Source organism: Pseudorca crassidens, chromosome 1 (assembly GCF_039906515.1).
Source record: "Pseudorca crassidens isolate mPseCra1 chromosome 1, mPseCra1.hap1, whole genome shotgun sequence".
NCBI classification, from domain to species: domain Eukaryota; kingdom Metazoa; phylum Chordata; class Mammalia; order Artiodactyla; family Delphinidae; genus Pseudorca; species Pseudorca crassidens.
Genome location: NC_090296.1, coordinates 69,832,753 through 69,904,841, shown reverse-complemented (window position 1 = coordinate 69,904,841; position 72,089 = coordinate 69,832,753). Strand labels below are relative to the sequence as shown.

Genomic DNA, 72,089 nt, shown 5'->3' with positions numbered 1-72,089 from the left:
AACATACCACCTGAAAGAATTAGGGAAAGAAGAACAAACAAAGCCCAAAGTCAGCAGAAGGAAGGAAATAATAAAGATCAGAGAGAAAATAAATAAAATAGAGATAAAAAAAAAGAAAATGTCAATGAGTCCAAGAGCTAATTTTTTGAAAAGATAAACAAAGTTAATATACCTTTAGCCAGGCTCACCAAGAAGAAAAGACAAATAATAGACAAAATAATAAATGAAAGGGGAGAAGAAATGGACACATTTCTAGAAACATACAGTCTGCCAAGATTGAGTCAAGAAGAAACGATTTGAACAGAACAATCACTAGAAGGAAAATTGAATTTGCAATTAAAAAAAAAAAGCAAACAAATGTCTAGGACCCAGATGGCTTCACAGGGGAATTCTACCAAACATTTAGAAAAAAACTAATACCTATTCTTCTCAAACTGCTCCAAAAAATTGAAGAGGAGGCAACACTCCCATATTCATTCTACAAGGCCACCATTACCCTTATACCAAAACCAGACAAAGACACTACAAAAAAAGAAAGATACAGGCCAATATCTTTGATAAAGATAGATGCAGAAATCCTCAACAAAATATTAGCAAACCAAATCCAACAATACATAAAAAAGATCATACACCATGATCAAGGTGTATGATCATGGATTTATTCCAAGGCTTCAAGTATGCTTGAACATTTGTAAATCAATCCATGTGATATACCACATTAATAAGGATAAAAATCACATGATCATCTCAATAGATGCAGAAAAAGCATTTGACAAAATTCAACATATGTTCATGATAAAAACTCTCATCAAAGTGGGTATAGAGGGAACATACCCCAACATAATAAAGGCTATTAAACACAGCCAACATCATACTCAATGATGAAAAGCTGAAAGCCTTTCTGCTAAATTAAGGAAAACAAGGATACTCACTCTCACCACTTCTACCTAACAGTATTGCAAGTTCTATCCACAACAATCAGACAAGAAAAAGAAATAAAAGGCATCCAAATTAGAAGGGAAGAGGTAAAACTATCACTACTTGCAGGTGGCATGATACTTCACATACAGAACCCTCAAATCTCTACCCCAAAACTATTAAAACTATTAGGTGAATTCATCAAAGTGCATGGATACAAGATTAATATACAGAAATATGTTGCATGGCTATGCACTAATAATGAAATATCAGAAAGAGAAAGTAAAAAAAAAAAATCCCATTTAAAATCACATGAAAAATTATGTAGTAATAAACCTAACAAAGGAGGTAAAAGACATATACTCTGAAAACTATAAAACACTGATAAAGGAAATTGAAGATGATTCAAAGAAATACAAAGATATCCTGTGTGCTTGAACTGGAAGAATTAATATTGTTAAAATGGCCATACTATCAAAAGCAATCTGCAGATTTAATGCAATCCCTATCCATTTTTTTTAACATCTTTATTGGAGTATAATTGCTTTACACTGGTGTGTTAGTTTCTGCTGTATAACAAAGTGAATCAGCTATACATATACATATATCCCCATATCTCCTCCCTCTTGCGTCTCCCTCCCACCCACCCTATCCCACCCCTCTAGGTGGTCACAAAGCACCAAGCTGATCTCCTTGTGCTAACTACCTGTGACATTTCTTGGAGAACTAGAGCAAGTAATCCTAAAATTCATATGGAAACACAAAAGACCCTAAACTGCCTAAGCAGTCTTGAAAAAAAAGAACAATGTAGGTATAACCCTCCCAGAATTCAGACTATACTAAAAAATCTACAGTAATCTAAACAGCTGGTATTAGCACCAAAACAGACACATAGATCAATGGAACAGAGTAGAGAGCCCAGAAATAAACCCACACTCTTTTGGTTAACTAATCTATGACAAAGGAGGCAAGAATATGCAATGGAGAAAAGACAGTCTCTTCAACAAGTGACACTGGGAAAACTAGACAGCCATATGTAAAACAATGAAATTAGAACATTATCTTACACCATATACAAAAATAAACTCAAAATGGTTTAAAGACCTGAAACCATAAAACTCCTAGAAGAGAACATAGGCAGAATACTCTTTGACATAAATTATGGCAATATTCTCTTGAATCAGTCTCCTAAGGCAAAAAAGACAAAAGCAAAAATAAACAAATGAGATCTAATTAATCTTAAAAGCTTTTTCATAGCAAAGGAAACCACTGACAAAACAAAAAGACAACCTACGGAATGGGAGAAAATATTTGCAAATGATGCAACTGACAAGTAATTAATATCCAAAATATACAAACAGCTTATAGAACTCAATATAAAAAAAAATCAGAAAATGGGCTGAAGACCTGAATAGATATTTCCCCAAAGAAGACACAGAAATGGTTAACAGGCACATGAAAATATGCTCAACATTACTAGTTATTAGAGAAATGCAAATCAAAACATATTGAGATATTACCACATGCCTATCAGAATGGCTATCATCTATATGTCTACAAACAACAAATGCTGGAGGGGATGTGGAGAAAAGGGAACCCTTGTACACTGTTGGTGGGAATGTAAATTGGTACACCCACTGTGGAAAACTATGGATGTTTCTCAAAAAATTAAAAATAGAACTACCATATGATCTAGAATTTCCATTCCTGGGTATGTATCTGGAAAAAACAAAAGCACTAATTTGAAAAGATACATGCATTCCAAATTCATAGCAGCACTATTTATAATAGCCAAGACACGGAAGCAAACCAAGTGCCCATCAACAGACCAATGGATTAAGAAGATGTGGTGTGTGTATACACACCACACACACACACACACACACACACACACTCGAATACTACTCAACCATAAAAAAGAATAAAGTAATACTGCCATTTGCAGCAATGTAGATGGACCTAGAGAATATTATGCTTAGTGAAATAGAAATATACAAACACTGTATGATGTCACTTATATGTGGAATCTAAAAAATAATACAAATGAATGTATATGCAAAACAGATACAGAAAATAAACTTGTGGTTACCAAAGAGGAGAGGGGAACAGGGAGGGCCAAATCTGTTGGAGGGCCAACAGATATAAGCTACTATATATAAAATAGATAAGCAACAAGTATATACTGTATAGCACAGGGAATTACATCCACTGTCTTGTCATAACCTATAATGAAGTATAATCTGCAAAAATACTGAATCACTATGCTGTATTCCTAAAACTAACATAATATTGTAAATCAACCATACTTCAATTAAAAAATAATACGAAAATAAAAATTTTTTAAGAGGTTCAGTTAAAGCAAACCAAAGTCTAAATCATCAAAGGCAGTTCCCCATATCTTTCCTTCCCTATCCAGGATATGCCCAGAATAGATGAGATTCAGGGAGTTCTTCACACTGAAGAAAGTGTTTAGATTATAAAACATGTTCATTCTATACTCCAGAGTGTTGAAAAGCCTATGTGACATTCTCCAGGAAGCCAAGTCTTAGCCCTTGGGTTTTACTTAGAATAGCTAATCCTTAGTGAGGGACATTCTGTTAAGGACATTTCAGAGATAAAAATACATTAGTATATTTATTCAGAACTCCAACTGAAATTAGATCAGGTCACCTGATTCTTTTCTCTTCCCTAAAAGGTCTCCCTCTGCACCCATGCAGGATAGATGGCAGGTCAGCTGCTCTAACTCCCTCCCACGAAGTGAAATTTTTACAGAAAAGTAAAGGAAGTTTTATTCCTGTACCTTACCTATGTGGATTTTATTTCAATTTCATGTCATTTAGCTAGTTCAATATTGACCATGATCTGTCTCCTTTAGTTTAAATGCTATTTTGTCATTTTCTTCCATGAGAGAGCAGGTGCCTCTACACTAGTCTTCTTTCTAAAAATCCTATTTCCTGTCACTTTGATTTGAGTTCATATTTTGGAAATCTTAATAAAGTCGTCACATGTGGAAGGAAGATTTAAACTGACATCAAGATAGAAAGAATATATATAAGCATATAAAACTTCAGTAACAAATTTTTAAAGTTGAAACCATTGTGAAATAGGTTTTATTAAGGATAGAAAAGTCACACTAAAATATGCTATGAAAACTGCATTTTCAATGCAGCATAGAAAGTATGCAGCTCCTATTGTCTACATACATGGAATGCATTTAATTTAAAACTACAATTCTAAAAGTGCTATCCAAGTTACAGTTGATAAAATAGGTCAGGAATATTCGTAAGCAAGCAAATAGGTATAAAATCCAAGAAGTAAATGCTAAAATTAAAATTTAAAGTAGTTAAGTCTCATTAGTCAAAATTTACTAAAAGCATTTCATTTTTTCTTGCAATAGTTGGACTAGATTTTATTTCTTGCCTTGAAAGAGTTTTTCAGGTTTTTTAGTGGTGTCCCTTGCATAATTCTACACTGCGACATGATAAATAAATCTTTAGTACTGCCTACTTGATTATTTTCTACATTTCAAAAGACCCTCTTGGTTCTGTATTTTTGTTGTTGTTACAAATTTTGATTGATTTTTATTGGTTCAAGTCAGTAATGATTAATAAAATATTTTTTTTAGATTGAAACCCATTTGGAAATACATTTGAATTCACTGTATTTTATCTGATAATTTGGACTCTGAGATAAAATAATGTTATGTAGGGAATTTCTTCAAAATAATTTGGGATGATGACATACTCCTAACGAGGTCTAAAATAAGTTGATAATTATTGAAACTGGTTTAAGAGTTTGAATGAAATTGATGTTCATTACACTATTCCTCAACTTGAAAATGTTACACTTGAAAATTTTTATAACAAAAGTTTTTATAACAAAAGTTTTATAACAAAAAATTTTAAATGGGCTGTGAAATTCCTATCAGGCTATACTCTCGGTATTTTAGTACCTTGTTCTAGTCACTCTGAGAAATACCTTCACCATTTATTGCCAAGAATTTTCTTTTTCAGCCCTGATTCAACACCAGTAAAAAAATATCTAAGTCCCTCTAAGTCTCTCACTGCTGTTTAAAAAATGAATCCCCAGAACACCTCAAGAGACAACTTCAGATATTTCAATTCTGTTACTATTTTAGAAGAAAAGATACTTAAAGACTTGTTCAAGGTCACAAAGCACTTTGCTGTACAAATCAGCCTAGGAAACCAAAACTTCATGGTCCTGGAAATGGGTACGAATCATTGGAGATTTCCTTGATTGAGACTAAACTTGAATTGTTGCTTTGATTGAGACTAAATTAGATTATAGGTAGGCCTATACTTTTCCATGCTCTTCTCTGAGAGTCATTGGTAGTTATGCACCAATTCAAATGAGTCACCTCCAAATGTAAATCAAAAAGATGTTTGGTAATAACTACAGGCTTTGTGGATCCATGTAGAAACTTTCTGGCTGTGCGCTCCATCAATCATACATTTATGACTCATATCAGTCATCATGAGTAATGGCTGTCAATGTCACCAACATAGACCCTGGATGAATAATCAGTGTCATACACCCTAGGGAGGTAAGTTGCAGTAGTTAATCAGACTGATATTGTCACATCCATGAAAACAGTGAAGGTCTTACAATTATATTTAGAGCATATAATGAGAGTATTTCCTGTTCTGATAGCTATAATCCTTCTCCAATGAATAAACAATCATATATTTTGAGTCAGTATGTTAAGTTTTGACTGAAATATATATATTCCAGGATTAGTACCAAGGTTACTTCGTTAAAATAGATTTCCCGGGGGAACAAATTGCCGAAGTACTGCCCTGAAGAAAATGCTGAGATATAAAATGCGTTAATACATCCCCATCTGCCCTCAATTAGTGAACTATGGTATAGAATATTTCAATCTGAAGTTTCATAAAGGTTAATAAGTATCATGAAATTATTTCAGACCTGGCCCTTAAAAAGGGAAATAAAATGGTAACTGCTATTTCCAATTAAGTGAAGTGTTAGTTATTACTGCCAAGTAACAAATCATCACACACTTAGAGGCTTATAACAGCATCCATTTACTAACTTACAGTTCTGTAGGTCAGAAATCCAGCACCGCCTGGCTAGGTTCTCTCCTCAGAGTATCACAAGGCTAAAATCAGGGTGTAAGCCAGGCTGAGTTCTCGTGTAACAGATCTGGGGAAAAGCCAATTCCTTCTCGGAGCTGGCAAAATTCACCTTCTTGCTATGGTAGGCCTGAAGTCCTATTTCCTTGCTTGCTATCAGCCAGAACCACTCATAGCTCCTAGAGGCTGCCCACATTCCTTACCATGCAGTCTTCTTCACCTTCAACTCAGAAACAGCAGACCAAATATTCCTCATGCTTTGTATCTCTGACTTCATCTTCTGTGACCAGCCAGAGAAAAATCTCTGCTTTAAAGAGATCATTTGATTAAAGCTGGCCCACCTGGATTATCTCTCTATCTCAGGGTCTGCTGATTTGGGACCTTAATTGCATCTTCAAAATTCCTTCACAGCAGCACCTGAATTACTGTTTGACTGAATAATTGGGATAAGGTGTGTGTTTACCAGGGGCCAGATCTTTAGGGGCCATCTTAGAATTCTGCCTATCACAAATGGTATTACATAAAATGAAATTGTACTATATCTTCTATATCCAAGTATTTATTCTAAATTAGTCAAATAACAATCTTTAAATTCCCTGTATACCTTCTATCTTAGTCCATTTGGACTGCTGTAACAGAATATCATAGACTGGGCAGCTTATAAACAACAGAAATTTATTTATCACAATTCTGGAGGCTGGGAAGTCCAAAATCAAGACAGATTCAGTGCCTGATAAGAGCCCACTTCCTGGTTCACAGACGGCCATCTTCTTGCTGTGTCCTCACATAGTAGAAGGAGCAAAAAGGAGCTCCATGGGATCCTTTTTATAAAGGTACCAATCCTATTCATGAGGGCTCCACCCTCATGACCTAATCAATTCCCAAAGGCCCAAACTCAAATATCACACTGGGTGTTAGGATTTAACATACGAATTTTGGGGGGGACACAAATGTTCAGTCTATAGTACCTTGTTAATTCATATATACCTTACAAGTCGGGGGCATCAGGATTTTGATTTGTTTTTATTTATTCTGGCTGTTTTTTAAATTATTTGTTTTTTTCAGTTGGTCATATGTAACATTTTTTCCCTCTGTAATAAAGATCTTAGTTTAGCAATGCATTATTTTGCCCATCTACTGATACATCTAGGCTAAAGCATGTACTCCTATTTGCCAGCCCAATGGCCTTCTAATCAGTTTTGCAGATTGTCAGTATGACTGCTTATGACAAATGGTGCTTGTACATAGATGCAGAACAGAACAAATACAATTTAACTACTATATTAGTACATTGAGTACTATCTGTAGCTAAAAGCAATGGTAATGGTTCTCCATATTTCTATCATGTTAACCTTTCGGTTTTGTAGGCATTTATAGTTTACTACTGAAATGGAATAAAAGTCGGGCATCTTCTGATTGGTCTATCAGGCAAAGCACTATCATTTTTCTCATTAATTCTGGTAAGGACTGATTTTTTTCTGAAAAAAGTATCAGGTAAGCTCAAGGTCTATCATAATTCAAAGATCTTTTGACTCATGAAAGTGGCTTGAAAGGTAATCATATTTTAGAACCATCATTTTTATTGCATTAATTATTGGCAGGTGTAGTCTTCATGTAGTAATATCTGAGATGAACTCGTATACTGTCATAAAAATCATTGCTCATAAGAAATATATAGTTTCCAGAACACAATTTTTTAACCAGGTTCAAAGGAACTAGTCTTCTGAGAAACAAAAGTAAGAAAACAATATTGCTATTTCACAATGCTGTGTATATTAGCATTTGGTCATGATCAGTGGTAGGCAGAACTCAGAGGAGCTAGGCCAGAAAAAAAGTAAACTGTGTGATGCTCAGACAAAGAGCTAAAATCAAATACAATGTTGATTAGTTGAAATGAGTTTGGAATTCAGGGCCTCAAGCCAAGGTAGAAAGAACACCCAGTTGCCATATCAATGAGTAAGAATTTGTGTCCAAAGATAAAGACTGGGCAAATACCTAGTCAGAAATAGAGTTTGCATGCCATTAAGGCTTTAGAATCAAAGGATCTTGACTAGATGTAAAAAAGAATAATATTACAAAAACATGAATCAAATCTTTATTAAACCCTTCGATTCCTCCCCATTGTACTCAGTATTCTAAATTCAAATTTATTACTGTATCCATCAGAATTTGGATAGAAGAACAGGAGCCACTCTGTGGAATTCCTTCTGCAATGGTTTAATTTAGGAACTAGGGGCTTTGTACAACCATTTTAAGAGCTACAGCAGCCATCAGGTCAAGAGAGCTGCCATCAAACGATGGAGGGCTGACTCCAAAGCATGGCACATTGATGTTCTTAAGAATCTTTGTTCATTGCTATGAACAAAATACACTCGATATTTTAATACTGATCTCACATCCTGAGAACTTGCTAAACTTGTTAATTACTTCTAGTAGTTAATTTGGGGATTTTCTATCTATAGGATCATATCAATAAGAACAGTTTTATTCCTTGTTTTCCAGTATCGATGCCTTTAGCCACCCCTCTCCCAATGTATTTTTGCCTTACGAGTCAGCCAACTTTTCCTATAAAGGATCAGGTAGCAAATATTTTAGGTGGCAGTATAGCACACGTTTTTGGTTTCTTTTACCTGAGCTGCCTCTGGCTATGTTTGAAAATCAGCTCTTTCCACCCTCCCCCGCCTCAGCCAGAAGTGTTGCCCATTGCCCTCATTGTCCCTGCTTGTGCCTCTGGGGTCACTGGTGACTTGCTGCTACCAGTGTCACTGCTGTGGCTGGCATCACCACATGGGGCACCGGAGTGGTGGGTGCCTCTACTGTGTCTGGGGTTTCCTGGGTCATGGGCACCACCACCACAGGAGAAGGGAGGGGGGAAGCCAGGGTCGCAGCCTCTGCCACGTCTGGGGTTGTTGAGTTCACGGGCACCACCTCTGTCAGGGGGACCAGAGTCACAGGTCCCTCTGCAACTAGAGGGACCAGGGTCGCAGGCTCAGTGCCACTGCTGCCCAGTTCCTGTGGCCACAGTTATGAGCACCACCTCCCCTGCCGCTACCAGGTTCTCTGGGGCTGTGGGCTCAGCCTCTATGTCTGGGAGGCCAGGATCCTGTGCACAGCCTCCACTGTTTCCCCAGTTCCTCCTTCTCTACATTTTCCAGTCCCTCCACCTTCAGACATGCAGGTGTGTGGAACTCTGGCATCCTGGTGTGTTGAGCAGAGGAACTCAACTTTGTTGAGTTATAGATGTTTTACTGGTTGTAGACTAAAGGGAAGCGACAAAGGGAGTGTCTCACACCACCATGACATCACTCTCCTGAATCCATAGTGTGCCTCTTAGAGAGAGCATATAGTTGGATCTTGATTTATTTATCTAATCTGATCATCTCTGCCTCTTGATATGAGTGCTCAGCCTATTCACATTTAATGTCATTATTGATATGACTGCTTTACATCTTTGTTAGTTTTTTGTCATGTCTTTCTTTCCCTGTTCCTCCTTTACTGTTTTCTTTTGTGTTACATAAAACTTTTTAGTTTAATATTTTAATGCATCTTGATATATTACTACATTTACTTAAATTATTTTCTTAGAGACTTGTGTATGGATTATTTATCACAATTTGCTTCAGGTTAGTAATTCCTGAACTTAATTCATGTAAAATATAGAAAATTTGCTCCAGTATAGCTCTATTTCCTCTTCTTTCCATTGTGCTGCAGTTGTCATCTATATTTCATTTATATATATTTTTAAACCATCATACTTTGCTTTATAAGTCTTATATTCTTTATAAAATTAAGAAAAAGAAATAGAAAAATATATATTTATGTTGTCTATTTACCATTTCCTGTACTTTTAATTTCTTTTCGTAGATTTGAGTTTCCTCGCCATGTCATTTTCTCTCAGTGTAAATAACTAAAAGTTTTTAGTATTTCTTGTACAAAAGCTCTGCTTATACAAATTCTTTCCGTCTTTGTTTACCTAGGGATGTGTTTATTTGCCCTCATTTGTTCTTGAAAGATAATTTTGCTGGATGTAGATTTCCTGAGTAGCAAGGGTTTTGTTTTGTTTTGTCTTCACACTTTGAATATACTATGCCACTGCCCTCTGGCTTCTATTGCTCATAATGAGAAATCAGCCATTCCGTTAACTGTTATTCCTTTATCTTTTTCCCTTGATATGTTCAAGATTTTCTCTTGGTCTTTCAAAAGTTTTATTTTGAAACACGTATTTCTTTGTGTTCATCCTACTTGATGATTGTTGAGCTACATAATACTCCATGCTAATATTTTTCAACAAATTTCAGAAGTTTTTAGCCATTGTTTCTAATATTTTTCTGTTCTTTTTCTTCTTCTCCTCTCCTTCTGTATTTTCATTGCATAAATGCTCTTATTCTTAATGATGTCCCATAGCTCTCTTAGGCCCTGTTCATTTTTCTTCAATATTTTTTCTTTCCATTTCTTAGACAGGATCATTTCTTTTGACCTATCCTCAAGTTCATTGAGTCTTCTGCCATCTCAAATCTGTTGTTGACCCCCTCTAAGTAAATTTTTCATTTTACATGGCTTCCCAGACCACCTGTGATATATGAAAAGTCTGTATTCTGTTCAGTCTCTCATGAACACTTACGCAGTCTTCCAGGGATGTGAGGAAGGTTATCAAGCCCTCCTATGACTACCTCATTTTCTGGTTGTTCTTGTTAAAATTTTGTCTGGGTCTCTGTCTGCTGCTTGCTGCAGCCAGAATGGCAACCTCAGGCTAGCTGAGCTATTGGCCTTCCCTGGTAGCTTGCCATCAAGTTCACTACTTTTACTGACAACACTGCTGAGTACAGGTTTTTCACCTTCCATTCCAAATCAAAAAAGACCCCTGCAAAAGTAAAGATTCTGGTTTTCCTAGCCTGCCCCACCCTGGTACAATAACTGCATTATACAAACTGGGAAGCAAGGGAATAGCCCCAGGCAAGAATGTCACAACTTCCCACTGATCTCTCCTAAAGTTCAGTAATTTTTCATGAATTAACACGTCTCACTTTGTTACACGCCTCTGGAGATTTCCAGAGCTCTGAAATGGTTGTTTTTGACAAAACGTCTGGTTTGCTTCTAGTTGCTTCTTGAGAAAAGAATTTGTTGACTTCCTCATGTTGCCATACCAAAAGTTCTACCTCAAGCATGACTTTTTGATCTAAGGTCAAGGGCTATCTTATCTCCATATTAGTTTTAAGTAATGTACTGCCATGTTTATGGTTTGTCTGTTAAATGAGATTCTGAGCAAAGCAATTTTCAGTTTCATTACCCAGTTGAATGAGAACTCAGTGGCAAAAAAAAAGTACCAATTAACTAAATGAAAAGTTCTAGCTGTGAATTTATCTTCAGGGCAAACTGCAATGATTTGAAGGACAGCAGTGGGAGGCAAAGTATACAGGAAAGACAAAGTAAACACTCTGGAAATTGAACCTGCCTATATTGTACATTATAAACTATAGACGGATGGATTTTATAGACAATATACATGATATACATGTTCATTTATAATATACAAGCATATAATTTATTTAGACTATAACTTGGACTTAATGTAGGTCATTGAATTAATTAGAATAAATTAATCTTAAACAGATATGGTAATTTTATTTATAAAATAGTTATCAAGTTTAATTCTATTACTTGAGAGTATAACATGTTTAAGAATAGTTTTCTTAAACATATCTGCCATCCATTTACCATAATAAAAATGCTGCCTGGTAAAAAGTAGACAAACTTATATGGTTGCCAAGAAAATTAAAGATATATAGTAAATCAATTTTAAAAATTGAAAACAATTAGAAGTTGGGGGAATAAAGCAATTTTTATAATGTATTACTACCACATATTGCCAAATATGTGGGAAATCATGGGAACTCTCTGTATGCTAATGGGAGAATATATATTACTACAGCCACTTTGGAGAACAATTCACTATTATCTAATGAAGTTTTTAAAAGCACAATCATTCGAGCCAGTAATTCCATTTCTTCCAGGAAGATATATCCAAGGAAAGGTCAATTAACATGTAAGTACTAGATCGAAATGTATGAAAATAGATTTTAAACATACCAACAAGTTTAAAAAAGCAAGTTAAAAAGATATTTACTATGTTACCATCTATATAATTTTTAAATGTATTTATTTATGCATAAACATAAGGAGTTAAGACTTAATTTGAGAAAGTGGAAGAAAATATTCCAAATTCCTAATAGAGGTTGACTCTGGAGGAGACATAAGGAGAATATAGTACTGGGAAGGAGTGGAAAGGTGACTTCATATCTTTCAGTAAAGATTATGAATTTAGAAAAGAAATGGAAATATTAATCTTGTTAATCCTTACTGATAATACATTATATTATCAGTATAATGGGTTATATTTTTCTCTGTATATTCCTTGTTTTTAATATGTAACTTTTTAAAAATATGGTAGGTAATATCAAAAACAAATGGGGCTATAAAACATAATTGTTTAGGGGCTTCCCCGGTGGCACAGTAGTTGAGAGTCCGCCTGCCGATGCAGGGGACATGGGTTCGTGCCCCGGTCCGGGAAGATCCCACATGCCGCAGAACGGCTGGGCCCGTGAGCCACGGCCGCTGAGCCTGCGCGTCCGCAGCCTGTGCTCCGCAACGGGAGAGGCCCGCATACCGCAAAAACAAAAACAAAAACCATAATTGTTTAGCGTACCCACCCAAATTACCAGCTAATAGTACCAACTAATAATACATTTCCAAAGTTTTGCCTTAAGGAATATGGGTGAATGATTGAATATTCAATAAATTCATCCGTACCAACTCTTCTAGAGCACCTATATCAATACAGTATTTCCATTTAGCCTGTAATTATTTGGGGTACTCTATATGACACAAAAGCATTTTCACAGAGAGCCAATTAAAACAAAACTTGACATATTATTTTATCTTTTAAAAATATAAGCCTTCACAAGAGTCTGGATGAGTTATAGATTTCTCTTATTCCTCTAATATTTCAAAATGAAGTATTGCACTAGAGCTAGCATCCTTTTTGGCTATTTGCCTCTAGAGCTCACATCTCATGAAAGCCTAACACTTCACCCTAATTCCTATTCCATAGCAGTATTATAACCCAGAAAACAAATTTTTTTGTCCATAGAATTGAAAGGGCAATCTAAATATTTTCAACAGATTAAGTAACAGCTGTTTGGCTATAAGGCATGATTTTTTTAACCTAATCTAGGAGTCAGGAGACCTATGTCATAGCCCTGGATTTCTACTTTGGGAATCTGAGCAAATTAGGGCCTTATCAGTAGGAGGAGGATGGAGGGGTGTACAGGTTACTTTAATTTCAATCCATACATAAATTGCATACATGCCTATATGCATGTGCATCAAGTTACCTGGGCAAGTCACTTACCACGGCTGTGCCTCAATTTCCTTGTCTTTAAAATACTAACTAACCTACCCAGAAGGATTAGTGTAAAATTAAAAGAGATAATACAAATAAAGTGCTTGGAACAGTGTTTGGCAGGTTACAAGTACTCAGTAAGTGTTAACTATGATTATCATCGTTATCACTATTTTCATTGTTATCAGTAAGAGTCTTAACAACCCAAAAACCTGGTTTCATAAAAATTATTTGAAATATTTTCTTATTTATTGCTTCTTTCAGTAAATTCATCTAACTGCTTTAAACTTTATGATTTTATGTTGATCAATGACGTGCATCCAACAAATAAGAGAGCAAGTATAATTAAACCACCTCAATTCCTCTGTAGAAAAAATAAGCAGGACATAGATATCCAAATGCATTGAGTATGGAATTATAGTGTTTTACTGTTATGTTTCTAGTAGAGGAAAGTATCTAAACGTATAAGTAAACACACAATGAAATTTATAAGATATCCTCACTTCAGTAGTTAGGTTTGTGTTCCTTAACCACTTACCCCACTTCCATTACTACAACCCTCTTCATGTTACTTCCTATATAAAAACAAATTCCTTTCCCAAATTCACAAATAATTTTTCTTCTCTCAAATAACAACTACATGAAGGGATGTATTCTTAAAAGAACATTCAATCTGACCAAGTACAAGAGCCAGAATCTTTCAATAAAATTAACAAAAGACTATAATCTATCACCATATTGTACAGTGTATGCTGATTATAATCTGTATCAACAGTTTGTTTCATTTAGGCTCATTTATTTGTGTGACAGAGGCATTTACTACACACTGTTTATTCACATGCTCATCCACATTTCAGTGCCCTCCTACAGTTTGGCAGTGCCACTGCACTAGTTCTGGCCAACAGACTGTGCATAGAAATAATGTGTGTTCATCCTAGACTAAAGCATTGAAAAGCCAACATATAAACCTTCTGCTCTCCCTTCACCTGCTGCGGCAACAGTGGAACCTACTTACTGAGACGGCAAGGCCACAAGATTTAAACAGCCTAGATTTCTAAGTCTACACTTAGAAGGGTGCCATGCCATAAAACGGCAGACTTTATGGGAAAGAGAAACTAACTTTTATGTGTTAAGCCACAAAGATGTCAGTTTTGTTTTTTAGCATAGTCTCAAGGTATAGAGATAAACTCAAGATAGCACAGAAAGAGATTTATAGTAAAGACATGTACAGACTGAAATTACAAATGGAAAGTACTCACTCACAGAAACAAGATATGAACATAATTCAAAAATGGTCCAGAAGGGCTCCTTAGGGGGACAATAATGAACAAAAGGTTGGGAGTCACTGTTTTAGACCAGAGATTCTCTGTTGGGGTCAGTACCAGTGCTTTGTGGTATACTTAAAAATGTATGGGAGTGCTCTTGGTGTCACTCTGACTGGAGCGTGTTCCTTGTGTTTAAATACAGGCTAAGACTGCTAAACATCCTGCAGTGCGTGGGACATCCACATGAGAGGAGCTAAGAGTTGTCTCAGAAAATTCAAGAAAAGAATGCTGTGAATCAGACATCATTCCTTTCTGTCTTCTTTGCCCTCATACATGAGTTTATCTATTTTGCGACAGACAATGCAACTCAGAAGGAACTAACACTCATCAGAGCAAGGTACCCTAATGTAGAGGGTGTCCTCAGTTATGTTCGCAACATATGGAAAGGTGCTGCGATGGAACATTCAATTTATGTTCCCAGTGACTCCTGAGTTTAAACCAGTTCAAGAAACATTTATTAATTATGCTCCATGTAGTATACACTAAAGCAGCTTTGTCTAACAGCAGTGTGGGCATAGTAGTTGTGCAGATACAGATTTTGCTTTCTATCCATGTCTCAACACATTAAACAGAATGAGCTCTGCTAATAATAATAATATTTGTTGAGGGGTTACTATTTTCCAGACACTGTGCTAAGGGTTAAATCATTTAAGCCTCATAAGTAATGACATAGATACTGTGATCATGATCCCCTCCCCCCCCCTTTTTTTTTTTTGATGTGGACCAGTCTTAAATCTTTTATTGAATTTGATACAATATTGCTTCTGTTTCATGTTTTTGTTTTTTGGCTGTGAGGCATGTGGGATCTTAGCTCCCTGACCAGGGGTCAAACCTGCACCCCCTGCACTGGAAAGTGAAGTCTCAACCACTGGACCTCCAGGGAAGTCCCTATGATTCCCCCTGATAACCAAGGATTATAATTTACTTTTTTCCACTCCAGGTGTAAAACACATAGATCCCCCTTGTTCAAATGAGGGAACTGCAGCCTAAAGAGGTGAACTAATTTTCCCAGTGTGACTCAGTATATAACGAAGCTGGGATGTGAACCAGGCAGTCTGAATCTACACACAAGATCTTAATTGCCACTTTATATTCTCTCCCAATTCATTTACAATTTCTGGTACTCCTCCTTCATCTAAAAAATGGAGATAGAAAAACTCCTTCCCTGCTATCATGAGAATTAAAAGTGATACTGTAGTTTTAATGACAGAAATAAGGTACAGAAATCATCTAAAATAGTAGACAGTCACTAAATTATATCCACTGTAATCCAGTATTATTCTATTTTTCATTGATTTCTCCCATCCTTGAAATTTCATGTATTTGATGGTTTAAACTATACAATTTAAAATTCACTCGTATCCTGTCTTGTCCTACTGGCTAATTGTTTCCTACACACTACAGCCTTCTTTTCCTACATAGTTAATTAACGCATTTATGGATGAAAACAGTAACTTATATAGTACATAACCCATTTAATTTAGCAACACTCAGTTAAACTTACCTTCAATTCATTTCTCTGTTGTCTTCTGATTGGTTGGTGAGATCTCTGAGTTCTTCTTGATTTGCTGAGTCACATTTCTTCCACTGTACCGACTAGCTTTCATGCTCAATCTTTCCATTTCCATGGCTGCCTTAAGGTCTAAAGCTGTGGAACAGGAAGGACTAGCAAACCCATTGATGAACATGATTCCTGACCTCAGTCAGTCCCTCCTCTGCAGAGCTTCTGGGCCAGAGCCCGTTCCCCCTCACGACTTCTTAGGGATAAGTCTGGACCAGCGACCTCCGGCACCCCGGGACTCGAGCGCTTCCATCCCAGGATACCCCTGCCACCCCGGTAAATCTCACGAAATCCTGCGAGATCAGGCTTCCTCTGGGAAGAGACGTCGCAGCTGCAACCCCTCAGGCCTGATTGCACCATTCTCTGAGCTGCTGCTGGCCCTCAGGGAATCCCAGCCCATCCTCTTCCTGCCCCTCCATCAGGACCCACACGTCCTACCCCACGCACACTTGAAATCACGTAGCGGGCTCCACCTGTGCCTTGTTGCCTTCCCTAGAAAACCCCACACTGCATCAATACGACCACGCCTCGGCCAGGCCAACAGGTGTCCCCCATGGCGTTCAAAACAAAACAAAAAATTCATACCCAAAACAGTTTTGGTAATAATAGTACTTTTTGTTTGCCCAACTCCTATTTCTGTCAATTGGTTTTAAATTCTAGATGATTAAAAAGGGGGGTTAAGAACTAAATCTCTAACCATTTCCAAAAAAATCCACATCTAACTAGAATACTTTTTGTTTCCACACTTGTGGCTTAAAATATCTATTTTAAATGCTTATATTTCCACTTTAATAGCCGCCATATAATAAATGCAACTGAGTCTCTCTTTTGGTTGTTTAGAAATCTGGTTTGTTTCTCACTGGACTAAGAAACAACTTAGGGAAAATAAGCTGCTACAGTTCCTGATACACAATTCGTGGGCTTTTTTTTTTTCTGTTTTGGCCCTGCCCGGTGGCTTGTGGGATCTTAGTTCCCGACCAGGGATCAAATGCACGCTGCCCTCGGCAGTGAAAGCACAGACTCCTAACCACTGGACTGCCAGGGAATTCCCGCAATTGGTGTTTAATGAATCTAGTATGTTGGTGTCACCTGGCTGAGAAAGACTGGTTTATATACTCCGCAATCTAAAATTTAAATTAAACCTATACTAACTCTATATCTTATCATCATAAACTGTATTTCTAAGTCTGCTTGTGAAGATGAACAAAGAGTTTTTGCTCAATATTAAAAAAGGTTATTAAGTTCCAAAGATTCTTAAGCTTGAGACTCTGAAATTTTGTTATAGGATACAAACATTTATTAGAATGTCCTTATTTTAATAGAGGATATTTATTATGTGGGGTTTTGGGTAGAAAAGAAATAATTTCAAAATCGGTTATTTTCCTTCACACTTATTTCAAGGTCCATACAGGAAGACTTGAAGTGCTATGTGACCCATTTCCATAAGCTAGCAGCCACTGCCACGTAATTTACGGTCATAGGTATGTAGATACAGTATTGTTCTTAGGTATGTATATACAGTGAACAAGTAGTGTTCTTTGGATACTCTGCATTGGTCACATCAAGATTACTGTGGCACATTGCCAAAAAAAAAAAAAACCACAAGACCGGAAGAAGTTGGCAATTTTGGAAAGAAAAACATTTATCCCAAGATAACTGTCACTCACCTCACATAAATCCTGTTTCCCTGCAAAAATTTATATATAATATCTCATATTTATAATGAAGATACCCACTCTTCTAAATATCAGACTTTCCTCTTAGATCAGACAGAAATTTAAGGATTCCAAACTTGAATTCAAGAAATACCCTTTCCCATATATCCCTCTTTCATATTTACATATGGATTGAGAATTAGCAGCATTAAATGTGATTCAGAGGTAACCTGGGAAAAATAAACAAAAGAAAGCAAATTTTTCTTACCAAACTAAAAAAGGATCTGTAGGTGTTTATGTTTCCTACAGAGCATTTAAACACTAAAATTAAAAACAAGTATGTGGTAGGGTCAGCAATTAATTATCTATCCTAAAATAGCTATTTAACAATTGTCCTTTATAACAGTTTTCTGTTATAAGTCCTAATGATGAATTGTTTCAAAATGCAATAAATGTGTAAGAACAAGTAAAGCTTTCCTTTAGAGTTCCAGGTGGCTATGTGCTGTGATCTTTCTGTTACCTTCCATTTTTACTCAGATCAAAATTTTCCAAAGAGAATCACACTGGTTTTGGTTTTCCTGATTTGCAAGTTTAATATATTTTGATAAGAGGAAAGAGAGAGAAGATTATATCCCAAAGACATACCATTTTCATTTTCTAAGAGGCTTTATATTATGATAAAAGTGGTACTCTGTAACTTTGCAAATAGGTTGAAACCAATCAAATGAGAAAGATTGTGTTTTTTCACCAATTTTGGTCACTATACATGATGAGCTTAAACATTTTAATAATATGATGTCATGGTTATTTTGGGAACTCCAATTTCAAGTCTTTGGGAAAAAGGTATTTCTTACATGATTTAAAAAAACTCTTCTGAATTTTTAGCTCTACTGGTCCCTTTTCAAAAGTATGCAACATCAGAAGAGTTTTGGCTCCAACAGACACCAAAGTTTTCTGCCAAGATCAATTCTGCAATCTGCAAGTGACAATTTTCTCCTTACACAAAAAAGGCAGTGCAAAATCACAATTTATCTAATTAACATCTTACTCCAGTTAGCCTTCAATACTGCTGTTATTAATTAACACTGCTACCAATCACCAACTCCTACACCTCTGCAGGCTCTATTTATGCCAAGCCAGGTCCTAAACCTACTGCTCTTTTGAGGACCCTGCTCTACTGTGGCTGCCCCCCACCACCACTTCTAATACTGAGTGTTAACCACTAGAGTCACAAGTTGTCCCATCTCCCGAAGAGAAGACATTTCCTCTTAAGTAGAATAGTTATTTCAATACATTAAGAGATATTACAACCTTTTTATTTGGCACCAAAAATAATAGCATTATCCTTTCAATTATATTTCCCTCAGCTAATGGTTTCATCATATTCACCAGGTACTAGACAAGAAACAATTGTGTGCCACTGTTTCATCAAGTGCTCTGCTTTTCTCAACAATACCAATACCCAGAAGAAATCTTATGCCTTCCAAGAGCTCTCTCGTTAAATGAAGAAGGAACAAGGCTTCATCTTAATTTATTGCCTCATGTTCCAGCAACTAGGTCCAACTCAAACTTTCTCCAAAACAAACCATCTTGTTATTTTCTTCCACAGATTAAAACTCCATGCAATCAGTTGGCCTGTCACAGTTATAAACAAGTCATTACCAGGCTTTCATTACCTATTCAACAAAATTTCAAATTTAAGATATTTATGAATTATCCCAAATTTGGTCTACCTGCCAATGTCATTATAATTTTCCAAATATAGAAGCTTTGTATAGCTATTTTGGTCTCACTATTGTGTACCCTATGATTTTTATGAGGATTGTTTGAGGTAGTACATTTCAAGAAATGAGTGTTAAGCATGTAGTAAATACTAAATACTACTTGTCATTATCACTAGCTGTTATTATCCTAATTCTTTCTCCCACTTGTAGTGGATTTCACATATTGTAATTTATATGTAAATAAATGTCTAATTCCCCTAATTTATTCATGTTTGAAAAAGCAAATGATTTACCTTCATTAATTTAATTTTAGCCTTTATTTTAAATATCAAACCTTAAATGTGCTAAAAAAAGTGATTTCTAAATCATTTGTCAAATGTGTATTATTAGCTAAATTATCCTGAACATTTCATTAAATTGTATTATATCTCTATTGTACTGGATGGAGTGGTAGCTTCCCAAAAGATGTGTCTGCCTGAACCTGTAATGTGACCTTATTTGGGAAAAGCATCTTGCAGAAGCAATTAAGTTGAGGACTTGAGATGATCATCCTGAATTACAGTGGGTTCTAAATTCAATGACAATTGTCCTTAGAAGAAAAAGTGAGCAGACATGCAGATATGAAGACAGAGGCAGAGATTATAGTCATAAATCTGTAAGTCAAGGAATAACAAGGATTGCAATGAGCCATAGAGCCAGGAGACAGGCATGGAATGAATTCTCCTTCAGAACTTCCAGAAGAACCAAACCTGCCAAAACCTTGATTTCAGACTTTTGGCCTCCAGAATTGAAAAAGAATAAATTTCTGTTGTTCTAAGCCACCATGTTTGTAGTAATTTATGAAAAAACACCCCTAGGAAACTAACACATCTGTTAAATGCACATGATTACATTTGTGTCTGTTTATTTCCAAGGATCAGGTTTTTTTAATCTACCACATCTCTGGGCTTGTGTAATGTGTAACAATCAAACAAGAATTGAATTATTATTAATATCTTTGTTATTAGTGTAGCTACCATTTATGAAGACTCAATGTAATGCAGATACTCTATGCATACTTTATTCCCCTAATCCTCACAATTAACATACAATATTATCCACATTTTACAGATAAGAGAACAGACTCAGAGAGGTAAAATAACATGCCCAAGTTTTCATGACTAGTAGGCAACAAAATCAACTTTCAAACACAGGTACATCTGTTTCCAAAATCTCAGATACAGCAAGATTTGCTCGTTTATTAAGCAGATGATGTCTTAATAAAGTCATATATAACAAGCCCACAGCTAACATCATACTCAATGGTGAAAAGCTGAAGGCTTTTTCTCTAAGGTCAGGAAGAAGACAGGGATGTCCACCTGTTGCCACCTTTATTCCGCATAGTATTGGAAGTCCTAGCCAGAGCAACTAGGCAAGAAAAAGAGATAAAAGGCATCTAAATTGAAAAAGGAAGAAGTAAAACTGTCACTATTTGCAGATGACATAATATTATATACAGAAAACCTTAAAGATCCCACTAAAAAATTGTTAGAACTGATAAACAAATTCAGTAAAGTTTCAGGCTACAAAATTAATATACAAAAATCTGTTGCATTTTTATATACTAATAACAAACTATCAGAAAGAGGAGATAAGAAAACAGTCCCATTTACAATTGCAATTATTACAAATTTTACAAAATTACAATTATAATTTACAAAAAGAATAAAATACTTAGGAATAAATTTCACCAAGGAGGTGAAAGACCTGTACACTGAAAAATATGCGTTGATGAAAGAAATTGAAGAAGACAAATAAATGGAAAGACTTTCAATGCTCATGAATTGTAAGAATTAATATTGTTAAAAGGTCCATACTATCCAAAGAAATCTACAGATTCAATGCAATTCCTATCAAAATCCCAATGACATTTTTCAGAGAAATAGAACAAAAATCCTAAATTTGTATGTAACCACAAAAGACCCCAAATAGCCAAATTAACCTTGAGAAAGAAGTACAAATCTGGAGACATCATATTCTATGATTTCAAACTATATTACAAAACAATATATAGAAAATAATTGTGACAGTTATGAAACAAATAATATGGGGAATATAGTCAATAATTGTGTAATATTTTTGTATGGTCACAGATTAGACTTATCATGGTGGTCATTTTGAAATGTGTACAAATATCAAATCACTACATGTGTACCAGAAACTAACATAGTGCTGTAGGTCAATTATACTTCAAAAACAAACAAACGAACTCATAGAAAAAGAGATCAGATTTGTGCCTGCCAGAGGGAGGGAGTGGTGGGAGAGGGAATTGGATGACGGTCGTCAAAAGTTACAAGCTTCCAGTTAGGAGATAAATAAGTACTAGGGATGTAATGTATAACATGACAAAGATAATTAACACTGCTGTACATTATATATGAAAGTTGTTAAGAGAGTAAATCCTAAAAGTTCTCATCACAAGGAAAAAAATTTTTTCTTCAACGTAGTAACTATGTGAGATGATGGATGTTTACTAAACATATTATGGTAATAATTTCATGATGTATGTACGTCAAATCATTATGCTGTATACCTTAAACTTATACAGTGCTGAATGTCAATTATATTTCAATTAAACTGGAAGAAAAAACTGTATATAATAATCTATTTTTAGTATATAGTAAACTATAGTAATCAAAACTGTATGTTATTGGCATAAAGACAGACATAGAGATCAATGGAGCCAAATAGAGAGTCCAGAAATAAACCCAGGGTTATATGGTCAATTAATTTATGACAAAGGTGCCAAGAATATACAATGGGGAAATGACAGCCTCTTTGATAAATGGTATTAGGAAAACTGGACAGCCATAAGCAAAAGAATAAAGCTGAACCACTATCTTCTACAATATTCAAAACTTAACTGAGAATGATCAAAGGCCTGGATGTATGACCTGAAACCATAAAACTGCTAGAAGAAAATGTCAGCAGTAAGTCACGGTCTTGGCAATATTTTTTGGATCTGACACCAAAGCAAAGGCAACAAAAGCAAAAATAAACAGGTAGGACTACATCTAACCAAAATGGTTCTGCACAGCAAAGGAGGCCATCAACAAAATGAAAAGACAACCTACAAAATGGGAGAAAGTATTTCCAAATCATATATCTGACAGGAGGTCAATATCCAAAATATACCAAGAACTCATACAACTCAATTTCAATAAAAAGAACAATCTAATTTAAAAACAGGCAGAGGACCTGAATAGATATTTTTCAAAGGGAGACACACAGACGGTCAACAGGTACATGAAAAGATGAACAACATCACTAATCATCAGGGAAAAGCAATCCAAAACCACAGTGGGATATCACCTCACACCCATTAGAATGGCTGTTGTCAAAATGGCAAGAAATAACAAGTGTTGACAAGGATGTGGAGAAAAGGAAACCCTTGCACTGTTGGTAGGAATGTAAACTGGTTCAGTCACTATGGAAAACAGGTATGGAGTTTTCTCAAAAAATTAAAAACAGAATTATTATATGACATACAGCAACTCCACTTCTGGGTATTTATATTAATACAAAGAAAACAAAAACACTAATTCAAAAAGATTTATGCACCCCTATACTTATTGCAGGATTATTAACAATAGCCAACACATGGAAACAACCTAAATGTTCATGAATGCATTAAAAAAAATTGGTATACAACACAATGAAATATTATTCAACCATAGAAAAGAATAAAATCTTGCCATTTGCAACAACATGGATAGATCTTGAAGGCATTATGCTAAGTGAAATGTCAGACAAAAAATGATAAATACTGTATGCTCTCACTTACATGTGAAAGACAAATAAGCTCACAGATAGAGAACAGACTGTTGGTTGTCTGAGAGAGAAGCATTGGGCTGGGGGGCGGGGCGGGGAGGCGAAATGGGTGAAGAGGGTCAAAGGGTACAAATTTCCACTTACAAAGTGAATAGTCATGGGGATGAAATTTATAGCATGGTGACTGTAGTTAATAACACTGTTGCATGTTTGAAAGTAGCTAGAAGAGTAGATATTGAAAGTTCTCATAACAAAAAAAAATTTTGTAACTATGTATGGTGACAGATGGTAACCAGATTATTTTAGTGATCATTTTGCAGTATATACAAATGTGGAATCACTATGTTGTACACCTGAATCTACTATAATGTTATATGTCAATTATACCTCAATAAAAATAATGGATTTTTAAAATAAATAAATAATAAAAATATAAGTGGATGATGTCTTGATGTAGGTAGTTTAAAACTCCCAGATAATGAACGCTCAACCTGTGAATTACCTGTAAATGTAAACAGTGGGGTGCACATTGCTTTTCTCTCCATGTCCCTACCCCAGGTTTTTCAGTTCACCGCATATTTGTTCCCTTCACACAGCAACCTACCTGCAAAAAGAAACTGATGCAAAGATCTCTCTAACATCCCTGATTCCCTGCTAAAGGCCACCCTGGGCTCAGTTATTCCACACATGCATAGGCTTTGTTTTTTTAATTAATTTATTTATTTATTTATTTTTGGCTGCATTGGGTCTTCGTTGCTGCGCGCGGGCTTTTCTCTTGTTGCGATGGGCGGGGGCTACTCTTTGTTGCCGTGCGTGGGCTTCTCATTGTGGTGGCTTCTCTTGTTGCAGAGCACGGGCTCTAGGCGTGCAGGCTTCAGTAGCTGTGGCACTCAGGCTCAGTAGTTGTGGCTCACAGGCTCTAAAGCACAGGCTCAGTAGTTGTGACACACGGGCTTAGTTGCTCCAAGGCTTGTGGGGTCTTCCCGGACCAGGGCTCGAACCCATGTCCGCTGCACTGGCAGGCAGATTCTTAACTACTGTACCACGAGGGAAGTCCCGCATGCATACTCTTTTATTTCCTAATATTTTTCTGTTCTTAACCAAATAACAAAAATATCCCCCTTCTCATGGTTCCTCCCACTTCAATTTTCTCCCCAATTGCTTGTTCTCCATCTCTTAATTAATAAGGGCTAAAAGTATTCTAGCAATCCAAATTAACCTTAATTCTGTTAGTGGAATATAATGGTCTGAATTAGGTTTCCCCAAAATTCATATGTTGAAGCCCTAAGCCCACTACCTCAGATTGTGACTGTATTTGAAGACTGTATTCAAAGAGGTGATTAAGTTAAAGTCATTAGGGTGGGCCCTAATACAATCTGACTGGCATTCTTATAAAAAGAGGACATGTGGAAACAGAGAGACAGCAGGGATTTGCACGCGCAGGGTAAAGGACATGTAAGGACATAGCAAGGAGGCAGCAATATGAAAGCCAAGGAGAAAGACCTCAGAAGAAATCAAGCCTTGACCCTGGACCTCTAGCCTCTGGAAGAGTCAGAAAATTAATTTCTGTTGTTTAAACCACTCAGTCTGTAGTATTTTGTTATGGCAGCTTTAGCAAATTAGTACAGAATAGAAGAGTTCCAGCAATCCACACGTTTTAAAGAATATAAGAAATATAAGTTAGAAAATGGCATAATATATTCATAAAGAAACCATAGCTGTCTTCAATAGATCTATAAAAGTCTATAAAAATGCCCACATGTTCTTTCAGAAATTCCACAGATTTCTTCACTTAATTCTACAAAAAAATTCCTTCTCCTTGAGCACTAAAATGCAAAGTAAATAAAAATGATTCCTTCTGTGAACTTAGTTTTCAGTTTTAATTTACACATATGCAACTTAATTGTTTTCACTTATTTTCTGTTTGACAAGATTTAGGCGACATTATGGACTAAATTATTTTCTGAATTGGGCCGAAAGATAAAATCTCAATTATAATATTTTTATTTGAAAAAAATATATTGTAAGTTTCAAACAACCAATTTAACCTCAAAATTCGAAAATATAACCAAATGTAATTTGAGAGCTACCTTATACCTCAGTGTGCATAAAATGTGTGCATAAACTTATTAAATACCCTTGTATACCTTAAAAGTATATTAATCATGTATAATATCTGACCAAGTTTTTTAATACAGGGATCCTAGATCTCCCTTTTTATTGACACAACCCTTAAATCAGTACTGTTAAGGATACAGTTCAGTTAGAAGCTGTATTTAGATAAATTGTATTTTGTTATTAATTTTTAACATAATCCTTTTTATTATATTAATAATATTGTTCTCTGATCTTTTTTCTCACTCTTGCATCATCTACTACAGCCTTTAAATTGACCATTGGGATTTTTTGGTAACATAATTTTGATATCACCTGAACTCCTAAATATCGAGGGCTGAGTTTACTCCTTCCTATTTAATGCCTGGATATATGTATTGTTTCATGGTTCATCTATGATTAAATACCAGAATTGTCCTCAAAAGGAAATTGTTATCATTGGCATTAGTTACTGTGCACTGAATTAACCTAGGAGACCTGTGAATATATCACTCCAGTTGCTCAGAAATTTACAAGGTAAAACCAAGTCCATTTCAAATGATGGAGAAAAATCACTTTGTATATTTTCTTAAGGTCTGCCCTTATTCGCACATTTTTACAAAAGCCTCCTTCTTACTGGAGTTATTAATCCTGAGAAATCAAAGGGCAGAACATCAAGCAATCAAAATGTGGAAAGAATATGTTCTTATTTCTTTTCACTGTGATTGTTATTTTAATAGACACCTACTACTTTTGTCTTTTTCCTGGAATGCAGTCAGATTTCACTTCTCTGCTGTCACCATGTTGTGTTTTTTAAAGCTGCATATTGATTTAATTTCCATGCACTACAGTTTTCTATAGTAGTGGAACTCTTCATTTATCCTCCATGTTTTACATTAATATATTTATATCTATAGAAAATGGAACTGCAGCAATGGTAATGATACCTATCTCTGCATTATCTCAAAAACACACCTGTGTAACTAAGAACAGGAGAAAATTTATGTTCAGATTATTGACATTTAAGTATATAGAATGCAAGACTACCATTATTTACAAGTGGTTTATTACTTTCTTTTCTGAATAAGTGTAGAGAAGTTTGTTAATTATATACCTCAGATGTGGAAAAGATATTCTTATACCTTTGAATGCTACTTTTTTCACACAATTACCTTTAAAGTAAGACAAGCATCTTTGTACTTCCTTAGCTATAATAAATGTATATTCTCTAATATATTTTATATACCCTAAATATGTGGGTTTTTTCTTTAAACGCCTCTTGTGCTTTTTACTTGGTGAACTGGTTCTTCTAAAATCTGAATTCAGGATTGAATTCTAAAATAACCTTCCTATATACAGAATTATTGACAATCTCAAGTATGCCAGAAACTCAGAATTATTTCTTGCTGTATAACAATGTAGCATAGTAATTATGTTCATAGGCACCATACATTAAATATGTATGAAATTGGGGTTCCCTGGTGGCGCAGTGGTTGAGAGTCCTCCTGCCGATGCAGGGGACACAGGTTCGTGCCCTGGTCTGGGAATATCCCACATGCCACGGAGTGGCTGGGCCCGTGAGCCATGGCCGCTGAGCCTGCATGTCCAGAGCCTGTGCTCAGCAACGGGAGAGGCCACAACAGTGAGAGGCCCGTGTACCAAAAAAAAAAAAAGAACTTTCTTGAATTGTCCCATACTTGTTTTATGGTGTAGTATTAATTTAATCACCAGAATGTAAACATAATAACAAGTGATTTTGTTTACTGTTGTGTCTCCAGCACCTAGAACACTCCATGAGTAGATGCTCAAAACCACCAAAACACATTGTGCTACATTTCAAACCTCAAAAAAAAAAAAAGAAAGAAAAGATCTCCTGTTTCACTTACAAAATTTTCACTTACAAAATTAACAAAGTTATGCAGGTGAAAAATAATTCCATTTTTCATGGCCTCTGTTCAATAGCATTTCCATCTTTGTTCTTTTAAAAGTTAAGCATTAGTGCATGTAGAAACAAAAACCAGAAAGACCTGAAGTTGATATGTTCATTCTTGCTATGGATCAAGCATAGACTGTCTTTGAGGAAAAGAAATTAAGTTACAAGGTGCTGCAGCAGTAGTGATTGTGGGAAGAATGGAGAAGGACAAAAAGGCAGAAGATTTTTAATCATAGGCTTTAATTTAAATCAGAAATTTCTGCTGAGAATTCCTTTGATAATTGCTTCTAATATCTCTATCATTTGTCTTTTATGTTTTTAACTATGTTCATTATGGGGAAGATTTTAAGTTTAAAATAATTATGCATACTGAATTCTCTATTGCCTCAATTTTCATTTTATTACATTCCTTTTAATATTATAATGAACAATGTACTCTGATGCATCTAATTATTAAGGAACATTTGACTAGTCAAACACAACTTTAAAAACCTTAGATTCTATTATTTTGGTATTCTATTTTAATGCATTCTTGTAGCTTTTATTGTTTTTATTATACCAGTTTTCAGATCTAATTAATTCTGCCAGCACAATAGCTTGTTAAAATGCTTTGAGACAGTAAACAGTGGAGGTGTATGCTGTATATATATATATATATACACAAATGGTTTGATTATTTTAAGTAAAGTGATTGGATGTTAATTGCTTAAAATGAGTAAATTCATTCAAAACAGTTAAATCTGCTGCATTCATAAAGAACTACAATATCAAAATAAAAATATTGGGAGCTCCATATGATGCTACTTCCTCCTAAAAATATTTAAAACCAAGCAACGTATTTTATATTGTACCCAGAAGAATTGTAATTCAGTTTCTAGTCTCAGAGAGCCACACCTTACTTCTAGATAGTTTATGGTACTGGGATGTAGGTTCAGCCTAAATTAAAAATGGCTTGTACAAGGTAGAAGTATCTAGGCTGATGCATCAGATCTTCTGTTTAAAGTCACCAAGTGTCCAGGTTCCTTCTTTCCTGTTGTTTCTACCACCCATAAAGTGTTACACTTTCCCTTTAAAAGCATAAACTGGAAGTTGCACACATCACTTCTGCTTACATCCCAGTGGAAGACCTTGATGATATGGCTCCACCTAGCTGCAAGGGAGGCTGCGAAGCAGTCTTTATTCTAAGCAGTCATGGTCCAACTCAAGCTTGTGAGAATAAGTAACAATCTCTGCCATATACAATAAAGGCTTACAAATTTATAAAATTACTTTACATTTTAAAATTCCATTTTGCATCTGTATAATTAAGAATTTAGAGCTTATGTGTTAAGTGGTTATAACTGAATTCCAAAAAATGTTCCCAATAAATAGGAATTTATCCATGTAATATATAATCCACGTAATATAATATATTATAATATAATATAATAATATATTAATAATAATTAATTAAGCAATAGTTAATAATATAATAAATTGATTAAACATAATTAATAAATAATTAATTGATTAAATATAATAATTAATAATATAATATAATCCATGTAATATATAGTCATGTAATTAACCATAACAGTAAAAGAAACACCAAGAATGTAGCATCCTACTTAAAACTAGACTATTATTAATATTATTTTATTTTAATAGTTTAAAGGAAAAATAATAGTTTAAAGGAAAAATAATCTCTTTTTTGGAGGTTTTCTTTTTGAAAAATTTTTCAATATGGCTTTCAATATTGTACACAATAATATTAGTGCAATGAAGTCAGATTATACTAGAATATGCTATCCACAAAAATTATCATTAAAACATAGTGACATGGTTCTGTTTTCTTACATTGCTTACCTGTGTTGGACACTGATGATCACCCAGCATCATTTCTTCTTTTCTTCTCTTTCTTAAATAATCCCAATTTAATTAAAGTATTCACAAAAAGCCTCTCTCTCTCTTCCACACACACACACACACAACAAAAACAAAAAAATGTACAGCATCCATCTCACGATCATAAAGGAAGCCAGTGACGTGTAAAGCTGGTGTTGCAGTTAGCAGAGCAGAGAGGCTAAAAGAACTTGGACCCTTGATGGCAAGGTTGAGCTGCTGAATCAATCCACTTTGATGTCATCCCTGGAAGATAATAAATTTTCTTATTTTTAAGCCGTCTTAAGTCAATTTTTCAATCTCTTTCTTCACAAAGCCTTCTAACTGATATGTATTACTTCCTAAATAACCTTCTTTATCACTTACAAAAACATTGAGCAATATGATTTCTAGAGTTCAGAAAAGCTATTTACAACTCTGAAAAGCAAAATTTTAGCCCCAAATTATCAAATTTTCATGATGTAATTTCATATGTATTCTGAGTAAGTTTGGATAGGACTTTCAGATTGATCAAATCAAAACTTTTTCATTTTTAAAGTATAGATTTCAATAAGAATTCACTGAAATCTGTATAATTTCTCATCTAACCATGTATCAGTGTGACCCTCTGAGAATCAGTGATTATAGAAATACAGCCATTAAATCAAAGACAGATACCTATTTGCCCAGCATTAGGAAACTAAGTGTTTTCCTGCTAAGATATGTCTTTTGATAGGCCTTTTTTTTCATAGGCTTGTCTTTTCCACAAGGAGAATCCTGAAAGCTTATCTGCTTTCACAGGCCAGAAGTGCTGCCTTATTCAAATGGAACTTCAAATGTTCTCACTTTGCAATAGAAATTGTCCTTAAAGGGTCTTAGAATAGTTAGATTCTATTGCAACAATCATTTATTTCCTTGACTAAAAGAAGAAATTTTTTTTTTTTTTTTTGCGGTATGCGGGCCTCTCACTGTTGTGGCCTCTCCCATTGCAGAGCACAGACTCTGGACGCACAGGCTCAGTGGCCATGGCTCAGGGGCCCAGCTGCTCCGTGGCATGTGGGATCTTCCCAGACCGGGGCACGAACCCGTGTCCCCTGCATTGGCAGGCGGACTCTCCGCCACTGCGCCACCAGGGAAGCCCAAGAAGAAATTATTGTATACCATCTGACTGGGGTTTTTTCTCAGCCTTCTTTCTTTTATATCATTCCTATTCATGGCTTATTTACAATTTATTACTCTTTGTATCACAAGACACATCATTATAATTGTCAATCCCTTTTAAGGTTTTGAAAGATAATAAAAGAGAGTTTTAAACCTCTGAATAAGAAATTAAGTAATATTAATGTGTGATTGAATGTCAGCTACTTGAGTAAAACAGATGATTCAATGATTTCTAAATGCAATACATTCTGGGCTGAGATAATGCTAACAAAACTAAATAAGACCTCCTGAAAGAATGAAAAGAGACATATATGGGCTACTTATGACTTCATACAGAGCATAGTACTTCTCAGCTCAGAGAAATTCATCAGAAATTAGCTCCCTCATATTCAAAGCAAAAGATAAAAGGTATTGATATATTCTAGCACACATAATAGGAAATCATATAACGGAATTGCAATCTCAGATTAGAAAAAGAAAAAGTTGATACTACAGCTTTTTATCTTACAAAGTGTAAAGAAATAGAAATTACAATTGCAGATGTTAATGAAGGAGAAAATTTTGTTTGAACACATGAAAAGGTCCATTTTTGTTAGTAAATTTATAAATAAACAAGGATGTATTAATACATTTTACATAATTTAGTCGTGTTTTCAGAAATCATCAAAGGATGCCTATATTACAGTTGGTTAAGAGCTTCGCTTTACCACATACTGACTGCGTACCTTTGGGAAAATTAGTAAACTTCTCTGGTCTTCAATTTCCTCACTTACAAGATGGGTAGGATGATAATAATACTAAATTTCTCATAGGGTTGTTAAAAGGGTTAAAGGATAAATAAAGATTAGTATTTAGAACAGTGCAGGTACTCAAGAAATGTAAACTATTATTAGTAACTTTATACCCATAAGAATTGTCAATTCACTCTATATGTGTAAGAAATGTCAATTAAAAATGTACTTCTTTAGGGACTTCCCTGGTGGTGCAGTGGTTGAGAGTCCGCCTACCGATGCAGGGGACACGGGTTTGTGCCCCGGTCCGGGAGGATCCCACATGCTGTGGAGTGGCTGGGCCCGTGAGCCATGGCCGCTGAGCCTGCACGTCCGGAGCCTGTGCTCCACAATGGGAGAGGCCACAACATTGAGAGGCCCGCCTACCCCCCACCAAAAAAAAAATATATATATATATATATATATATATACTTCTTTTTTTCTATTTTAGCTTTTAATGGTCATACAAATACATAATGATATATGATTCTATCAGATAGACTTGCTGATGTTCTCCCAGAGGTCCCTTAAACTATCCTCATTTAATTTTTTTTTCTTTTTGTTGTTCCAGTTGGGTGATTTCCAGTACTCCGTGTTCCAGATCATTGATCCATTCTTCTGTATCATCTAATCTACAGTTGATTCTCTCTGGTGTATTTTTCTGGTGTATTTTCTCTGGTGTGTTTACGTTGTTGTATTCTTTGGCTCTAATTCACTCTTTATTAAAGTTCTCACTGTGTCCTTCCATTATTCTCCTGAGTTTGGTATGCATCTTTATGATCATTGCCTTGAACTAATTATCAGATAGATTGCTTATCTCCATTTCATTTAGTTCTTTTTCTGAGGTATTGTCTTGTTTTTTTGTTGAAATCTATTTATCTTTCTCCTCATTTTGCCTAATTCTTTGTTTAGGTCTATGTGTTATGTATGTATTATGCACTATGTCTCCCAGTCTTTGAGAAGTGGCCTTATGTAGGAGATGTTCTATGAGCTTCAGCAGCAGGTTCCCCTCTGGCCACCAGAGAGAGATGTTCCAGGTGTGTCTCCTTTAAGGGCTACATACTCCCTTCTGTTTTGCCGAGGCTGACTGCTGTGGGTGCACTGGACTGACTGTCTGCAAGCCTTTGCCTTGTGCGATTGCTGCAGGCATGCTGGTGGACAGGATAGGCACTCCAGCATTGCTGGCTGCAAGGCCAGCTACAGATATGCTAGTGAGTGTGGCAGGCCCCCAGTGCTAATAGGCTAGAGGGAGGATTCCAAAATGGTGCCCACCAGTGTCATTGTCAGCAAGGTAGAATGAGATCACAAAAATGGCTGCCACCAGCATCTCAGTCCCCAGGGGTAGGCCCAGCTGCCTCGTCCCTCTGCAGGAGGCTCTCCAAGTCAGCAAGTGGGTCTGACCCAGACCCCTTTCAAACTGTTGCCTCTGAGCTCAATGTGGGGTTTGAGGAAGACCTCCTCACTCCTCCAGGAGGACCTCCATGATTGAGATATCCTTCCTGCTTATGGTCACCTACATGGGATTGTGGGTCCTGACTAGACCACATCTCCACCCTCCTTACCCATCTGGTTGTAGTTCTTTCTTTATATCTTTATTGTGGAAAATCTTTTCTGCTAGTCTTAAGGTCATTCTCAGAAAGAATTACTTTGTAAATAGTTGTAATTTATCCCTTTCCCTCCTGATATATATTTTTAAAATACTAAACACACTGGTTATAGTCACAAAGTATAAACTGCTCAACTAGCTAAAAAACTTCTTTTAAATACATTCGTTACTTTTAATACATTCAAACAACTAATTCAGCATTTTATCAAAGATAGAAATAATAATGTTTACTATCAATATATATTTGCAACTAGTATATGGGGTATTTTGCTTGAACTTAGTTCAGATATTTTTAAAAATTTTTTTTGAATTTTTGAATTTTATTTTAATTTTTTATACAGCAGGTTCTAACTAGTTATCTATTTTATACATATTAGTGTCTATATGTTGACCCCAATCTCCCAATTCATCCCACCAAAACCACCTCCCCTGCCACCTTCCCCCCTTGGCCTCCATGTTTGTTCCCTACATCTGTGTCTCTATTTCTGCCCTGCAAACAGTTTCATCTGTACCATTTTTCTAGGTTCCACATATATGCGTTAATATACGATATTTGTTTTTCTCTTTCTGACTTACTTCACTCTGTATGACAGTCTCTAGATCCATCCACGTCTCTACAAATGACCCAATTTCGTTCCTTTTTATGGCTGAGTAATATTCCATCGTATATATGTACCACATCTTCTTTATCCATTCGTCTGTTGATGAGCATTTAGGTTGATTTCATGACCTGGCTATTGTAAATAGTGCTGCAATGAACATTGGGGTGCATGTGTCTTTTTGAATTAAGGTTTTCTCTGGGTATATGCCCAGTAGTGGGATTGCTGGATCGTATGGTAATTCTATTTTTAGTTTTTTAAGGAAGCTTCATACTGTTCTCCATAGTGGCTGTATCAATTTACATTCCCACCAACAGTGCAAGAGGGTTCCCTTTTCTCCACACCCTTTCCAGCATTTGTTGTTTGTAGATTTTTCTGATGATGCCCATTCTAACTGGTGTGAGGTGATAACTCATTGTAGTTTTGATTTTCATTTCTTTAATAATTAGTGATGTTGAGCAGCTTTTCATGTGCTTCTTGGCCATATGTATGTCTTCTTTGGAGAAATGTCTATTTAGGTCTTCTGCCCATTTTTGAATAGGGTTGTTTGTTTTTTTAATATTGAGCTGCATGAGCTGTTTATATATTTTGGAGATTAATCCTTTGTCCATTGATTCATTTGCAAATATTTTTTTCCCATTCTGAGGGTTGTCTTTTTATCTTGTTTGTAGTTTCCTTTGCTTTGCAAAAGCTTTAAAGTTTCATTAGGTCCCATTTGTCTCTTTTTGTTTTTACTTCCATTACTCTAGGAGTAGTTCAGATTGTTTTTAGACAACAACTATTTCTCTTTGACTGAAGTAAACAGGGAATTCATTGGGTTTGTAATTTTAATCACATTGATTCTGCTCCCAAAATCACAAAGGTTGAGATATCACAATATTTCCATATGTTTGTTCTCCCCATTTGGAAGTTAAATATTTTTTATAATCGTTAAATATTTATTGCACACCAGCCAGATTCAGGGAACCTCTTGTGTTCCAGGTAAATTAGCCAAAAAATTTTAGAACTGAAAGAACCTCAGAACATGTTGGACAAACTCTTCTTTTCATAGGTAAGGAAAACAATGCCCACAAAACAACTCAAGATCATGGAGAAGCTCAAGGTCATTGGTTTTAGCCAGGCAGAAAATTCAGATTTTTGCTTACCACATCCCATTGCTTAGGGGTCCTGTCCTCAAATTATGGCCAAATTACTAGAAAACTTGCTTCTCTGTAGAACAGCAAATGGATTTTATTCTAAAGGCATTGTTATGGTCTTTTACAAAGTTGCATTGAGGTCTACAGAAAGCTGTCTTCAATTCCACTAAAGATACAGCATTATTAATAGACAACAACAACAACAAAATGGTGATACCCGTAGTCCTATCTAAAGTTTGTGATGGAATCATTATGTTATCCTGATTAAAGAACTTGCTCTCCTTTGGTCAATCTGTCCCAGCTATTACCTGAGAACATGTAATCAAAAAGTGCTGGATGACATGTTCTAACAGGAAAAGAGGTAGTTGTGAGTTATTAGAAGATGTTGGTTGATCCTTTATTTACAGTAGGAAGAAAACTGCAATAAGATATTCTTGAATCCTGACATATTTCTAGGAAGACTCACAATTTTAATCTTTTAATCAATCAGAATATTTGCATAATCTATCTTTATTTTACTTTATACACAGTGACAATCAGAGAACAATCTTTCATGAGAGTAAAGAAGAGAGTTATGCATCCACCTAATGAATCTTATCTGTATAGATACCAAACCCTAGAATTCTGTAGGAAATTTCACTTATTTTTCAATTGTTATTTTTAAGCTGAATTTGCTGATTAATTGCCTTAATCTCCAATTCTCTTTGTTGATATAAATTCAACCACAGAAATGCCATTAATTAAGGAGCACTTAAAATGGGAAGAATTTCCATATCTCCTTGACTCCCATTTGAAAAAAACATGGATTTCTTTGCTATTTCTTAAGATCTATTTGTATCACTCTAATTATTGAAAATAACATGCACACTTAAATACAAATTTGGCAGAATATGAATGTTCAAATAATCTTAATGTGGACATTTAACCGTTTTGTTACTTTCCCCTTTCTCTGCCATCGTAGACAGATGGTATCCCATCCCTTCCCTCGTGGAATGTTTTAAAGAGTATGCCTTCTGGTTCAAGGAAATGTAAATAATATCTTTGTTGGTAATGATTTAGATTCTAGTTTTAATGGTAATCATTATCAAACATTGCAAGAGTGGGTGTGGAGTGGAGATCCCTCTAAACATGAAATTAGAGAGGTCTGAGGATCCAGAACAATGAGGAAATTCACCCCTGATTCCTGGAAGAATTCCTGAGAGGGAGACCATGAGACATAAGAGAGGAATGGTGATGTGGTCCATCTAGGAAGTTGGACCAAAGGCACATCAGCTAATCTGAGCTGATTGATGGATTGGCCAATATTCTGTGGCCTAAGAATGTTACAGAAGTAGCAATAAGCTTGTAGACTTGAAGTAGCCATTCTCAGTGGTAATCAGTATTGATGAATGATTAATGGCTTGTAATTCTCTTCTCACCTACAAATCATGGCACAATTCTTGTGAGGCTTGGGAAGGAGAAGCTTTATTTTATTCACTGGGTGGTCAGTCTATGCCACAGGATAGAAAATAACATGAGTGCAACCAAGCTTAAAAGGCATATAAGTGACACCTAGGGAAGAGACTTGTGCAATATTCAAAGTTGCACACAGATAATACACCAGACTCAAGTAGTACAGTGTTTACTTGTAGCAAGAGGGGAAAGAGAGTGTACACAAGATCCAATCCCTTGCAATGCATTGATCCTCCATGGCCAGCAGATCCATTTTACAGCCATGATAGGCAGCATTCTTTTTATGCAACTGAAAAGTTTCTGAAAAGTCAAGGATATTTAGAACCCATCTGAGGTGCAGAGATTTCAGGTTAAAGGAAACCTATGCAAAATAATTTGTCAAATGAAGCATTCTGAGGTAAACAGCTATCCTCTAATGGATAAACTTTTTATGAAATCATTGTGGGAACACAAAAATATTAATATACTATAATGCTGAAGGAGCATTGGCAAGACAAAGACTGCAATGTAAGAAAGGAAAAGAAGAAGGCAAAGAGTCAAAAGAAATAGGACACACGGATTTAGCAATTTAAGAATGGGGACAGTGGAAGGGAAGAATCTCACCTTCAGAAAGTAAACCCACCTAAGACTGATTGTCAAGGAATTTTGGAAATCATCTGAGGTGAAAGTGAACAACTAAGGAAGCAACTTAAGAAAGAGAAAAAAGCCTCTCATGTAGTCTAACCAAGTGGAAAGTATACGTATGAAAGATTTCCTCTCCCACTTTGTCCATGCAGTAGCAAAGGCACTCATGAAGTTAACTAAAGTATCAATTTTTAAGTTCTAAAGTCTCTTCAACTAAAGAATAAATAGCATGACAAATGTTGTACATTTTTTAAGTTCTATGCCAACCCCTGGATTAAACAAACTAAACAAGTATTGATATAATTTTCCTGCAAGCCTTTACTTTTCGGAGTTTAAGCATGTTAGCATATATGGTAAATCTTCAACAGAAAGATGCAGTGTTTCCCAAATTTAAGTCACTGAAATTTTTGCTAAAATTATTTCCAGGGATTAAAGATAAGAGCACCACAAATTACCAAAAATGGTATTAAAATACAAATAAAAATGATACGGAAAAAAGACACTAGGAGATAGGAAATAATTAAGTACAAATATCTGATTAAAGTTGATTTGAAATATTAAGATTTTGAGTACTTATGTGGAACTAGACACATGGCTAGTGTAGAATAATGGCTGCTCTTGACAAGGTTATGGAGAGGAGAGGAAAGATGTTGTGTGCCAACTGGGAAAAGCAATGGGCTTTATTTCTGCTAAAGGTACCAAAGCGTTAAGAAATATGTAGACAAATGAAGGGTATGTGCCTGTTTGACATCCTTCAGATTAAATTTGGATTAAGGTATATGGTCACAAGCTTCAATAGATTTGAGCAAGAAAAACAAACTAAAACTAGAAAAGGTCTAAATCCCAAGACTTACCAAACTATTACAGTCTTCTTAGCATATCCCAAATAGCAAATACTTTATAATGCGTTCTTCACTATTTATATGCATTGTTGTTTCATGCACCTAAAAGTGTCAGTACCATAGTATATAAATTTGAAGGCTTATATACTATGAAGGCCTCAAACTTTTCAATTACCATTTTAGACAGGGTCCTTTTTTTTTTTCTTTTTCACTGTTGTGGACTCTCCCGTTGTGGAGCACAGGCTCCGTACGCGCAGGCTCAGCGGCCATGGCTCACGGGCCCAGCCGCTCCGCGGCGTGTGGGATCTTCCCGGATCAGGGCACAAACCCGTGTCCCCTGCATCGGCAGGCGGACTCTCAACCACTGCGCCACCAGGGAAGCCCTGACAGGGTCCTATTTTAATGAACATACAACCAATGTGATTTGTGGTCTTAGGCCAGACTCTTTACTTAAAACCAGGTTTTTAAAGTCAGGTTTTGACTTAAATACCTGAGTGGAAATTTGAGGAGAAAAGATGATGAGTTGATGGATTCAATTTTTACCATGAGGGAGATTTTCAGTAAGCAGTTAAATATTCACATCTGAAGTTCAAAAATAAGATGGGCTAAAAATAAATATTTGGGGTTCATTAACAAATGATGGAAACTGAAGCCAAGGAAGTACTGAAGATCATTCAGATGGGCTGTTCAGATGGACAATATAAAGTGATATGAGAAAAAGCCTAGGAAAAAAAAAACACCTTGAAGGAAATAAACCTCATTATTTAATGCTTAGCCAGAGAAAAACAAGAATTCCTTACAGAATGACTACTTAACAAAGCCTATTTTATATGAAACTGTATCATATTATTGCCTTTCATTTTGAGTTCATTTTCTCTTCGCAAATCACACACACACAGACGTACACACCTAAATACAGATTTCATAATTGTGGTTTAGGTACAATAATATTACAATAGCAACAAATGTTTGTGAAATTTTTACTATGTAGCAGATACTAGGCTAAGTTTTGATATAAATTAACTCACTTAATCTTCATAATTAATCTTCATAATGGCCTGCTCTACCAATCTGTGGCCATGTGATAAACTAACCTAAAACTTGGTGTTTTACAATGGCCAATTATTATATTTCGTGATTAATGAAATCAGGTCAAGAAATCAGATACGGTTAGAATGGGTGATACTTTTACTCCACATGGAGTCAGCTGAGGTCACTAGACGATATTCAGCTGGTGGATCTAACATAATTAGCAAAACTGTAGAATTTTTGGTAATTTGAAAGATATAGAGTAAATTTGTAAAATACTTTTATGCGCAGAGCACTCATAGATTTAGCAGAGGATACAAGATTTATCAACATATAGCCCTCAAAAAGTTTATATTTTAGTGAAGTCAATGAGGGCAATAACCTTAGTACAAAATCGTTATTACATATTAGGAATCAAGTTCCATGGAATAGCTATGGCACTTCAGAGGTGAAAAATAGTCTGATTTGCACTGATCCTATATGTTATGTGCTCTCTGCCATGACAATCTTTCCAATATACCATGCAGTTACACAACCACCTTTCAAGGATCAACTCAGATGTCACATCCTCCTGAAGTTGTTCCTAAATCTCCAAACTCTCTACACCTTGAACCTCTGTTGCACATTGTTTACATTTATCTCAGGATACTCAGTTTAACCCATTTTATATTATAGTTCTGTTTGCCCTTTTCTAATCTCCTCTCCTCTGTTAACCAGACCATTTGTCTTACCCATCTTTGGCTCCTGTTTACCACATAGCACAGGACAAAAATTAATAATTACTTATATATTAATATTGAATGTGAACCTATTAAAGAATTATTGAGTATCCACTTCATATTTTTGATTATCTACTATATGCCAAGAACTAGGTATAGAGAGATTAATAAAACATGGTTCATGCACTTACAAGAGTTGACAGTGTAGTTGTCAGTTAGATCCAAACCTAAACCTTAGAGTTCAAGGATTCACACTATTACAGTTATTGGCACCCATGATAATGTCTTGAATCCAATTTAAAGTGAGAGATTTACCTAACACAAATTTTACAACTTCATTTTTTCAACTTACAAAGACCTAAACATTCAAATAATCTCACAATAGGCAGAATCTATTTTTTGTCCAATTAGGGAAAATGCTCTTCCCTCATCATCAAGCAGTGTTACTTGCAATTTTTAAGAACAGATAAAATTTGTAAGTAGAAAACTAAGTAGCCCAAAGGCTGAAAATAAATGTTAATATTTGACTGATAACGGCTTCAGCATATCAATGGTAGATCAATATCCTTATTAACAAAAGTAGGTTACTTAAATCCATGAGTATGCCTCCACCATGTTGTCTCTCTCCTTATCATCTGGGATTCACAGAGACTCCATCTCCACCACACAGAGGATGACAACCCTAAGGGATGAGGGCAACCAATGGGAAGAAACTGTATCTCTGAATAACCTCATGGAGCAGAGTTGAATCATTCAGTTTGGACTGTTATTTAAAGGAGAAATCAAATTACATCTTCTTTAATTTATTGAATCTTTGTCCTCTTTGTCAGAGCATCCTAGTCTCAGACTAATAGAGACCAGTATATCCTGTTCACTGAAGCTGCCCAAGAAATACATCATCAGTACTTCCCATCATTATTCTTGATCAGTGTAGGTCTGATCTAATTGAGAGTAGCCAAGCATCCATATATCCAAATATAAGCAATCTTTAAAAGTGTATAACTAAGAGCCAACTCTACCAATATAATCCAAGTATAGCAATGATACCTAAATTCAACAACTGTATATAATCAAATTTCATGATTGGACTTTATATAAAAGCTTGGAACTTCCAAATTACTTTAGGTCATTGTCTGGTGATCAACAAAAGATAGACATTATAATGTGACATTTAAAAATATCTTTTAAATCATTTTCCAACAAGCAGATATTTAATAATAAGTTGTTATTTTATTTTATTTTATTTTATGGTTTGTATGAAATATAAGTAAATTACTCTGAACCTAATTTATGATATTTCAGGAATCCCTGAAAAGATCACTTCCCAATTTCCCAAAGTCTAACTTGCTTACTCAAAAATGCCTAGATTTCCTTTAATAGGGTTAAACATCTATTAAAGGGAAAATAAGATTCCAGATAATCTGAGGAGGAAGAGGAAAAACAATTTGAATTTATATCTAGTTATAAATGATTGATTTCATCTATTTTTCCAAAAATAGTTTTTATTGAAGGATAGGGTGCATGAAAAGTAGAAATGAGTGAGGTATTTCTTAGGACAAAAAGATATAATCCATCTACTTTTCAATTTTGCCTAGAATTGATTGACTCTACTGCAAATAAAATGATAATAAAAAGAAAAGAAATCAATAGATAGACTAAATAATCAGCCAACAAAGAAAGAAACATAGCATTGTTAACAGGAGATGTGTGATTACATTTATGGTAGAAATCAGTTTTACATGCAAGCAGTTAACCACCTATTATGTTTTTTTTCTAGGATTCATATAAGGAAATCAGTCTCCTCCCTGAAGTTCACCTCACTTGCTCATTGATAAATGATCATTTTGTTAAATTGACAGTAATCTAGGATATTTAACATCTCTAAGCCAGTTTCCTTATCTGTAAAATAAGAAAAATAATACCTACATTATAAACTCACTTTATTTTTTAGAATTTATTAATTTATTTATTTGTCTGTGTCAGGTCTTAGTTGCAGCACGTGGGATCTTCATTAGCGCGTGAGGGATCTTTTAGTTGCAGCATGCGGGATCTTTATCTGAGTCATGTGAACTTCTTAGTTGTGGCACATGGGATCTAGTTCCCTGACCTGGGATCGAACCTGGGCCCCCTGCATTGGGAGCGCAGAGTCTTAGTCATATTGGTAATCACATTCTGATTACCAATATGAACTCTTTCAACCTTCTAACTTTCCTCCCTGCCTCTAGTCTCTAAATATATCTTCCTCATATAATCTTACCACTTTCACAATCAAAGCATTAAGTTCCTGTAAGATAAAATCTAAAATTCTTAGTAGAGTGTATCTACAAGGCCCTCGTGATATGATGCCTAGCAATTATTTTAGTCATTTGTCCTGCTATTCCTGGTTTAATACTTTAACCTTAATCTGTTACTGCTTGCAGTTCCCCCACAAACTCATACTAGGTTTCAGTGATACACCTTTACTTTTCATCTCTCCTGAGACTCCATTAAAGCAAAAACAGAAATCTATAAAAATAGAATTAATACATAACTGAGAAGAATGTAGGAGACATATTATCAGCAAATGACTGATATCAACAGATTGTTAGAGGCTGAAAAGTGCAGAATAGACAATTAACTAAATGGAATTAAAAATAAATGCTTAGAAAATAAAGTCGAGCACTTCTCCTAGAAAGTAAAGTAGAAATGCAAAGAGTCAGAAAGCACAAAGGAAAAGATGAGTTACAGGGAACCATCACAGAAGTCCAACATCTGAATAACAGAAATTTTAAAAAGAATGAATGCAGAAAATGGAGAAGAAATTAATAGAGAAATAACAGACCAATTCTTCACAGCTGAAAGATCTGAGTGTTTAAAGTGCAAAATAACACGTAGAATGATAGTAATTAAAACTCACACCTAGAGACGATTATAAAAGTTTCCAAAATTAAAAACAGGTTATCTAAAAAAGAATGAGAATGGGTTGACTTAGACTTATCACCAATACTGATGTCAAGAAAATTGATAAATGCCTTCCAGTTAACGGTGAAATTTTTTGACTCTAAAATGATATACCCAGTCTAATATCTAATCTCTCTCTCCTTCTCTCTTCTGCTCTCTCTCTCTCACACACACACACACACACGTGCACACACACACACACACACACACACACACAAACTCTCACACAGTGAGAGCAGAATACAGACATTTGCTAATACTATACTTTTTTTTCAAACAGTTACTTTGCAATGTTGACTAGAACAGTAAGGGACAAAAAAGGAAAAGAAGAAAGAGAAAGAGAAGAAACGGGATTTAGAAACTATGGATCCCACTCAGGAAAGCAATGAAGGGAATTGCTGGAGAGAGGCTATACAGTAGCCCTAGAAAGCAACTGATTCAGATTAGAGTAGAAAGATTGATGGTGCCAGGAGGAAGGCATTTGGGAAAAGGTCTCTGCTTGAGTAGATATAAGGGAAATATATGAAAATGTAAGATGCATATTACTTTTTTTAAAAACAAGAGAGAAAAGTCAGTTGCTAACCAAAGGGCAAAAAAACAAAGTTGTGCTATAATGAGGTATCACCTCACACTGGTTAGAATAGCCATCATAAAATGTCTACAAATAGGGACTTCCTTGGTTGTCCAGTGGTTAAGACTCCGTGCTTCCAATGCAGGGGCCATGGGTTCGGTCCCTGGTCGGGGAACTAAGATCCTGCACCACATGCAGGATCTTAGATATAGCACAGGAAACTGTATCGAATATCTTGAAAAACCTATAATGAAAAAGAATCTGAAAAAGAATATATATGTATTACATATATAAATAGATATTTATATAACTGAATCGTTTTGCTGTAGAGCTGAAGCTAACAAAATACTGGATATCAACTATAGTTCAAACAAAAAAAGTTGTGTAAAAAGCCACAATTCAAATGTGGAGAAAATAAATCTTTGGCATGATTTTAATCAATTGATAAGAAGAAAAGAAAAACCATCCCAGCATAGCACAGTACATGACACAGCACAGTTATAAAAATGTAAACTTTCAGAGTCAATTTATGGAGAAAGAATGAAAGACTTTGTTGCTGTTACATATCAAATTACAAATGATAACAATCTTTTTTTTTTTTCACTATTTAAAAAGCTTTAAAAAAAATTCTTTCCAGGTTTTTTAAAAAATGCTGTCTCGGGGCTTCCCTGGTGGCGCAGTGGTTGAGAGTCCGCCTGCCGATGCAGGGGACACGGGTTCGTGCCCCAGTCCGGGAAGATCCCACATGCCATGGAGCAGCTAGGCCTGTGAGCCATGGCCGCTGAGCCTGCGCATTCAGAGCCTGTGCTCCGCAATGGGAGAGGCCACAGCAGTGAGAGGCCCGCGTACCCCCAAAAAATAAAAAAAATAATAAATAAATAAAATAAAGATGCTGTCTGTCACATTTTTTAAAATTTTATTTTATATTGGAATATAGCTGACTTACAACATTGTGTTAGTTTCAGGTGTACAGCAGCGTGATTTAGTTATACATATATCTATTCTTTTTCAATCTTAACAAAATAAAAAGGTAGCTGGTAAACGGTGGAGAGTGATGAAGGTAAAAAGGTGAACAAAACAGTACAGGTGATAATATCAATTCTTAATAGTGTATCAGGGTATTATGTATTATCACAAAAGTAACCTGCAGGGCCATATACCCTGAGAAAACCAAAATTCAAAAAAAGTCATGTACCAAAATGTTCATTGCAGCTCTATTTACAATAGCCCGGAGATGGAAACAACCTAAGTGCCCATCATCGGATGAATGGATAAAGAAGATGTGGCACATATATACAATGGAATACTACTCAGCCATAAAAAGAAACGAAATTGAGCTATTTGTAATGAGGTGGATAGACCTAGAGTCTGTCATACAGAGTGAAGTAAGTCAGAAAGAGAAAGACAAATACCGTATGCTAACACATATATATGGAATTTAAGAAAAAAAAATGTCATGAAGAACCTAGGAGTAAGACAGAAATAAAGACACAGACCTACTGGAGAATGGACTTGAGGATATGGGGAGGGGGAAGGGTGAGCTGTGACAGGGCGAGAGAGTGGCATGGACATATATACACTAACAAATGTAAGGTAGATAGCTAGTGGGAAGCAGCCGCATGGCACAGGGATATCGGCTCGGTGCTTTGTGACCACCTGGAGGGGTGGGATAGGGAGGGTGGGAGGGAGGGAGATGCAAGAGGGAAGAGATATGGGAACATATGTATATGTATAACTGATTCACTTTGTTATAAAGCAGAAACTAACACACCATTGTAAAGCAATTATACCCCAATAAAGATGTTAAAAAAAAAAGTAACCTGCAGAAGTAACAAAATGATAAATAACCCTAAAACACACAGAGAATGTGTAATCATATAATTTAGTATTCTGGAGGAACCACCAAAGGAAATGCATTCAAAAATATTTAAAAGAGCTTGCCTTTAGGAAGCCAAATAACTGTTGATTAGAAATGGTTCTGTGACTTTGATCACAAACTGTTCTAAATTATTAAATTGTTGTTACATGTCCATGTATTCCATTTATAACTTTAAAAACATTTTTTGAAGAGAGAGCTTGGGTGGCATATCTTTCCTAAACCTGAAGATCCAAGTGACTTTCCTTTGTGCTTCCACAGTACCCAGTGCATACCTCCAATGTGGCACCTAACTTTATTGTACACATATGACCATGTGTTCGTCTCCTCCACCAGACTCTGTGTTCTTTTGGAGTACAAACTAAATTTTATTCATCACTCTACCCTCATCTCCTCGTACATTATCTGGTGCGGAATAAGTAATGATTATACATTTACTTAATAAATAAACAATCAACCATAGTGGGTAATCTAGATTAAAGTCAATATTTCAATCCATGTGAGAATTAATATAAACATTCATGAGATATTTAATTATTTCATTTCCCCATTGCACATTTTAACTCTCTAATGGGATAGTGATCATGTAAAGCTACATGTCTCCAAACCACCAGTATTTAGCAGACACTACAAGGAAATTTTAACCATAATATAATATTCAAAATTCTTCACACCTAGAATTTAAACATAAATCAAAAGTTGGTTCTCAGTTGGAAAAGAAGCAGACTCACAGATATAGAGAACAAACTAGTGGTTACCACTGGGGAGAGGGAAGGGGGAGGGGCAATATAAGGGTAGGAGATTAAGGGGTACAAACTATTATGTATAAAATAAACTACAAGGGTATATTGTACAACGTGGTGAATATAGACAATATTTTATAATAACTATATGTTGAATATAACCTTTAAAAATTGTGAATCACTATATTGTACACCTGTAATATATAAATTTGAACATCAACTATACTTCAATAAAATTTTTTTAATTAAAACATTTTTTTAATTAAAAATTTTAAAAGTTGATTCTCAGTCTATCTGGTTTTATATCAACATACCAAGCTCAAAAATGTTAAAATCCCTCACTAACTCACAGCATGCCACTATCAGCCTTAATTTGGCATTATTTCATAGAAATGTTGCAATTACAATTTAGTCCACATTGATCAGCAAAAGTTAAAGGGCAGAATTAATTAATGGAAGTAGTAAAGGGCAAAAAATTAATATGATGACACATCTAAAATGCTTAAGAGTGTAGAGAGGCACTGTTATTTTGACATTATACAAATTGATTCTTGCAAAAGAACAGAAGGGGAAATCTGTGAATAAAGCTGAATTTCAACACACTAAATTGTATTTCAGCATTTTAAAAAATAATTACTAAGTATGACAACCACATTACAGATTTGAAACTTCTGACTAATAGACCTAACAATGACTAATGACATTACAAGTAAGCTGTGAAGAAAATGTACAGCAGCTGCATTAAAACTATGCCTTCCAAGTTGATGTGTGGATTTATACCAAAACCTCATATTTTAAAAATGACTCAGTTTTTATTAAAATGCATGAAAAGTTTTAAACACCATATAAAGTATATAAATCTTTGAAGTTGCAAAGATTTTCTGGTGATATTTATTTTGAGTACTGAAGGAACAGTACAATATTCAAACAATTCAACATACTTGTAGAATACATGAGGACTTCCGATCAATCAAGGTAAGTAGTTGGTGACAACAAATATTCTTATCTTTTGGGGTATTTGCGTGACTTTCAGAGTCCCAACATAAACCAAATCCAGAAGTGAAATCAGAATATTAACTTTTCTATTTGTAAACCCCCATTATTACATCTCATTTGCTCTTGAGAATAAATTTCAGAGTTAGACCTGGCAGCTAGGTCTAACTCATTTTTTACAGCAAGTCTGTATTAAGCTAAAATCAGAAGTAAGCAAAAAGTTAAAGATATTATATCAAATAATTTATTAAGAAAAATATACACTTCTATGGGCTTCACTGGTGGCGCAGTGGTTGAGAGTCCTCCTGCCGATGCAGGGGACGCGGGTTCGTGCCCCGGTCCGGGAAGACCCCACATGCCGCGAAGCGGCTGGGCCCGTGAGCCATGGCCGCTGAGTATGCACGTCCGGAGCCTGTGCTTCGCAACGGGAGAGGCCACAACAGTGAGAGGCCCGCGTACCGCAAAAAAAAAAAAAAAAAAGAAAGAAAGAAAAGAAAAGAAAAATATACACTTCTAACTCATATATAAGGACATTTGAGTCTTCAGATTCTTACCTGCTGTCCTGACCCACATGTTGCAGTGAAATGATGGCATGTCTTCCTAGTAGAAGACAATACCATGAGACTGCACCACAAAAACAAAACTAGAAAGTTCCAATCAGAAAAACCCTCCAAGGGAAGGTTGAACTTCTCATCCGACAACCCTGAATCAGTTCTGTATTATGGAGCTTTTTCCAAAATATGGACTATTTTTTTTCTTTTAATATAAACATCTTACTTAGAAATCCTGAGATTTCTCAGATTCCTATTAAGAATTAAAGATGTCTCAGCAATCATTTTTAAACCATCTACAAAAACACTAAAATACATAATTGTCATATTATAAGGATTTTTTTGCTGTCAAGTTTTTGGTTCTTCATGTTACTATAGTCAATATGCATTTATTACTAGATGTGTCTTCCCAAGAAGCTATGGAAGAGATGAATCCATCTCAAAGCGATGAAGAAACACTTACTGCATTTCACGTGATAGTGAGATATACATATTTGAACATCTCTGAGGTGTGGATGCATCTCACAATTCATGGCATGTCAGATAAATTCACAGCACGTTTTCTTTCTTTATGGTCTATTAAATAATGGTGCACTTTACAATGTATTCAATTCAGTTAAACGTACCATCCCCTCACTTCTTCCATTTGATCACTTCAAATCAATAATGTAAAACCTTGATTATGTAAACACCAAATTGCCAAACCCTCTAAAATTTAAGAACATTCTCTAAGTTCAGAGCTCTTCTCTCAAAAACAACAAACTACTTATCCTAACCAACAAGAATTAGTTTCCAGTGCAAAGGACAGGGAGGACATACACAAGTGTTGTTTCATAGAGTTTGTAAAAGGAAGGTACCCAGGCAGCTGTATAAACATGTTACACGCATGACATTTCAAGTTAGCCATTAATGATATATAAAGTAATTATTGAACCTATGGCCAAAGACATTGGGTATGTGTCAAGGCCAGCTCTAGCTGAGCTGAAGCTAGACAGCTAAGCTCACTCAAAAATAAGGGTATGGAACCATCTAAGTTTCACACTTGACTGGGAGAGTTAGAATCTGCTTTTCTGACATGTACTTTATACATCTCTGGCAATGGCTCACCTCACATCCGGGTGAGGGCAATGGCATTATTCCTGAGGAAGGACAAGCAGCTTGTTGTGACCCTTGGTCCCTGACAACATGGAAGAACTCTTCAACCAATATAACATTTTTAAAAGTTGTACCTGTAACTAATGTCAACATTACTTTGGTATTTTGGCTTGTTTTTTTTTCCAAACCACTTGTGTTTCACCTGGGACAGACATTCGTTTCCAACAGACCTGGTAGATTAGAGAAGACAAAGTAACTATACCTGCTTCGTTGCGACTGGTACTTCTGCCACATCAGAAAGGAAAAACTTATTCCATTGGGCCAATGACATCTATTTGAGCTTATCTGTGGGGAAAGCAAAAGACATAGAAAGAGAACATAGGGATTTCCCTGGTGGGGCAGTGGTTAAGAATCCTCCTGCTAATGCAGGGGACAGGGGTTCAAACCCTGGTCCGGGAAGATCCCACATGCTGTGGAGCAACAAAGCCCGTGAGCCACAACTACTGAGCCCACATGCCACAACTACTGTGCCCACGTGCCTAGAGCCCATGCTCTGCAACAAGAGAAGCCACCGCAATGAGACGCCTGCGCATCGCAAGGAAGAGTAGCCCCCCACTCACTGCAACTAGAGAAAGCCCATGCGCATCAACGAAGACCCAACACAGCCAAAAATAATAAATAAAATAAATAAATTTATTAAAGAAAGAAAGAGAACATAATAAAAACAAAGGAAAAAGGAAAGACAGTAACAGATCCCATTATCAAGGCAGCAATAGCAGGGACTTCCACGACAGCTATTACAGGGGGTGACAAGGTGGCAGTTGCCAGACAGTCTAATAGGAGAGAAGATTGCGATAGAATCAAAAGATGAAACATCTTTACAGCTGAGGGATTCATACACTCAGCTGCATCAATTGCTTTAACAAGCCCATACTATATTCACAATATATTTATGAATAACACAATAAATATTTGTAGCAAAAATCCGTATCTAACTCTGGTTATGCCTGTCTTGATCTTAATACCGATATTCTTAAAAACATGGAATCACTACAGTGTATTTCCGGTAGGAAATAGATATGGTAGTGCCATATTCCCTTAAAGGGCATTTTGCTTATTAATTCATTTAATATTTATCTTCCCCAACTAGTAAACAAACTCAATAAAGGCAGCGGTTGTTTTTATAATTTATATATTCTTTATCCAGTGCTGTATTCTCAGCACCAAGAAGAGTTCCTGGCACATACTGTGTGTCTAATACATATTTGTTGAATAAATGAAAAATGTACATATCATTTAGGAATTTCATATAATTCACTATATCTTTATATATACATTAAAGATAAAATGTTTAATATTCCTTAAGACTGAGTAAGTACAGCACGCTCAGAAATTTGTGGCCTAGTATCATGTCAGCTGAAGTGTATTTAAGTTTGATAATTAAATAGAAGTTATACTTTCAAGTAATCCCTTCCAAATACTCTAGCACAAATACTTGAAATTAGTGAATGTCAGATACACTCATTCACAGCCCGTCAGCAAACTCATAGAAAGTGAGAACACAGGGTATAAGTGGACACGAAGGGGCCTGGGTCCTATTTTTCATGCTAGTAAAAACCATACATAGTGTGGTTAATAGTGCTCTCATATCGCGTTTGGAGCCCTAGATGCAGTGTGTTAGCGGAGACGCAGAAGGCTAGCTAGCTCTAGCGGCTGAGTGCCAGTGGAGGGCAGCACAGAGCTACTTCAGAGAAAATACATTCAAGAGGAAGATAACAGCTCCCAGCTGAGAGCAGGGTCCTTAGCCGGATCTACTGCCCGCTACTGAAGAGACAGCCTATTTGGAAAACCAGCCCACAGGATAGCCAGCAAGAATGGAATTCCCAAATACATTAATGTATGAAGCCAAGAAGCAAGGGAGATGGGCAGGAAACAATGCCAGGATACTCAGAATAATCTGGACTTGGACTCAGCAGAGCTCCCAGGAGCCACTGATTCTGAGAGTGATCTCTCTCCAGAGCTGCTGAATCAGACGATGTCTTACATTCGTTCCAATTCCAACATCTTGGATCCCAAGATCACCAACAAACATGTTCTGAATACTATCTTTTTGCAAAGATTATCCCTCTAGTAGAAAATATAAATAATATATTTTTATATTATTTTTGCTATCATTTCACAAAGATTATTCCTTAGGAAGAAAATATTAACAATATAAATAATATATTAATATAAAATTGTTAGCATTAAGAGGAGAAATACATGAATGAAGAGTAGCAAGGGCTTCCCTGGTGGCGCAGTGGTTGGGGGTCCGCCTGCCGATGCAGGGGACACGGGTTCGTGCCCCAGTCCGGGAAGATCCCACATGCCGCGGAGCGGCTGGGCCCGTGAGCCATGGCCGCTGAGCCTGCGCGTCCGGAGCCTGTGCTCGGCAACGGGAGAGGCCCGCATACCGCAAAAAAAAAAAAAAAAAGAGTAGCAAGCACAGATTCTACCATGTTACAAGGGTCCCAAGAATCTCCTAAAAGTTTGAGACTTCTCACATATATGCAGTGGAATCTTGGTGAGGCCTAAGGAACAGCAGCAGATCGGTCTGTAAGCCTGGTTCCCAGCGTGAGGACCTCAACCCTGAGGACAAGCAGAAGTGAGATGCAGCCTATCCCAGGCCAGAATTCATGCTCCTGTTCTGGGTCTTCCCAGCAGTATGAGCTTAGGTGAGTAATTTAGCCTCTCTAGGTCAGTTTTCTCACTTCTAAAGTAAAATAATATCTGTCTCTTGAATCTGAGAGGAATTCACAGAAGAAAATATGCCTTGTTAATTTTATACAAAGATAGGGTATTTTTATTACCAGACTGAGTCGTATGAAGAGCAGGAAGACATCTAGTGAGATGAGAAAGGAGGAAAGCATCTTAAAAATAAACCTTTGAGAGATTCAGAATTTTATTTATAATGAACCGTGGCCCTTCTGTCAATCCATGTCAGTATCGCTCCGAGTCTCCCTGGAACCTATATTAAATGCCAAGCATATTTGCATCATGGGGTAATATTTGCCTCCTGTGAACGATCTTCTCCTTGCTAAATGTGTGTAATGATATTCCAAGCCAGATAAAAATGGGAGACATTTTACTGCCACCTCCTTCCTGAAGAAATGTATTCATAGGGCCACAGAAGCAGGAAGGAAACGTAGGCTGTTTGCAGCCAGAATACTTTGGCTCTGGTTCATAATAATACTACTAATAATAAATAACCATTACCATGGGGATATGGGAACATGTTGGATACATGTTCAAATACAGCTGCCCCAGCTTTGTGTTCAGTTTTGTCCCATTCCCACACTGTGATTTTTCTGGATGGACAAGAGAGCTGAGAGCATGCCAGTGAATTGGTAAATGTTGACTGGAAAGTCTAAGATTTTTGTCATTTCTAAAAATCAGACAAACCGGGAGGTAGGCAGGACATGAAGAAGTGGGATTCGTCAATTCTTTCCATTCTAATTTCTGATGAGATGCCTAACTGGAGAATTCAGCATTGACATTGAAGAGTCACAGATGACCACAGAGGCACCAGAAGAGGGTCTTTGCAAATGAGGGTTGACGATTTATTGATTTATGGTTGGTTTGAGCAATAAGGGACAGTGGAGCGTTCAACCTCCTCATTTTATATTTAAGGAAACTAAGGTCAAGAAAGTGGTGTGACTAGCTCAAGTTCTCCCCGGGGTTAACTAAGAGTCTTATTACACTAAAATACTACCTGGCTAAACTAGCTAGCAAGTCAATCAGTGGCCAAATTACATAGTAAAAGTGCATAAAGTACTGGTCAAAAATAAAATATAATAAACAAAATTGGCTTCCTTTAAAGTTATAAAACATGGATCCATATATTCCAACAGTCATCATCTGCTTTGCTAATAGGAATTGAAACACACACTTCACTGAGTGCATGAACAAACTACGCCCACACACTTGGCCAGCTTATAAAGTCACAGAGAATAAGTTGAATTCTTCTTTGCCTCTGTCTAAAGTGTGAAATGCCAAGAAAATGCTAACATTGTTATTCTGAAACATCTTGGGCTTTATAGTGTCTCTGCCATTGCTAAGACTTCACCGGTGCCCAGATAATCTTTGCTACAAAAAGAGATGGAGTCCATCCAGTAATGGGAATCCCATTTCTTTGAATTTCGAAATACTTTGAGCAAAGGTGTTATGGACAGAGTATATATGTGGTGACTTAAAGGAGGGAGTTATTTTTAGTATGTTCCCTGATATTGACTAGACAGCAATCTCAAATCAACTAAATGGTTGGTCGAGATGAAAGGAAATCTTGGAAATTTCTACCTCTTTCCAATTTTGTTAAGTATTTGTGCAGTAATACAATTGATTTTAATTTGGAAAATTAGTTAGATAAAGCACAACCCACAAAATTATTTTTTAGAACTAGTCTCTTGACCTGGAATTTAAAACATTAGAAGAGTGTTCTTATAAATTTTAACTGCCTTATATGCACACTTGAGGTCGTTAAGCATCTTTTTCTTTCTTTAAATCATTGCCATAATCTAAACTCAGTAAGAACTCTTTGATATCAAAAGAGTACTCTTTGCCAGACAATTAAGATTTATTAGAAAAACCAAGATGTCTCACTCTGAAAACCCATTCCTTGGTAAACTTCCCACACTGTCATTGTTACTATTGAGCACTATGGTCACTAGATGTCGCTGCTGCCGTTTGAATGAGATTTTCTTAGTGCTTCCAGAAAAAGAAAAAAAAAAAAAGATTCTTAGAGTTTGGGTAATTGTTTTTTCTGTTTTGGGGATTTTGGTGAGTAGATGATATCTTATGTATTAATGAATGCAGATCACTTATTTTTCAGATGAAGAACGAAAATTACAACGGTGAAGTAACTTGCCTAAGGATCCGTAAGAAAAAGAGCATGGTTGAGCCAGAGTTGGAAAGCTCTGTTCTAATGTCTGTACTTTATAGGGTTTTTTTAAAAAAACTACAGTGTTCCAGATGGAAGCAATGAAGGCAATCATCTTTTAAACCAAAACCTAACTAATAATACTTATTATATGTTAAGTTAGTTTTATTTTGCTTTCTCCCTGATGTCCTTCTCCTTGGAAACTGGATACATATGAATCATGATGACACATGACTTTCCCAGACCAGACTTTAAAGAGTAAGAGAAACTGACAAAAGGCCATCAGCTAAGCTCAGGTGATTCCTTCCTCCAGGGAGTCTCCTCCATAGAGAGGCGGGGGAGGGGGGGAGGAAATGTCAGCAAGCCCAGGAAAGTCTCCTCCAAAAAGTTATTAAAACTAGACAAATGTACACAATACACAAACAATCCGCTACAGAGTGCATCTCCAACCCAGCTTTCCTGCTGAAACAGAAGAAAAAGCCAGCAGAGTTTCCTTCAGAAGGCAGGAGCTAAAAGGATGCAGAGGAGGCTGTGAGAGCAATCCTGAACTGCTTTCATAGACTGAGGTGAGAAGAAAAGAAAGAGGAAGGCAAATTAACTGAAAGAGGCAACCAGGTGGCACGGCTGAAGCTTCCAGATATTTCTGTTCCCAAGAGAAAACCAAAAACTCACTATATCTTGGGTGAATTGGCAGGCAGGAGATAGAGGAGGGAGCGCTCACACCCTCGCTCGCGGTTGTTGAACCCCTTTTTCAGCCCCCACCTCAAGCAAAGAAGGGGGAGGGAGGAAAGGACTTGCCCTGAAAAGGAAAGGAGAGAGCATCGCGGCTAGCCTTGGGGAAATCTCCACAGATGAGCATTTTTGTTGCGTTAAGTGGACCGCATTAGCAGCCTGAACACGTAGGGGAAGGCTAACATCGCCTGTTAATATAATGCGGGAGAGGAGTGACAGACCTGGGAGTTGAGAGTGGAAGCACTAGTTTTATATAAAACAAAACGGAACAATTCTTAGGACTTGGGTTATTAGGGTATTGGGGCGTGCCTCACTCCATAGGGGAGGTATGTACTGGGACATCCGTTTTAGAGGAGATGTACCTATATCTATATTTCGACTATCTTAAAAAAAAAATTTCTGCAGTAGGTAAACAGGTCCATGGTTCTGAAGTTGCCTCTGGGAAGAATGAGAGGAAGAGTCATCTCTGGGATGTCTCCTTTAAACTCCAGCAGCGTCGGGGCTGAGAACTGACAAATAGGGAGGTTCCGAAATTCAGCGTAAAAATGGTCACCTCCACCCACCTCACGCTGCTTCTTTTCTCTTACACATAGAGAGATTTGGAGATAGGGATTTGGATAGGTTATAAAGACAGAAATAAAGATAGGGATGGGGATGGGGGGCGGGGAAGTTGAGAAACTGAGAAAGGAAAGCAAAGAGGGGAGGAAGAGAGGGAAGGGAAAACTTAAGGAATGAAACCCAGCTGAAGTCCAATTATTTATCAGGGTGGGTTTTTTTGTTGTTGATGATGTTTTGTTTTCCAAAACGAATTCAGCTTGCTTGTTCCTTCTTCGGCTTTCTAGCAAACTTTCAGCTTGAACAGTATTCTAGGTACATTAAAGCAAAGCAAAACAAAACTTTGGACGCGTGGGGCGGGGAGAAACGCCTGCAGGGCCGGCGCGCGGACATGCACAGTCCGCTGCTCGGCTATCAAGCAGCCACTGAGCGCCCCGAACACCTTCCTTATTTCTCTTTTCTTAGCTCCTCACACTCGCTTAGCATCTCTTTTCCCCAAGACTTCCTTGAGAACAGCCAGGCAAGACCCGGGTGTAAGGCTGGCTTTTTCTGCGGGAGAAGCCAATAGTATCCACCAAAACTAAAATGCAGAAAAGGTCCCTAGTCTCTTCGGGTCCGTCCTCAAATTACCCAGCACACTGCGGAAGTTTCTCGAAATTCCAGGATTCAGTGTAAAGATGTGGGGTTTCTCCTGGTTCGGCCTCCAGGGCCACAGGGGTGACCCCTCAAAACATGGCCTTCCCCTTAATGCCTTTACAACCTATTTAGGAAATCAAAGGTCCCGTTGGTCTCGAAGGACCGATTAGAGAGAGCCCGGACCTCACAACTCCGTGTCTGCGGCGGGGAGGGGCATGTGGACCGGGGAGAATTCGGGAAAAGGGGCCCCGCGGTAAGCAACTGGCGGACAGAGGGATCCGGGCTGTGTTTTCCCTAAGAACGCCCTAAAAAAAAAGAAAAGAAAAAAAAAGCACTGGAATGTGGGGTTCCAGCATCAGCTGTTGCTTTATGAGACCCGAATTCAGGCTGCTCTAGAAGAATTTTGGTCGAAAGTAGATTCTCTCTCCAGACGCAAATATTCCCTGACCTACTTCCCCAGCGCGCTCTGGCTCTTTGCTGGGAGAGGACCGCGCTGCCGGGGACTCGGCACTTCTGTCAATTGCACAGAGCAATTACTAAGAAAATATTGTGACGATTTTGTAGGGCGGAAGGGGACTGAGGGGTGGGGGAGGGTAAGTTAGTTTGGAGAGCAATTTGCAAAGGAATATTTATTAACTTTGATTCCCGAGGTCACCGCCGGAAAACGGGTGAGCTGCAGAGCTTTTCCTCTAGGTGGCGGACGTCGGTACCCAACAACCATTAGGCGGTGGTGACTCCAAACACAGGATTAAGCTTCTTGCTGGTTAAAAATAATAATAGTAATAATATAGAGGTGTGGGGCTGTTTTTTTCCCCTTTTGGATATTTATTTATTGCAGGGAAAAGTCATTGATTTTCCTAAGCAAACTGTGTTTCTCCTTCACTTGGTGGAAAATAAAAACTGTTTGAATAAATAAGTTATTTCTGAACATTTTGTTGTCAAAGTGTTAAATGTTCCCGTCATTTTTATTCAAACACTAACATGATTACAGCCAATTATATATTCACCATGTTCTTTATTTTAGAGTAATTGTACTTGTCACTAATAAAACAGAGGCATAATGGATCGCTACTGTTCTGGATTTTCAAGCAATTTTGTGTAATTTGATTGAATTATACATCTTCTCTGCTACTTTTTTATTTTTATATTTGGGGATCCTATTTTCTTGAAAATTGCAGCTCTATGCTTGTTTTGTTGTTTCTCCAGTAACGTACACTTCGGTAACACTGATAAATAGAAAGAGTCCCTTTGAAATGTCGAAAATCAGCTGTTTCTTTCCCCACCCCTTCCCTGCACTTCTGCGCGGGGAAGACCTTAACGCTGCGCTGCCAGGCAGTCTGAGCCAGTGGGTGCGCTTACCCGAAAAGTCCAGCGCCAAGACAAACTCCCCATTCACCTCAAGGCAGACGCCTCCCTGCCTCGAGTCTTTAGGGTTTTGTCTCTTTCCTGTAATGATACTGTTGGGTGTCTGGGGCTTCAAACATGCCAAGACAAGCCGACCATGGGCTCAGTTCGTGTGCAGTATCAAGGGAAAGAGTATATACAGCACAGTTGAAAGATAAACTGTATAAATTACTCCAATTACACAAGCCCCAAACGTCCTACCGACTCAACCATCCCCCAGCAATTACAAAAATTATCTGTCCACCCACCTATGTTCTTTTTAGTTTCAGATATACTTAAGAAAACTGCGGTCAATAGTTTATCCCTTTTTATTTTGACGATAATTTCAATTAGAAGATACGGGGGGAAAAGAGACACACGTCTACCCAGTGTTCACATATATGAACAAATAAAGAAATAAACGTGACAGTAGACAGACAAGAAGTAGGATTTTAAGGGGCCATCTCCACAACTGAAGGAGCAGAGACTATGCAATTCTTTTCCCAACAAATCCCTCCAGTTCCTAGAACAAGACTCAAACGCCCCGCTAGGAGCTGCAGCTGCGAGATGGAGCCAAAGGCTCTGACAAGTGGCTGTGTATGACCCAATATTTATCAATAACAACAACAACAATATCAAGTGAAACCAAGGCTGGGGATTTTAAACTGCTTCTAAAGCTCTGGCGTGGATACGCACGTGGGCGAAAAAAAAAAGTCGCTGGAGATGAGTTGGCTCCATTTGTCCGCCCTAGGGAGCAATCCCGGGGCAAAATCCAGTGCTAATTGAAAGACTGAGGAGCGTGTGCTAAAGATACTCTAAGCATTTTTTCAAGTAAATCGCGGTGTGTAATCAATAGCATGTGCATATATATATATATATATAAATAGGGAAAGGGAACCACTTCTAATCAATGGGGAAAATAGTGTTTCACGCCTGATTCCAGACTTCTTTAAAATTTAGTGTCTCCCACCCTCCGATTGCTTTGTGGTCCGGACTTCGAACTTATTCCAGGAAAACCTACGGGCCCCGTTTTGTGTTCCGGAGAGTAGATACTCAGCCCAGCTGGGGCCGTTCTTTTGTCTTCTGGGGTGCTTCCTCTAAGGCCAGAGGATAGGCTGCCTGGGCAGCGATCCCAGCGCGGGGTGCAGCCCGCGGGCGGCCGCGAGGACTTGCGTTGGGGCAGCGCCGAAACGAGCCCCGCGCCCCTCAGCTCCGTCCGAGGCAACGCAGCAGCCTCACAGGCTGCTCTCCAAGAAGCCGGGCTTTATCAGCGATTCCACATCCTTGTGGCCTCATCTATCTTATCTAACAAGTTCACGCTCCAGGAGAAAAGAAAAGGGTGAGAAAAAAAAAAAAAAGATCTTCACCGCGGTGATTCATAGTTCACACGCTCGGGAGCCAAACTTGCCGACCCGGCTTTCTTCTTGAACGTTACTTTCTCTCCTGCGTGCCTTAGGACAAGCTCAGAAGAAAGATACTAAAATTGGTAAACAAGAACCTACCTAGGACTGTTTTTAAAATAAAAGTGACCCTCCCCACTACCTTTGTTGTAGTTTCTGAAACGGAAGAGTAGGGTTGTTTTGTTTGCACATCATAGCGGTAATTTGTTCCTGAAGCCATCCTGCATCTAGCTTACCCTGGCCGCTCCTCTCCTCCCTGCCTTCGGCTCCTTCCAAAGGGCAGGAGACAAACAGGGGTATAACTGCTCTCCCCCACTGGGTCCAACACCCCTTCTATGTAATTGAATATTCAAATTAACTTCACCTGCACGCACCCCAATCTTTTAACTCTGAGCTGTGCTTTATACAAATAATAAGCTTAAAACCTTTAACTGGGCTCTATTTTTTTTCCACGTTCACTGTGGCAGATGACCTCTTAGCCCAAAAATATTGATCTGTATGCGTGCTTCCGGCGTGATGTGCAAACACGAGACATCTGGGCTGAAAAGGTAACTCTAAGAGGGGTAAATCCGGAAATAAAACCTAAAGGCAAGTCCTCTAGCAGGACTGCGCTGGGCAGGCGCGGGCGACAAAGGAGCGCGGGGTAGGCGCGCGGGTGCTAGCAGGCAGGAGCGGAGCGCAGGCCCCGGGAGCCCGGATTCCGTGATGCTCCTCGCAGGGATCCGTCGCCGTTACAGCCTCGAGGGGTTAGCGAGGGAGGGAGAGGATCAGGACCTTTTTCGAAACGCTGCTCCAACATATTTTCCACTGCTTCAAGTTGGAGGGGGAGGGGAAGACCTACGGGAACTGCAGTTCGAGAGTGAGGAGACAGGTGGGTATGAGACAGACACGAAGTAAAAACTGGCTCATTGGTTTGTCCACTTGGGTTTTTAGAAAGGAAGCGGACGTATTCGATTAGTAAACAGTTTACTTTGTCTCATGAGACTTTTCAAATGCGAAGGGGGACTTTGGGGTGGAAGGGTCTCTGCTTGCCTCCTGGCCTGCTCACCCCAGCGCAGGCAGTTTTCTCCCTCATCATTCCTGACGACCGTCAGTGGGTGCGAGCATTGTCTAAAACATACTATCAATCTTCTCTATTGTTCGGTGCTCTTCGTGTACTTTTAACTATTGAGAGGGTGACTGGTTCAGAGCTGACCGTCCTAATAATTGTCACTAAGCCGCACCGCTTCATCTTTCCTCACAACGACTGGAGTTTGGGGGACCTTTTGGGATGGTGCTTCAGAATAGAGGAAACTCGATGCCCCACATTCTCCAAAGAGTGCTGTTAGCATTTCCCAAAGTAGATTATTCGGTGTCTTACGGGAAATCAAATTGAAGTTCCAACTAATTAAGGAGAACAGGGATGGGATAGTAAGGCGCTCGAACTCTAGGAGACCAGCATTTTGAGGCCTGTAAGTTCTTCTTTCAGGCCGATGTATACTTATGAAGTCATTTTCCCCCCTCTTTCCATGTCCCACTGGTGAAAAATCCAAGGTAGCATTGTCTTGTGTGCTGACTTTTGCCAACTCTCACTTCCTCCCTTTTCAGATAGACTGAAGGGTTAAATATAAGGACCTGAGAACTAGCTTCCGTCATTCCCGTTTACCATCACCCCTTCCACTCTTTGTCTTTCCCTTTAGCATTTCCTGACCCCTCTGAAGGATGGGCTGCGCCATTTCCTAGGGCTTCTGGAGGAAAATGAGAAATTGGCCTCTCAGGGCACGATTGCCCGAAAGGTGTGGGACTATTTCTCCTAATTGGATCAGGTCAAAAAATGGAACGGGCCTGCCCTCACACTATCAGGGACTCAACTCCCTCTGCAAATTGTCCACCCTCAGAGATCCCAAGCAGCTGGCAAATAACAGGAAACATGTAAACGACTATTGGACATTTTATATTTACAAGAGATGTGCAGAGTGTTCGACTGAGAGGTTGTTCAGAGAGACTTTATAAAAGTCCTTCGACCCTGGGGTGGTCGAAGGACCATCCTCATGGATTTCTCCACGTCTGGCTCTCTGTGGGGGTAATATTGGGAAGAAGCTTCTCCCAAGTGTATTTTGTTGCAGGTCTCAAGACGATTCCTTTGGATCAGTATGTGCTCGCCTTCAGAGAGCTTGGAAGCTTTCTGGCAGAGTCACAGCAACCTGCCTGGGGAGTCCCAGGGTCTCTATCCAGACCTCCTCTTCCTTCTCTTCTTCTTCTTTACTTAAAAAAAAATTTTTTTTAACTTTGGACTTTCTCATTTCCGAAGTGGTTCCCCAGCTTATACAAGTTAAACATTTCGACTCTCAAATACGAGGCTCTCCCATGAATTATTTTTTCTCAAAGTTCTCAAGCAAAATTGCCGGTGCCACAATGTTATGATGGAAGGATGCTGAAATGACAGGCCTAGTAGACGCTTGTCTTAATCATCGGCTTCTTAATTTAGTTTTAGTGAGGTGTGTGTGTGTGTATATGTGTGTGTGTGTGTTTGTGGTGTGCGCGTGCACGTGTGCGCGTCCCTGGGGATATTGAGGGTGCGTGCGCGTGCTCTAAGAGCAGCCGCTTGACAACCTGCAGCTCCCTAATGAGCGACGAGGCAAGGCTGCTGCAGAAAAGTAACACTTCCCTGGTGTGAAGACCTCTTACTGAGAAGTTTAGTTCACTACTGTTCTCGCAAACCTAATCGTATAACCTGTAACCAAAACCCACAGAACAAGGATACAACACACTGAAGGGTAACTTACAATCACTAAATGTTAGCACCATTACCTGCTGTTAGGAAGGGATTAAGGACGAGTTGGCTTCAGCGAGAGCAGACCTTGATAGTCACAGGATCTCTGGAAATACCTGGATGCCTCTGCAAGGGTTCCGCTCACTCACAAACATCACAGGGTCAGGGACTCCCCTTGCATCTGCAGGAAGAGAGCTTTACCCAGAGCCTGGCGGTGGGCACCGCTCCAAGGACACCCTATCCAGGGAGCCGAGAGCAGGGTGGATTTTAGGCAAAAATGGCTCGTCCTCCTTTAACCAGCAGGTAACAAGGAAAAAAGAAGCAAGGCACCAACCAAAACGGGAAATAGGCCCTAAGGAAGACTCAGTGTAGCACCGCCAGATGGAGAAGCTAAACGTGCTGCTCCCTGCAGTTGGCTGTGGGGCCTTGGCTATTAATTAAAACTAGAGACAGAATAATTTAATTCATTTCCCAAGGAATTCTTCCGTTGGAACTGCTCACTCTTTACAAGGCCTGTCCTCTTTTGGGGGGTGAAGGGGGAGGCAGACAGAGGAGAAGTTTACCATTATATCCCAGAAAATTACATTTGCTCTGACTTTGACGTTACCAGTGTACATTTATAGATCTGTGTGTTTGAGAGATCAAGATTAAGCTGATGATGAGACAATATTAAAGTGATAAAGAATTTTTTCAGATCTGAGACCACCGGATGCCCTCTGTCTTCTGAAGGTAATCACAGAGACTGAATGAGGTGGAAATACAGAGTTAGGGCTTCTTGTGTTTAGGAAAGAGGCCTGAGGTGGATGTGGGCAGTCGTTCAAATCCAATTTGCACCCAAATTGGCCGGTAGGATATACAAAGCTCCATCCAGGGACTTTCAACTTGCACAATACTCTGTCCAAGAGCCCCCTCCCCCTCCATTTCATCTAGTAGCAGTTCTAAAAAGAAGCCACTGATGAGACAAATGTGGGCTGCTGAGTAAACAGTGCATGTTTTGTTGAACAAGCCCATATATATGTGTGTGTGTGTGTGTGTGTGTGTGTGTATACATATATATATATCACTCTATCTCACCATAAAGTCTAATTAAAATTATTAAAAGGAATTCAAACTCACCTCCCCCCCAAACTGCAAATAACCTTTGTCATTAGGGAGAATATATCTTTAATATGATTATATTAAACTGGAATCTATTTATTCCTACACAAATATCCTATTTTAAGACTTGCATCCATGCAATCCTTAAAATAATATAACACATTTTTAATTTGCATGCAAAACATTTTCCCAGTCAATATAAGCTCCTGGCACATAAAATCAGATTATTCCAGCTCTCATTAGCAGACCCCAGTTTTTGCTATTTGAAAGTAAACAGAAGAAAAACTTATTTTCACCTGCTAAAATTTTATGCAGGATTACAAAACAATGAACACTCAGCTTTGACCTAAGAAACACCTTAAAACATTAAAAATTCATCAGTCAGTGCTGGTGTTGGATTCAAGGAGTGCTCCTCCAGTTTGCTGCTGAGCTTGGATTTGAATAAAATGTCCAATGTTAACAAACAATACCCACGTTTGGCACTTTGTGTATTAAATTGATCAAACAGATTTTAGGAGGCACAATGCACAATTTGTACAGACCTGATTGAGTTAATATAATATCAGCAAATTTTACATCGAAATGATTCTGTTTCTTTTCTTTGTGTTTAAAACCAGCACAGATTACAAATTTTAATGATCTGAAAATGTTTGGTATACAAAATCATGCTTATTTCAGTATTAGCAAAAACACAAGAAATTTTTCAACACAAACACCCAGCTGTGTCTATTTTAAAAGCAGTTCAATGACAGCTTGCACTTATGAGCATGCAATCAGCTAATTTCGCTTTTTTTTCTTCTGTGTTAATCAACACTTTCCTTCCTGCATATCAGAGTACAAATAGTATAGTTACTCCACATCAGTAAATGTTTACGTAACCTGTCCTTTCCCAAGAATCCGGTTACACCGAATCATTTCACGCTAGACCGACTACGAAAACGTACCGGGCCGTCCACCTCAGAGGGAGCCCTTGTGTGCCATTATAAGTGGTGATGAGAAGGGGGGCTGTGGGGGGAGAAATGGGGAGGAGTAGGTGGAGGAATGGAGTGAGGGAGTGGAATAGAAGGAGAAGAGGGGTGGGGGGAGTGAGGGGGAGGAGGCGGGAAGAGGGGAGGAGGCAGGAATGCGAGTTGAGGAAAAGGAGGAATAACAGGCCTGCGGAGGGAAGAAGAGTGGGAGGAGGAAAAGTGAGCAGAAAGAGGAAGGCCCACAGATCTCTCCAGCCGAGTCCGCAAAACCCATGAGCTCACCCGGCTCTGTAAGAAATCAGGAGCTTAGAAGTCAAAGTCTGGGGCCATGTCACCACTAACGGCGATAGCTGGAACCCTTGAATTTTCCCACATGTAAATATAGTTTGTTTTAAAGGAAGGACTTATGTAGAAATAGGGGGAAGACACACACATACAGTGAATGGATAGTTGAGGTTAGTCCAATGTTCAAAGCTCCTTTATGGCATTCCTAATAGATCCATATTTAAAAATCATTATCTATTTATAATTGTCTATTATTCTCTTCAGAGTTTATTCTCTCTCTCGTAATTTCAAGGTAGGGGTGGGATGGGGAGAGTGGAATAACTCCCTATTAACCTGAGTATTCATCAATTGCATTCTTTATATTAGAATTGAAATTTAACATCGTACATAAGCACCGCTTTTCTTCCTTCGTTTTCGTAAATACCAAATCTGTCAGATAATTTGAGAGTTTATCGAGGTGAAGAAAGGTTTACATTTTATGATTATTTACCTTACAGAGTGAAAAGGTGCTTTTCATTTATGCTTCTCCTCCACCTCCCTCTCCTCTCAGGCTACATCCTCCGTAAAATGTGGTATGTTTCGTGCCCATGTGGGATGAAACAGCCTTTGATCAGTATGCCCTGCACCAAATTCCAATCCCTGGGAAATGCTGGGCCTTAGCCCTGCCCCTGGCCACGGGATCCCTTTAAAGCCCCCGAATCACAATCTCCCCACTCACTTCAACCCTCAACAGAACCTTCCCAGTCCTAAAGCCCAAGAAGCTGTAATTGTGGGACCCACGTTCCCAAGGCTCCTAGGCGCCTTCCAGCAGCATTCAGGATGGGAAAGGGCCGGCTGAAGCATGCGGTTATTTCAGGATTAAGGCCCGCACAAATTAAAAGCATTTGAGAAACGGAAAGAAAAAGAAAAGAGGGAGTGAAAATAGGAAGGCTTAAAAAAAAAACCGGAAAGAAATAGACGCCCACCCTTATTTTCCCTCCAATGTCAACAAGCAAAATGAAAACATTTCCAGGGTGATAGCTCGCGGCTACTCGCTTCCAATTCGGATTAGAAGCTGAGGAGAAGCTGGAGCGGCGAGGAGAAAACGGCACCGAGTCACCCAGAGCGTGAGCGAAGGTCTGGAGCGGGAGAGAAGGGGAAGAGACGCACATAGAGAGCATGTGTTACCTGGTTTATTTCGAGATTGTTTGGTATTGTTTTCTCTCTGAGCACCCCTCATTTCGGAAAGCCATCAAACGCGCCCACCACTGAGCCGCCCTCGCCCGCCGCCGCAGCGCCGGGAGCCCCAGGCCTGGCTTCCCGGCGGCGCCCGAGCTCGCCGCCGCCCGAGCCGCAGGAACCGAGTAAGTAACCCTGTTTGGCCCCGCGCTCGCCAGCCCACTTCCTCCTCCTTATCCCTTCATTTCCAAACCTCTGCCGGACCCTCCTCCCCCAAGGTATAGGAGACCTCCCTCCCACGCCTGAGGTGGGCCTTCCCTCCCCAACCCTCCGAAACCTCGGAGGAGTGTTACCTACGAGGGGCACAGTTTTCCTACGGGCTCCGAAATGCCGGACCCGGGCCTGCAAGGCCGACTCGGGAAAGTAGTGCCTCGCCTCTCCCTCCTCCATTTCCTGCCCTCTCCCTGCATCCTCTCCCTGAACTCCCACTCTTCTCTCCACCACCGCCGCCGCCGCCACCGCCCCCGCTTTTAAACATAAAATTGGATACAAACTTTAATCAATAAGGACAAATATTGACGCTCAAACGAAAATGACCCACTACATGAAAAGGAAGCCGGAAATGTGAGATATTTGCCCTAAGAGGGGGATTTCGGTTGAGCAGACCCGCGGGGTAGAACGGGTGGAGGGGGCGCAGAGAAGGGCCGTGGCGCAGCGTGCTCCCACCGGCGTATCCCTACGTGGATCCGCGCGGCCGCGAGGCCGAGGCCCGCGGAGAGGGGGAGGCGAGCGCCCGAGGGGGCGGGAGCCGGAGGGCGGGGCGGGGTGGGGCGGGGGTGGGTGGGTCCGGACCCGCCGATTGGTCGACGGCAGGAGAGACGCTCCCGCACGCCGCTGGCTCTGATTGGCCCAGCGGCAGGAAAGGTTAAACCAAAAATTTTTTTACAGCCCTAGTGTGCGCCTGTAGCTCGGAAAATTAATTGTGGCTATAGCCGCCTCGATCGCTGTCTCCCCATCCTCGCCGCGGCCGCTCCGGGACGCGCCCGCCCGCCGCCCGGCTCTCCCCCCCTTTGGGCTGCTGCTGCTGCTGCTGCTGCTGTGACTGCTGCTGCGAGAGGAGGAGGAGGAGGAGGAGGAGGAGGAGGAAGCAGCAGGGGGGGGAGCGGGGGGTGGGGGGGGAGACCAAGAAGTAGAGTTGGGAGCGAGGGAGCTTCACCCCCGGGGCGGTGGTTGTTTCTTTTTTTCTCTCTCTTTCTTTTTTTCTTTCCCCCCTTTTTTTTTTCTTCTAATTCCTGAGGGGTGGTTGCTGCTCTTGCTACATGACTTGCCAGCGCCGGAGCCTGCGGTCCAACTGCGCTGCTGCCGAAGCGCTCAGTGCCGCCGCCGCCGCCGCCCGCGCAGCCCGCGCCCCGCTCGGCACCCAACGGTCGCCGCCGCCCGCCGCTCCGCTGCCCCGCTCCCGCGCCGCCGCCGCCGCCGTTTCCCCCCGACGACTGGGTGATGCTGGACATGGGAGATAGGAAAGAGGTGAAAATGATCCCCAAGTCCTCGTTCAGCATCAACAGCCTGGTGCCAGAGGCGGTCCAGAACGACAACCACCACGCGAGCCACGGCCACCACAACAGCCACCACCCCCAGCACCACCACCACCACCACCACCACCACCACCACCCGCCGCCGCCCGCCCCGCAACCGCCGCCGCCGCCGCCACAGCAGCAACCGCCGCCGCCGCCGCCCCCTGCACGGGGCGCCCCGGCCGCCGACGACGACAAGGGCCCCCAGCAGCTGCTGCTCCAGCCGCCGCCGCCGCCGCCGCCCCCGGCCGCCGCGCTGGACGGGGCCAAAGCGGACGGGCTGGGCGGCAAGGGCGAGCCGGGCGGCGGGCCCGGGGAGCTGGCGCCCGTCGGGCCGGACGAGAAAGAGAAGGGCGCCGGCGCCGGGGGGGAGGAGAAGAAGGGGGCGGGCGAGGGCGGCAAGGACGGGGAGGGGGGCAAGGAGGGCGAGAAGAAGAACGGCAAGTACGAGAAGCCGCCGTTCAGCTACAACGCGCTCATCATGATGGCCATCCGGCAGAGCCCCGAGAAGCGGCTCACGCTCAATGGCATCTACGAGTTTATCATGAAGAACTTCCCTTACTACCGCGAGAACAAGCAGGGCTGGCAGAACTCCATTCGCCACAACCTGTCCCTCAACAAGTGCTTCGTGAAGGTGCCGCGCCACTATGACGACCCGGGCAAGGGCAACTACTGGATGCTGGACCCCTCGAGCGACGACGTGTTCATCGGCGGCACCACGGGCAAGCTGCGGCGCCGCTCCACCACGTCGCGGGCCAAGCTGGCCTTCAAGCGCGGGGCGCGCCTCACCTCCACCGGCCTCACCTTCATGGACCGCGCCGGCTCCCTCTACTGGCCCATGTCGCCCTTCCTGTCCCTGCACCACCCCCGCGCCAGCAGCACTTTGAGTTACAACGGCACCACGTCGGCCTACCCCAGCCACCCCATGCCCTACAGCTCCGTGTTGACTCAGAACTCGCTGGGTAACAACCACTCCTTCTCCACAGCCAACGGCCTGAGCGTGGACCGTCTGGTCAACGGGGAAATCCCGTACGCCACGCACCACCTCACGGCCGCCGCGCTCGCCGCCTCGGTGCCCTGCGGCCTGTCGGTGCCCTGCTCCGGGACCTACTCCCTCAACCCCTGCTCGGTCAACCTGCTCGCGGGCCAGACCAGTTACTTTTTCCCCCACGTCCCGCACCCGTCAATGACTTCGCAGAGCAGCACGTCCATGAGCGCCCGGGCCGCGTCCTCGTCCACGTCTCCGCAGGCCCCCTCGACCCTGCCCTGTGAGTCTTTAAGACCCTCTTTGCCAAGTTTCACGACGGGACTGTCCGGGGGACTGTCTGATTATTTCACACATCAAAATCAGGGGTCTTCTTCCAACCCTTTAATACATTAACATCCCTGGGACCAGACTGTAAGTGAACGTTTTACACACATTTGCATTGTAAATGATAATTACAAAATAAGTCCAGGTATTTTTTATTAAGCCCCCCCCCCGCATTTCTGTACGTTTGTTCAGTCTTAGGGTTGTTTATTATTCTAACAAGGTGTGGAGTGTCAGCGAGGTGCAATGTGGGGAGAATACATTGTAGAATATAAGGTTTGGAAGTCAAAATTATAGTAGAATGTGTATCTAAATAGTGACTGCTTTGCCATTTCATTCAAACCTGACAAGTCTGTCCTTAAGAGCCGCCAGATTTCCATGTGTGCAGTATTATAAATTATCATGGATCTTTATGGTGGATGCAGACATTGAGAACAACCTAAATTATGGGGAGAGTTTAAAAATGTTAAACTGTAATTTGTATTTAAGAAGCATTCGTAGTAAAGGTACCCAAGAAATTATTTTGGCCATTTATTGTTTTGTTTTTTCTTTAAAAAAAACTTTTTTTTCTTTTGTTTACTTTTAGACCAAAGATTGGGTTCTAGAAAATGCACTTGGTATACTAAGTATTAAAAAAGAAAAAGAAAAAAAAAAAGAAAGTTGTTTCAGTTGGCAGCACTGCCTATTCAAATGAATCAGAGAATCGGAAGGGGACAAAATTAATGATTGCCTTCAGTTTGTGTTGTGTATATTTTGATGTATGTGGTCACTAACAGGTCACTTTTATTTTTTCTAAATGTAGTGAAATGTTAATACCTATTGTACTTATAGGTAAACCTTGCAAATATGTAACCTGTGTTGCGCAGATGCCGCATAAATTTGAGTGATTGTTAATGTTGTCTTAAAATTTCTTGATTGTGATACTGTGGTCATATGCCCGTGTTTGTCACTTACAAAAATGTTTACTATGAACACACAGAAATAAAAAAATAGGCTAAATTCATATATATCTTGATACTTTTGTCTCTTTTATTAAATAGAGCTAATTTTTGAAAGACCATTAAAAGTTCTAGGGAATTCAAAGGCTTTTTCAGCCAACTAAAATTTGAACTGCTCCTTTCATTTGAACTAAGACTTTTAAAATGAAAATAATATTTTTTTCCATTGTGGAGTCAAATTTTACAAGGAGCAGGCTATTTAATAAACGCTAGCTTTAAACAAAATATAGGCTTTTCAGCTGATATCTTTAAGTTTCTGTAGATATACAGCAAAAAGAGATTATTTTATGTGCATAGCTATTTACCTTGTGTTTATTTTCAAATCAGTTGATAGAATGCTTTTTATATATTTTGTTTCAGGTATCTTGTTTATAGCACTTGGCAAATTATAAATAAATATATGTATATGGTTAGATAGAAGTGAATATAATGCACACATATGTAATATATATATATATATATATATATAGACACACAGAGCCCTTCAGTTCAGGTACAATTTGCGCTATGAATGCTGCAAATATTTTTGTTTAAATATTTGTATTTATACTTTCTAAGTCAGCATTTATTTTTGTGGCTGTTTACCCACAATGAAAGAGTTCTAATAAAGATGTGCTGAAGTTGCAATATAGATTTTGCTGAAGTGATCACCTGTTGTAATGACTTGCAGATCAATGTTTATATTTTATTTTTAACTTATAACAATTTACAATTCTAGATGTTCAGAAGAAGTAAAATGCCTCTCTCTCCTTTTCTTTCATTTTTACGTCATAGAGGTATTTATTTGATTCACTTTTAAATATGTCTGTGTAGTTTTATCTAGAAATCTGTCCTTTTGCTTACAGTCATAATTTTGTTTTAACTTGCAATATACGTATGCATGCATATGTATGCATATATATAAACCTGAAGCAAAATGAAAACTTTTTTTTTGAATTGTTTCAGCAGTTCAATTGCTATGACTCCAGAAAATAATTAGAAAACCTAACTAAAAGGTTTAGTAACTAATTGGATCCTGTGGTGAGTCCGTGGAGGACAAGTTGTTCGTTTGTTACAATTGTATAGTCTGAAATGTGTTCTGCAGTAATGCAATAAGCTGGCTACTTCTTACAAAGGGCCCAATGAAAAATAATCTGTCCCCAAGATGTTATCAGCAAACACTTAGAGAGTTGGTCAGGAAAAAGAGAGAAAAAAAAAAAAGCCTAGGAGAGAAGGAGGCTGACTCAAACAGATTTGAAATAGAAATACAGAATAGTTAATATTGGAACATGGGGATGGGTGGGCTGTGGAATAGAGAGATAGAGGAAGAGAGAGCTAGAGGGAGGAAAGGGAAAGAGAATCTTAAAGCCAAAAAAAAAAAAAAAATCCCCTGCTACCAAAAGGAAAGAATGAATGAGAGAGAGAGAGAGAGAGAGAGAGAGAGAGAGGTCTAAGAAAGACAGATAAGAGCCAGGAAAAATTAAAAGAGCTGGAACCAAATATACACAAATGGGAAATGGACCAAAATAGACCGAGACAGCTAGTTTAATTATCTCCTTTAAGCAGACTGGACATAATTTTATTTTCTTCGTATGAGAGCAGTTTCACCAGAGGTCCAAGTTTCTTGAAATTTAACAATTCTTTAGAGTGAAGCATGAAAGAAAATTCCACAAATAAATTAAATTGTTTTAGAAGCCAAATGTATGGCTGATATTTAAAATAGTAATAGAGTCCAAGTGAATACGGTTAGGCAAAGGAAATCCCCATTACACATTTGTAATCCAAAACAGCTCACAAGCATGTGTTTAGACTGAAAAAGGTGATGGTGTATTGTTCCCTTTTACCATGGATTTTATTAGTGGAATAAGAATATACTGGGACAAAAGAAATATAGTCTTTTGACTATCAAAAGTTAAAAAGAGAGTTGGACTCATATTGAGGTAAGGGGACATAGATATAGAAGAAAGATTTCCCCCTTGAGTATTTTTTTCTGTCCATATTAAATAACCATACTTACTTGTGATTGTTTGTTGCATGATTGAGAAATAGAATTTCAATGGCAAAATGTTTTGAGGTTGGGAGTAAAATTGACTTCTTTGAATTCATTAGGAACTAAGGACTGGAGTGGAAAAGTTCTACTTGGATACATGTCCGAGTTACATATATAACGATGTGATTAGAAGTAAGAATAGTTTGTTTAATACGCATACTAGATAGGAAGGGGGATATACAGAGAGAAAGAACCGTGTGAAGGCCTCCTGAAGCCCAATGTGAACGTTTCATTTATCTCAATCAATCCTATCATCCCTCAAGTTATCGTCTTCAAAAACACAGAAATCTAGCTGGGCATTTAATTGGTTTTTTTTTTTTTGCAACAAATTGGTTGTAATGTTGTGTTGATATTTGTTTTCCCCAACCTTTGCCAGTTAAAATTAGCTTATGCCAGAAAAACACTTTGAAACTTTTTGAAGCTTTTCTTCTTTCATACTTATAATTGTTTTTAATGAGATGAAGTTTGCTCTTTTTGAGATTTGGAACTGAAAGTGCTCAGTGATCACAACTTAAAACTTGAAATCCCAAATTACAATTTATTTCCAGGTTTAAAGTATTTTATTTGAGTTTGTCTGATACAAGTTAATACAAATTATTAATCTATAAAACATTGAGAAAACGACTTACTTAAGCTAGAGCAGTGAAAGGATTCTTCCAAATATGTTTCTTCCACTTTTTTCAAAATTGGAAATCAAGTGAACATGAAGTCCAGAACTAACAAGATTTAATACAGATATCTTTATGGTCATGGAAGATTTCATGTGGTTTCTATAACTCGCATAAAATCGAGGGTAGAGAGATAAAAAATGAGACTTGTAGTGTTGTGATTTAATTATGTATATGTAAATTGGTGGTTATTTCACCCAAGTAGGTGGATAAACCCAAAATATTTAGAACTCTAAATATATAAATGTGGTCTTTTAAAAGTGTGTTTTCTACAACATCGTTGAAGACTTTGCATGCATTGAAATAACTTTGCTTTTGAGAAATTAATTTTATGAATAGCTAAAGTGGCTGGTTGTGTTTGGGACTAAACGCCTGTTTGAGAAACAGGCTAACAAAGGGTGAAGGTGAAGACCATTAGAGGTTTTAGAACTGGCTGGGACGGGTTGCTGGGCTTGTGTAACCGTGCCTAGAGGGCGGGGTTCCTGTACATTCCCACTTCACCAGATAACCTGCCCCCAACACCACTCCAGCTTCTGCCAGACAGATGGAACTCTCCAACATGAAAATCTGCGCAGCCATTCCAACAAGCAGGGTAGGTGAAACTGGAATTAAAATTCTCCCTTCTTTTTTTTATTTTCCCCCCTACTCGAGGCCAGATCCTGGAGATATGGAAAGAATTGGGGTCGTCTAGATTCTCCTTTCGCGCATACACACGTCTGCATTCTTCCTAAGAGCTACCAACCTGTAAGAGTTCAAAGGCGCTATCTTTCACAGTACTTCATGCTTGATTTTCTTTTGCGTGCTTTTTTAAAAAAAATTTTTTTTAAGGCTTTTCTCATCCCAATCATTTCCCCTTCTCTACCCTCCCTCCAGGGTCTCCCCTCCCCCCAACCACGAGTAGTTAAAATAATCCACCTCTTAGTTTTCGGCCCCCAAACCGACCTTTTCCCCACTCCAGCGGTCAGTTCACCGGGACCGTTTCCCAAGGATGCAGGCCAAGGTGGCTCAGGGGAATAGATGAGGTAGTGTTATGTTTTGAGTCTCTTTTCTGCCTTCCGATTTCTGCTTTTTTTCCCCCCTCCATCCAAGACTGTGCCTGAGGTTGCCCGAAGGATGCCGAGGAAAAAAGACTTAAGGACTGAGAGCGCTCTTACCCCAAGATCGGTAAGTGAAAGTGCTTTACGGTGGGTGGGGTGCGGTGGGGTCTGTGCCCGACAGTCTCCTTTTGACTAAGGCTTAAACCGCGACTTTCAGGTCCAGAGCTAAAGACGCCTCTTTTTTTTTGAAAAATTTTCTTAGAGGGCGCGCTATCAGCAGAAGTAGCTGAAAGAATGCATGATTTTTTCCCAAGGCGGCAGTAAGTCAAGGTGGATCCCTAAGTAAAGAGGATGTAGATATGGCAAAAAGGGATGGAGAAGAAAGGAGATGAATTTATATGGAGCAGGGGTAGTGGGAAACTGAAATAGGTTCCAAAGTGCAAAATAATTTATTTCGTGGAAGTAGGATTTCCTAGTCTTACAGAAACTGCGAGA

General features: G+C 38.5%; 1 protein-coding gene and 2 long non-coding RNA genes across 4 annotated transcripts in view; 2 read left to right on the top strand and 1 right to left on the bottom strand.

Annotated features, from left to right (window-relative positions):
- Positions 1–19,976: 19,976 nt before the first annotated feature.
- On the bottom strand, positions 19,977–64,481 carry LOC137225188 (uncharacterized). 2 transcript variants are annotated; one of them, XR_010943728.1, is made up of 4 exons: positions 63,312–64,481; positions 48,360–48,442; positions 29,376–29,657; positions 19,977–21,100 (listed from the first exon to the last, which is right to left on the bottom strand). It is a non-coding gene; the product is annotated as an uncharacterized lncRNA (long non-coding RNA). The 2 variants fall into 2 exon arrangements; XR_010943727.1 differs by having other exon boundaries at positions 63,989–64,478.
- A 680-nt stretch (positions 64,482–65,161) lies between these two features.
- Positions 65,162–67,865, top strand: FOXG1 (forkhead box G1). The gene has a single exon (XM_067738812.1). The coding sequence runs from the start codon at positions 65,480–65,482 to the stop codon at positions 66,932–66,934; it is 1,455 nt and encodes a 484-aa protein (XP_067594913.1). The 5' UTR covers positions 65,162–65,479; the 3' UTR covers positions 66,935–67,865.
- A 3,200-nt stretch (positions 67,866–71,065) lies between these two features.
- LOC137228777 (uncharacterized) overlaps positions 71,066–72,089 on the top strand; it is an 18,414-nt gene continuing 17,390 nt past the window's right edge. Inside the window, exons 1-2 of the long non-coding RNA XR_010945357.1 lie at positions 71,066–71,149; positions 71,647–71,721. This is a non-coding gene — a long non-coding RNA (uncharacterized lncRNA). The remainder of the gene's footprint in view (positions 71,150–71,646; positions 71,722–72,089) is intronic.

Excerpts from the sequence above, each read along its gene's own strand:
- FOXG1 (XM_067738812.1), top strand. The coding sequence starts at position 65,480 with ATGCTGGACATGGGAGATAGGAAAGAGGTGAAAATGATCCCCAAGTCC.